Source organism: Aulonocara stuartgranti, assembly GCF_965226115.1.
Source record: "Aulonocara stuartgranti genome assembly, chromosome: 18".
Lineage (NCBI taxonomy): Eukaryota > Metazoa > Chordata > Actinopteri > Cichliformes > Cichlidae > Aulonocara > Aulonocara stuartgranti.
The window spans coordinates 4325504-4381336 of NC_138954.1; the positions used below are offsets into that span (position 1 = coordinate 4325504).

At 40.2% G+C, this 55833-nt stretch overlaps 4 protein-coding genes across 11 annotated transcripts; all 4 read left to right on the forward strand.

The window, feature by feature from the left end:
• Positions 1-830: 830 nt before the first annotated feature.
• Positions 831-15885, forward strand: LOC309694591 (uncharacterized protein). Of its 5 annotated transcripts, XR_014272908.1 has the most exons (11): positions 8440-8804; positions 9582-9679; positions 13331-13480; positions 13588-13730; positions 13853-13989; positions 14100-14193; positions 14297-14389; positions 14464-14690; positions 14784-14955; positions 15053-15180; positions 15289-15885. XR_014272908.1 is itself a non-coding variant. In XM_082514784.1 (10 exons), exons 7-9 carry the CDS (start codon positions 14589-14591, stop codon positions 15118-15120), a joined length of 342 nt encoding a protein of 113 aa, XP_082370910.1. In that variant the 5' UTR covers positions 8440-9679; positions 13331-13480; positions 13588-13730; positions 13853-13989; positions 14100-14193; positions 14297-14389; positions 14464-14588; the 3' UTR covers positions 15121-15180; positions 15289-15885. The 5 variants fall into 5 exon arrangements, 1 of the variants encoding a protein (XP_082370910.1); XR_014272906.1 differs by lacking the exons at positions 8440-8804; positions 9582-9679 and adding an exon at positions 831-1050; XR_014272907.1 differs by having other exon boundaries at positions 8440-9679; positions 14279-14389.
• A 9380-nt stretch (positions 15886-25265) lies between these two features.
• Positions 25266-44909, forward strand: LOC309694721 (uncharacterized protein). Its single transcript, XM_082514930.1, has 5 exons — positions 25266-27623; positions 30412-30681; positions 40790-41054; positions 41409-41495; positions 41984-44909. The coding sequence occupies exons 1-5, from the start codon at positions 25956-25958 to the stop codon at positions 43804-43806; spliced, it is 4113 nt and encodes a 1370-aa protein (XP_082371056.1). The 5' UTR covers positions 25266-25955; the 3' UTR covers positions 43807-44909.
• LOC309694575 (uncharacterized protein) lies at positions 30388-34409 on the forward strand. The gene is made up of 4 exons (XM_082514767.1): positions 30388-30673; positions 31376-31521; positions 32787-33065; positions 33552-34409. The coding sequence occupies exons 3-4, from the start codon at positions 32819-32821 to the stop codon at positions 34094-34096; spliced, it is 792 nt and encodes a 263-aa protein (XP_082370893.1). The 5' UTR covers positions 30388-30673; positions 31376-31521; positions 32787-32818; the 3' UTR covers positions 34097-34409.
• Positions 44910-45052: 143 nt separating the features above from the next.
• Positions 45053-54015, forward strand: LOC309694563 (zinc finger MYM-type protein 1-like). Of its 4 annotated transcripts, XR_014272897.1 has the most exons (5): positions 45053-45559; positions 49328-49429; positions 51006-52316; positions 52523-52608; positions 53822-54015. XR_014272897.1 is itself a non-coding variant. In XM_082514749.1 (3 exons), exon 3 carries the CDS (start codon positions 51093-51095, stop codon positions 52071-52073), a length of 981 nt encoding a protein of 326 aa, XP_082370875.1. In that variant the 5' UTR covers positions 48394-48760; positions 49328-49429; positions 51006-51092; the 3' UTR covers positions 52074-52510. The 4 variants fall into 4 exon arrangements, 1 of the variants encoding a protein (XP_082370875.1); XR_014272899.1 differs by lacking the exons at positions 45053-45559; positions 51006-52316 and adding an exon at positions 48404-48760; XM_082514749.1 differs by lacking the exons at positions 45053-45559; positions 52523-52608; positions 53822-54015 and adding an exon at positions 48394-48760 and having other exon boundaries at positions 51006-52510.
• The last annotated feature ends 1818 nt before the right edge of the window (positions 54016-55833 follow it).

Here is a 55833-nt window from a genome sequence, read left to right on the forward strand (position 1 = left end):
CCGGGGAGTGAGCTGGTACAGACCTGAGCGTCCAGCCCTGGACACCAAGAACGCACCGATGTCTGAGGGCATCAGCCACCAGCAGGGAGTGTGGTGAGGGGAAATAAGCCTCCATACCTTGGAGGGCCTGAGATGTTCCAAGGGGGTGGAGTGTAAGACCCGAGCTGACATATAGACACAGACGAATAGGCGCACACAGACCTAAACATGCATTCCCACCCTCATGCACACATATACAAATACTCGGCGCTCATCCAACCTGGATACAGACACAAAGAGTATTTTAAACTATTCTGTAAATTCTTGGAAAGTGGTCTTTTTTGGGGGGGACCTCTGCTACTACCAGAGGTTGTCTGCACCACACCAGGGCCTGTGCTGCTAGCATAAACCAACTGAGCCTCAACCAGGGCCTGTGCTGTTTTCTGAGGCCATCTCACTGCACCGGGGCCTGTGCTGCCAGCTGGATCCATCGGCACCATCCCAGGACCTGTGCTGCTGGCTGAGGCCATCTGCACCGCACCAGGGCCTAGCTGGACTCATAGGCACCACACCAGGGCCTGTTCTGCTAGCATAAACCAACTGAGCCTCACCAGGGCCTGCACTGCCGGCTGGACCCATAGGCACCACATCAGGGCCTGTGCTGCTAGCATAAACCAACTGAGCCTCACCAGGGCCTGTACTGCCGGCTGGACCCATAGGCACCACATCAGGGCCTGTGCTGCTAGCATAAACCAACTGAGCCTCACCAGGGCCTGTTCTGCTGTCTGGACCCATAGGCAACACCCCAGGGCCTGTGCTGCTGGCTGGGGCCGTCTGCAGCACACCAGGGCCTTTGCTGCCGGCTGAACAAACTGCATCTGTGTTGCTAGTGCAAGACATCAGCACCACACCAAGGCCTGTGCTGCTCGAAAAGCTTATCTGCAATACATCGGGCGCTGTGCTGTTGATTGAAGCCTTCTACACCACATTGGTGAATGTGCTAGCAGAAGCCCTCTGCTAGCAAGCCACCAGGACCCGAACTTTTGGCTGGAGCCTTACTTGCCATCCTAGGTTTGTGCAGCCTATTTAATTCAGCATCAACAATCATTGTGTTTTGGATAATGGCTTTTTTAATAACTTTACTTTGCTTATTGGCCGTGGGGGACTTTTGGACTCTCAATTTTTCTAAGATGAGAACATTTAACAGTGACCCCATTCTGCGAGACATGGTTCCCAGATCTACATGCGTCACTGCTGCTATACATCCTGTACAATTTCCAATGTATTTGGAACAGGACATTAATCATTTTGAACTACAGAAAGATTTACCTCATCTTCAAAACCTTCTTGCTTTGTACAATTACAAAATTAGTTACGAAAAATCCTGCTTTGTGTCAACATTTCACACGTCAAAATCAATAAGTACAAAGCAGAGACTTCTGATCGTCTTACTACTGCTCTTATCTGGTAATGTGCAACCTAACCCAGGCCCTGAGCTGCAATGTAGCCAGACACCATCTGAATTTAAATCCTCACCTGGGCTGAAGATAGTTCATCTTAATGTGCGCAGTTTGTTACCCAAGATGGATATGATCAAGATCTGGGTTCAATCAACAGATGCAGATATTGTCCTCATTTCTGAAACTTGGTTGTCTAAATATATATCTGATGAACATGTTAGCATGGCTGGCTACAATATCTATCGCACCGATAGGTTTAAGAAAGGTGGTGGTGTTGCTGCTTATGTTAAGTCAAAATTTGATGCTACAATAGTTCTATCAGAATCAATTTGCAAACAATTGGAATTTTTGGCTCTGAATGTGAATGTTGCAAAGGGTCTTTGCATAACAGTTGCTTGTTGCTATCGACCCCCTTCTGCCTCCACAGAAGCTCTGCGTTCTTTAAACCTTTTGCTGTCCAGACTAAATTATGGGGAGCTTGTTCTAGCTGGTGACTTTAACTGGGATTGGCTCAAAACTGTTTCAGATGATTTTAAATCTTTCTGTGATTCTATCAGTCTTACCCAGCTGGTCAATTTACCCACTCGGCCGAATCTCAAAAGCCCCGAAAAGTCTACCTTGATTGACTTGATTTTGACAAATGTTCCTCATAAATTTTCATCTTTGGGTGTCTTTTGTAACGACTTAAGTGACCACTGTGTTGTTGCTGCTATTAGAAATACTAAAGTGGCCAAGTCACAACATGGTATTATTTTTAAAAGAACTCTTAAACATTTTAATGAGCAAGCATTTTATCATGATTTGTCAAATTATGACTGGAAGAAAATAGGATTGATCCCTGATGTAGAATTAGCGTGGGCATTCTTTAAGGATGGGTTTATGCAAATTGTGAATAAACATGCTCCATTAAGAAGATATAGGATAAAAGGTCGTGAAAACCCCTGGTTCTCCCAAGAGCTGGCAGATATCATTCATGAGCGTAATCTGGCTTGGGCCAAAGCGAGGAAAACAGGCTACCCCAGTGATTGGCTTCTTTTCAGACAACTAAGAAACAGATGTACTTCCTCTATTAAGAAAGCTAAAACAGAATATTATCTGTCTGTCACCACTGAGAACCTAAATAATCCACAGAAGTTCTGGAAAATCATTAAGTCTCTTTCAGTGAGTAAAAGCTCCCACGCTCTACCCACCTATGTTTTTAAGGATTCTGTTCCTGTTTATGATAGGAAGGAGATTATGAATTGTTTTAACAAGCACTTTATATCTTCTGGCTCTTTGTTTGACTCTCTGAACCCAGTCTCTGTAAAATCTGGCACAAACCTTCCGGTGTACACTGGTCAGCCATTTAACTTTGTTCCTTTCTCTGTGCAGGAGGTCTGTAAAGCTCTTAAACTGTTAGATCCTAGAAAATCTCCAGGGCCAGACTTACTAGATCCTTACTTCTTGAAACTGGCAGCTGATTTTGTAGCAGAGCCTCTCACAACACTTTTCAACCTCACACTGGATACGAATAAAATTCCCTCCGTATGGAAATCAGCTTTTGTTGTTCCTCTATTAAAAGGGGGCGACCCAGCAGTGTTAACTAATTACAGACCAATATCTAATCTATCTGTGCTGGCTAAAGTTCTTGAAGCTCTTGTGTGTGAGCAGTTAAAGGAGTTTTTGCACATCAATGCCATTTTATCTGAATATCAATCAGGCTTTAGGAAGAATCACAGCTGCAATTAGAGTGGTAAATGATATTACTATTGCACTTGATAAAAAACAACACTGTGCATCCCTTTTTATTGATTTGTCAAAAGCATTTGACACTGTTGATCATTGTATTTTAAAACTTAGACTCTTCCAGTCAGGACTCTCCGAGAGAGCAGTGGCATGGTTCTCAAACTACCTCAGTAACAGGACTCAGTGCATTAAATCTGACGGTCTATGTTCTGACTTTGTTACAGTGCACAACGGAGTGCCACAGGGTTCTGTATTAGGTCCCCTTCTATTTATCATTTACGTAAACAATCTTAGTCTACATGTGCCAGATGCAAACTTGCACTTCTATGCTGATGATACAGTTATTTACAGCTGTGGTTCAACTCTTGTCCAAGCCATCGACTCCTTGCAGAAAGCCTTTTCTGCTGTCCAGCACTCATTACATCAGCTTAAACTTGTTCTCAACGCAGACAAAACAAAGCTCATGTTGTTTTCTAAATCAAGGAGACGAGCCCAAACAATCCCATCAGTAACCACTCTTGAAGGTAATAAAATAGAGTTGGTTCACACCTATAAATATCTGGGAATCTTAATTGATGACTCGCTTACCTTCAAACCACATGTAGAGAATCTTGTGAAAAACCTGAAGTTAAAACTGAGATTTTATTTTCAAAATAAGTTGTGTTTCTCTTTTAATACAAAGAAGCGGCTTGTTGCTGCAACATTCTTGCCTGTGCTGGATTATGGTGATATTCTATATATGAATGCTTCTGCTCAATGTCTTCGAATGGTTGATTCTGTGTATCGTGCTTCTCTGAGGTTCATCACTAACCGTAAATTTCAGACTCACCACTGTGAGTTATACTCTCAGGTAGGATGGCCTGCTTTGGTAAGTCGGAGGAACTCTCATTTATACAGTTTTATATATAAGGCGATACTTGGGTTGCTGCCTTCTTATATATGTTCCCTGCTTGTAATGAAACATGCTGGTCGGTATTCTCTTCGTCCGCATGGTTACTTGTTGCTTTCTGTTCCATTTGCCCGAACTGAACTTGGTAAAAGAGCTTTTGTCCATTTAGCACCCTTGGCCTGGAACAAACTGCAGAAGGAATGGAAAATGACTGAATTCATTTCATTAAGTGATTTTAAATCTAAACTACGAATCCTTGAGGCCAAGTCCATAACATGCAACTGTTTCAATTAGATTGATTGTCATTTTAACTGACTTTTTATTTTATTTGAATTTTATTGAATTTTATTTTTTATTTTATTTGTATTCTTTCACTTATTGTTGCATGTGTGTTGTTGCTGCCTGTGTTTGAGTAATTTCTGTAACTGTGAGACATCTGCTGCTGCCTATCTTGGCCAGGTCTCCCTTGAAAAAGAGGTTTTTAATCTCAATGGGATCTTCCTGGTTAAATAAAGGTTAATAAATAAATAAATAAATAAAAAATGGACACTGTACATGTACTGTACAGCACGGTACAATGTCTACATGCATTTAAAACTGGGTGGTGGGCACTATGGAACGCCAGGACTGCCATAATGAATTAATTAAATACATCATTAAATAATTAATTAAATGTGGCAATAATTAATTAAAATTGGAATTAATTACTTAAATAAATAGTTATGACACATGTAATTAATTAGTTATTGACACATTTAATTAATTATTTATGTATTTCACATTTTAATTAATTATTGACACATTTAATTAATTATTGACACATTTAATTAATTATTTAATGCTATATTTATTTATTTCATTTTGGCAGTCCTGGCGTCTGGCTCTCATCTTGAAATAATTTTATCTGTCAGCCTCACCCATCAAACTCAGGGGGCGGGGTTAACGCTGCCCATGCAGCTTCTCTAACATTTGATTGGTTGCCGTGCAAAGTAAGTCAAAACAGGTCGATCCTAGATAATCGATTGCTTGTGTAGACTTGGGGCAGCCAGGTATCCCAGAATGCATTTCAAATCACAGGCAGCAATGGTGGTGGTGTAGTTTTAAAATATCCCGTTTTTCTGTCACCAACTACACTTTTAACAGTGTTTTAGCTGCGAATGTCGCGCCGTAATCTTCACATGTCTGGTCAGGTTGTCAACATAGAACATGTTTGCAAAAGTGCTCAGATGTTTTCAGAGATTTCACTAGCTCTGCTAACAGTTAGCATGCAGAGTGCACCGAGGGGGTTACGTTAACCGGTTTGTTTACATATTCCACTCTCCGTGTTCCACATGTTGCATTCGCAGATTCTCATTTTCACCGAACGATCGTCTCTTTCCGCCTGGGCCCTGTTTCAGGAAGCCGGTTTAGTGGAAAAACTGAGTAAGTATACCCTGAGTTAACGAAAACTCTGGGTTTTCGGTTTCACAAAGCGAGTTCAGCTGCAGCCTGAGTGAGTCACTATGACGACACACTCCGTGAAGCTAACCTGCCCCCTAGCAGGTTTACTACAACTAACCCTGACTGTCTCCGCCCCTTTGTCGGAAACCTGACTGTAGGAAGTGTCGGACATGGCGTGCCACTTCCTTGAAGAGCCAGTAGATCGTGAAGCCCAAATTCTCCGCAGAGCTCTCCGCCGGGAGAGAGTGATCAGAGCGCGTTTGGACATTTTATCATTTCCTGATGATTTTCTGTGCGAACGTTACCGTTTCTCAGCACAATCTATAATTTATTTGGATAACATCCTCAGGCCATATATTACGCATGTGACACATCGCGGACATGCTCTCAGTTCATTGCATATTATTTGTATTGCACTTCGTTTTTTGCAAACGGGAGCTTTCTGTATAATATTGGTGACGCTGAGCACGTTTCCAAGGCTACCGTCTGTCGGGCAGTCAGGAATGTTACAGTTGCACTGAAACGTCTCCTGTACACGTTTGTGGTGTTCCCCGGTCACAGACCCACAAGATTTATCAAAGAGGGATGCCACAAAATTGCAGGTATCAGGATGACCAAAACTTAATGTATGATGTGGTGATACTTGGACTACTACTTAAATTGCACATTTATTTTCAGGGTTCCCAGGCGTGATTGGCTGTATAGATGGCACTCACATTCCAATCATTGCTCCTTCAGTAAATGAAGGAGACTATGTGAACAGGAAGTCTCTCCACAGCATTAATGTACAGGTACATAGTTCCCTGTAGCATTTCAAACTAACAAATTATTTCATTATAGTAATGGATGCTAATTTGTGTTCTCTGCACTGTGAAGATCATATGTGATGCTGCCAACATTATCACAAATATGGAAGCCAAGTGGCCAGGCTCTGTCCATGACTCACAAATATTCCGTGAATGTACACTGAGCACAAAATTTGGACATGGTGAGTTGAGAATACTTTAAAATATATAAAGACCAATTGCTTCAGGGACATTTGAACTGAAGTGTACCCTTCTGTCTTAGGAGAGTTCACTGGCTACTTGCTTGGTGATAGGGGGTATCCATGTTTACCCTATTTGCTTACCCCTTACCCTGACCCTGAACCGGGCCCACAGCAGCGATATAATCTGGCTAATTGCAGGACAAGAGCCAGAATTGAAATGACTATCGGAATGCTTAAGGCCCGGTTCCAGTGCCTGCAAAGACTCAGGGTCACCCCAGAAAGGGCATGTGACATTATTGTGGCATGTGTGATTCTTCACAACATTGCCACAATTAGAGGAGAACACTGTCCTTCTGAACCAAACATCAGCAGTGATCCAAACCATGAACATCCTGACCCTCCCACGGACATACAAGATGGAAGAGCAGTCAGAGACACCATATGTCACAATCATTTCTTTTGACCCATCATCTCAACATGTTGAAAGAAGAATAAACAGATTTTTTGTTCAACTGGCTTTATTGGTCGCCTGTATTTCCTGTACACAAAGTATTAAAAGATGTAAACCTCATAAAGTGTCTCTGTTGCTTCCTCCTCTGTAACAGCTGTCAATGTTTCTTCATTATTTTCCTGTAGTAAAGAAATTAACAACATTGCTGTTCTACTGTAAACTCATATAATCTGTGGAGTATTAAGAGTACTCATAACTGCATGTTGGTCTGGCTCAACAGGAGGCTGCACCAGATGCAGTACACCATCACCATCAACTGATAGAATATGAGGTTTATACAGGTCACTTATAACTTACAAGGGACCAAATGGCAATTAACAAACATACCAAGCACCTTACACTTCATTGTCATTATGCTCTCAAAGACAACCAAGCCTGAGGGAAGGCAAAATCAGTAGGAAAATAACTTCACTACAAAATAATTCATTATGGTAAAGAGTTTATCAAATGAATGTGTAGCACTGCAAAGGTGACTGTGAAGAAAGGATGTATGCACATCATGTATTATCTTGAATTTACCCCCTATGTAGGCACTTGTGTCTTGCGGGGTTACTGACTCAGAGGATGTCCCCACAGAGATGCCTTCAGCCACAGGGCGCCCACTGTTTTGGCTGAGGGCCAACTGCTCAGCCTCTGTGAGTGGTGGTGGTGGAGGACCCCCACCTGTTTTTCGGGCCTCCGCTTTTTTTCTGTTGGCTATAACGGGTCACATTTGAGCATACAGAGTAAGCAAATATGTACTTGTAATGTGCTCAGATAATTTCAATAAGTGCTTACAGAAAGAAAATTAATGTAGCCTCTAACTGCAATTGATTTACATGGGACAAACAGACCAAGCACTATGGCTCATAATACAATTACACCTCACCTGTTTGGACTATATTTTTATATTTCATTTTTACTTGCTGCCAGGAACGTTTGGGGCCTGTTGGGTTGCACCTGCGCTCACATCACATCACAAAATAAAATGTATAAAATAACAAATAAAATAACATATGATAAAATAACGTGTTAAATGGGTGGAAATCCCTCGATCAATGTTTAAATTAACACTCACGCATTGACTCTGTCGGCTATGTTTTGCCATGCATGCTTTTGCAGCTGTGGCTGTGTTACTTTTTTCCACGGAATTTGCATGTTATCGGCATATGCTGCCATCAGAATTTCGGCCTCAAGCGCTGTAAAATACATTGACCGCGCCTTCTTTCCCTCCGTCTCCATGGTGACTCGCTTAATCTGTGCTCCGCTTATCAGGGCTTTATGTATCCTCGTCCGCGCGCTTCACTTGGGGTTAAAGCAACTCCGCGTTGATTGAACTAATTGTTATCAGCCTTTCTGAAACCGAATATTCCGAGTTGGACAGTTCGGGGTTACTCAACCCTGAGTATCGTTTTTCACTCTGAGTTTTCTAAACCGGCTTCCTGAAACAGGGCCCAGGTCTTGTGTCTCTGTGCTTCTGTAACATAAAGAACGAGCTGACATTTTTCTCACGAAACCAGCGATCAGCTCAACAGACCCTCAGTTTACCTGCATGCAGACGGAGGTCAGACAACAATTTTACATGTATGATCTTAAAACAGGACACAGCCACTATACGTGCTGCACAGTAAAAAATGGAGTGTCAATATTTCAGTGTAAACCTATTTTAACCTAGAGAGAGTATATACAACTCTGTGAGGAGTAAACCAGCTCTAACGTCAGAGTTAAAAGTCAGTGTAAAGTTCTGTAGACACGGAGTGAAGACATAACTCCACACAGTGTTGATTAGTACCAGTCCGCAGGCGTGTGCGGTCTGAGAGCTACCACAGTCAGGTAAGTTAAGTTAACATTCCCATACTGGTAACATTGTTTAGTAAGTATTTTTAAACTAAATAGCTCTTTATAGTTACATTGATGTCGAGTTAGCAGCATTTACCCATAGGTTTAATGATATTGTCGAGTAGCTACATGCTAACCATTGCTAAAAGTTCAAATGTTCGTTATATTCTCACTGAGTTAAGATTAACCTAAAACATGTTAACTATGTATTTCTTCTAAGTGCAGCTTAGATAATATTATTGTCACATGTCTAATGGGATAGTTTTAGCAACTAAATTACCGTTTATTAGTAAGCTAATAATCGCTAATTAGCTTCGAAGGAACTATCAGAAAAAGTGGGTAACATTACAATAAAGTTTACTCTACTGATTTATATTCTTTTAAGCAAATGCCAAAGGCTTACACTAATTTAGAATTAATTCAGATTCTTTTATATAAATTAATTGACAGCAATGTTAATGATATGTTAATATACAGTAATTGTTCACAGAAATAAAGCGAATTGCAGTAAGAGCGACCAATACTTGATAAGTAGACTAAAGTTATTAAACAATATTAGATGTTAGTCACACTTGGTCCATTTGCAGTAACACTGGTTGATAAAGGATCTTTATTAGCAGTTAATCTGTTACTTATTTCTTCATGCTGTAGCTGTTAAGTAATATTGACTTTTAACTGCTTCTATTTTGTATAAAAACTAAAGCTCTAAAGTACATCCACAGTTTTAAACTCTTTCCTTTATTATTTTTTTCTCTTTTGTTTTGTGAACAGAATATGTTGCTGCGTGTTTTGTTTGGTGGGGAGCAGAAGTATGTTAGGCTGTCTGACCTGGGCCCTATTTCAGAAAGCCGGTTTAGTGCAAACTCTGAGTAAGTATACCCTGAGTTAACGAAAACTCTGGGTTTTCGGGTTCACAAAGCGAGTTCAGATGAATCCTGAGTGAGTCACTATGACGACACACTCCGTGAAGCTAACCTGCCCCCTAGCAGGTTTACCACAACTAACCCTGACTGTCTCCGCCTCTTTGTCGGAAACCTGACAGTAGGAAGTGTCGGACATGGCGTGCCCCTACCTCGAAGAGCCAGTAGATGTTGAAGCCCAAATTCTCCGCAGAGCTCTCCGCCGGGAGAGAGTGATTAGAGCGCGTTTGGACATTTGATCATTTCCTGATGATTTTCTGTGTGAACGTTACCGTTTTTCAGCACAATCTATAATTCATTTGAATAACATCCTCAGGCCTAATATTGCTCATGTGACACATCGCGGACATCCTCTCAGTTCTGTACATATTATTTGTATTGCACTTCGTTTTTTTGCAAACGGGAGCTTTCTGTATAATATTGGTGACGCTGAGCACGTTTCCAAGGCTACCGTCTGTCGGGCAGTCAGGAATGTTACAGTTGCACTGAAACGTCTCCTGCACTCGTCTGTGGTGTTCCCCGGTCATAGACCCACAAGATTTATCAAAGAGGGATTCCACAAAATTGCAGGTATCAGGATGAACAAAACTCAATTCATGATGTGGTGATACTTGAACTACTACCTAAATTTTACATTTATTTTCAGGGTTCCCAGGCGTGATTGGCTGTATAGATGGCACTCACATTCCAATCATTGCTCCTTCAGTAAATGAAGGAGACTATGTGAACAGGAAGTCTTTCCACAGCATTAATGTACAGGTACATAGTTCCCTGTAGCATTTCAAACTAACAAATTATTTCATTATAGTAATGGATGCTAATTTGTGTTCTCTGCACTGTGAAGATCATATGTGATGCTGCCAACATTATGACAAATGTGGAAGCCAAGTGGCCAGGCTCTGTTCATGACTCACGAATTTTTTGTGAATGTACACTGAGCACAAAATTTGGACATGGTGAGTTGAAAATACTTTAAAATATATAAAGACCAATTGCTACAGGGACATTTGAACTGAAGTGTATCCTTCTGTCTTAGGAGAGTTCACTGGCTACTTGCTTGGTGATAGGGGGTATCCATGTTTACCCTATTTGCTTACCCCTTACCCTGACCCTGAACCGGGCCCACAGCAGCGATATAATCTGGCTCATTGCAGGACAAGAGCCAGAGTTGAAATGACTATCGGAATGCTTAAGGCCCGGTTCCAGTGCCTTCAAAGACTCAGGGTCACCCCAGAAAGGGCATGTGACATTATTGTGGCATGTGTGATTCTTCACAACATTGCCACAATTAGAGGAGAACACTGTCCTTCTGAACCAAACATCAGCAGTGATCCAAACCATGAACATCCTGACCCTCCCACGGACATACAAGATGGAAGAGCAGTCAGAGACACCATATGTCACAATCATTTCCTTTGACCCATCATCTCAACATGTTGAAAGAAGAATAAACAGATTTTTTGTTCAACTGGCTTTATTGGTCGCCTGTATTTCCTGTACACAAAGTATTAATAAGTATATTATTATGTATAAGTATATAACACTGAAATAATTCGTCCATCTCTGACCACTTCACCCACCCTTAACTGATGTTCTAGCAGTAAAATCTCAATCTTGGTCTTTTGGATCTGCTGCTTGAAGTGTTCCATTTCCAAGTCACATTTTTTTATTTTCTTGATCAAATGGGTCTTGTACAGCTGCTTTACAGGGAGCTATTGAAACAGAAAATAGCATTGACATTCATAGTACATGCCTACTTAGGTTGGTTGTAAATCAGTGCTGAACATCTTACTGAGGAAAGGTTTGTTGGAGACGTGGCTGGACCCTCTTCCTCTTCATTTCCATCATCACTCTGTTAGAGACATAGAAAGTCCATGGTTTTATTATAGTACCACATTTTATTCAATTGTTATATTTTCCATTGTAAGATGTAAACCTCATAAAGTGTCTCTGTTGCTTCCTCCTCTGTAACAGCTGTCAATGTTTCTTCATTATTTTCCTGTAGTAAAGAAATTAACAACATTGCTGTTCTACTGTAAACTCATATAATCTGTGGAGTATTAAGAGTACTCATAACTGCATGTTGGTCTGGCTCAACAGGAGGCTGCACCAGATGCAGTACACCATCACCATCAACTGATAGAATATGAGGTTTATACAGGTCACTTATAACTTACAAGGGACCAAATGGCAATTAACAAACATATACCAATCACCTTACACTTCATTGTCATTATGCTCTCAAAGACAACCAAGACTGAGGGAAGGCAAAATCAGTAGGAAAATAACTTCACTACAAAATAATTCATTATGGTAAAGAGTTTATCAAATGAATGAGTAGCACTGCAAAGGTGACTGTGAAGAAAGGATGTATGCACATCATGTATTATTTTGAATTTACCTCTTATGTAGGCACTTGTGTCTTGCGGGGTTACTGACTCAGAGGATGTCCCCGCAGAGATGCCTTCAGCCACAGGGCGCCCACTGTTTTGGCTGAGGGCCAACTGCTCAGCCTCTGTGAGTGGTGGTGGTGGAGGACCCCCACCTGTTTTTCAGGCCTCTGCTTTTTTTCTGTTGGCTATAACGGGTCACATTTGAGCATACAGAGTAAGCAAATATGTACTTGTAATGTGCTCAGATAATTTCAATAAGTGCTTACAGAAGGAAAATTAATGTAGCCTCTAACTGCAATTGATTTACATGGGACAAACAGACCAAGCACTATGGCTCATAATACAATTACACCTTACCTGTTTGGACTATATTTTTATATTTCATTTTTACTTGCTGCCAGGAACGTTTGGGGCCTGTTGGGTTGCACCTGCGCTCACATCACGTCACAAAATAAAATGTATAAAATAAAAAATAAAATAAAATAACGTGTTAAATGGGTGGAAATCCCTAGATCAATGTTTAAAGTAACACTCACGCATTGACTCTGTCGGCTATGTTTTGCCATGCATGCTCCCTTTGTTTTGCAGCTGAGGCTGTGTTACTTTTTTTCCGCAAAATTTGCATGTTATCGGCATATGCTGCCATCAGAATTTCGGCCTCAAGCGCTGTAAAATACATTGACCGCGCCTTCTTTCCCTCCGTCTCCATGGTGACTCGCTTAATCTGTGCTCCACTAATCAGGGCTTTATGTATCCTCGTGCGCGCGCTTGACTTGGGGTTAAAGCAACTCCGCGTTGATTGAACTGATTGTTATCAGCCTTTCTGAAACCGAATATTCCGAGTTGGACAGTTCGAGGTTACTCAACCCTGAGTATCGTTTTTCACTCTGAGTTTTCTAAACCGGCTTCCTGAAATAGGGCCCTGACATTTGATGCTTTCATGAAAGAAGGTTAGAATATCAGGATAAAACAAGATAACAACGTTTACCTGGTCAATAAACAAGCTTAATTATATTCTAAGTCAACTACCTAAGTTGATAATTGTTTCTACTTCAACAATGAATGAGAATTACCTATATTCTTAAGCTTCATCTCATCAATATTTTGTGAAGACATAGCCTTACTCTACCATTTGATAAGAAAATGCATGGCCTTTTTTTTTTTTAAACAATTTCTGTAACATTTCTTTTCTCTTACCTTACTTCAGTGTGCCTAAAATTTAACATACCAGAAGGCAGACAGCTAGATATGAAGGTGTTTGACCAGTCTGACACAGAAGTAGACGCAGAGGTGTTTGAAGAAATAGTGAAGGGGTCACCTGTAACCTTCCGAGTCATGCTGAGCAATGAAGAACTTGGTAATCACTCACATACGTATATGTTTATATGAAATTTAAAGGTTGAGATTGAAGCATTAACAGTTAAATTTAATGCTTCTGCTTTGGTCATGTTCCTTAATGCACAGGTGTATCTCTGTCATCATCATCTTCTCCATCGGATGATACAATCATTCTAAACTTCACAATGTGTGAACCTCCTGAAGAAGCAGCAACCACTGAAGGAAGACAACCTAAAAGGCCATGCCATATAAACTATGAGGCAAAAGCTGTGGGTAGTGAACATTGTTAGTCTAATTTGCATGTTTGATGTGAAGTGTTTTTATGTAATCGTTTTCCAGTTTTTCTCAAGGTTTAAAAAATTTCTGACTTCATATTTTATGTCTATTTAAGTTGATTGAAAAAATCCTAACAACAAAGCCTGGTGGTGAACACATCATACAAGAGTATGCAAAAACCAAATCTCTGACAGATGCAACTAGAAGACAGATGATAAACATACTTGCTGCTGAGATGACAGAAGCACATGGGTAAGAATCATAAATGTAGTCTATAAAGAAACATTTTTAGTATTGTATTATTTTTAATTGTGATGTTCAATGCCAATTGAGTGACGGTCATCACTGAATTTATACATTAGGACATCTCCCCCTAAAAGTGTAAGAGTGATGTATGCGCAGGGGATTGTTGCTCTGTTTCCATATCTGGAAGACCCATATTCACAACATGGATATGTAAGTAAAGGGGACTTTGCAACATTAAACACATAGTTGCCCTCAGAAATGTTGATAACATTCTGCTTGTATTTAATTACATAAGAACATTACTATGATCCAGAGAGCGGTTCAGGATACCTTGCGTGGCGGTTGAAGACAATTCAAAGAAAAGCTGCAGAGGAAAGAAGTGTCTCACTTTCCAAATCTCCTAAAAGTAAGTTCACTTGTGATTTAAATGATTCTGATCTAATTTGTAGGCAGGAGTCAATCAAATTGTTTTTTCTTAAGTTGGCGGGCCAGGCCGTGGTCGATCCAGACCACTCACCACTGAGACAGTGTTATCAGATGAGGATGTAAAAGCAGCTATTGCTCTTTTGAGACACTCTGCTGATGAAGACACTATCCGTGAAAAGATGAAAGCTACCTTCATTTATCGGCATTCAATGGTCAGCGATGATAAGAATGCAGCAGATGTCTTCATAGTCTTCCCGCGGTTTCTGGACACACCAGGACTGGTAAGACATCTTCATTTGTTGAATCACTGAAATATTCCATGCAGCTTGCAATTTCACTCATTACACCTCTTATCTTCTATTTTTGCATTATAGATAGAACAAGATTTCAGACTCCTGTTTGATGAGGTCACTGCCAACAAATTCTTGGAGAGGTGGCCCATCGATCTCAAATCAAAGATTGTAAAGGAAAGTCATGGACTTGTACCCACCTCGGAGCTCTTGGAGTTGATGTGCAATGCTGAGTCAGCTACTGAAGTTGAGAATGGTATGACTGACTGTTTTTATTTGCCATTGTTGGTTATATAGGCAATTCTGTCTATCGAATGTATTTTTGGAGTAATTCTTTGTTTATTCGTCTGTAGGCTGGGACAGTGACATGTCTGCTATCTTGCTGCTGCTACATCTGCTACCGCCATCTGCACAAGGGTGAAAGAGACCAGGAAAGATGTCTGCATCTCAAGCTGTCGATAACCTCATCAAATTCCTAAAGGTATGTTATTTAAAATATATATTCCATCACCGCCATTGTAATGTACAGTAAGGTGATCTAATCTAATGGGATAGTCACTAAATACTGCTGTTTAATGTGTTGTTGTAGGCTGGAACCAGTGTACAGCAGCATCTAGACAACATCACCCGAAGCAGTCAGCCCTACCTTCTTGCTCAGGGACCCACAAGAAGCAGCATCCACACCTTCTTCATTGTGATTGACAAGCATGCACTTCCATGTAAAGCGACAGGTTCAGTAGGAGCCCTTGATGAACTCTTTAAGGCCCATTATGTCTTTGATACGTCATACAGTTCATCCCTGACCAACTTTTTCACTTTTCTGCAAACAACCATTTACAACATTGATGTTGGGGAAACAAAGGAAACTCCCAGAGTTGCGAGCAAGAATGGTGCGTTAGTATCCATTGAGATCAAAATAATGAAGTGCTTTCTTTGCAAAAGTGATCATGGTAGACCAAACAGCCTTGTAAAACACCTTAAGGTAATTCATGGTCTCTGTACTGGGAGGACACTATATCTCAAATGTGGCCAAGTGGGATGCTCACGTTCTTTTAGTAGTTTTTCTGGCTTTAGAAAGCACCTGAACAAATGCCACGTAAGCAGTTCATTTGATTCTGCAGAACTAGATTTTTCACCAGTTCAAAGTGTTACGGACACAAGTACTACTGCTAATGTTGATGTGGTGCCTGAAGCCATACCAAATTACTATTAGAGCTGGCCTACTGGTATTATACAGTTAATATATATATATTGTTTAGTATTAAGCTTTGCTTGTTCCATATTCAGGTTTTCAGCAAAACTTGTTTGAGTCCATAAAAAAAGATTCATTCTTATATCTAGAGGAAGATTTTTTTTTTCAATAAATATTAATGTTAGCCCGCGACTTTGTTCCAGTTTTGAATTTTGGCCCACTGTGTATTTGAGTTTGACACCCCTGATTTAGAGGCTGAGTCGGAATTATCTTCAGCAGACCTTGTAAATAGTTGTGCAGCTGTTATTTCTGATCTAAAGGCAGCAGGTGTAGGCCAAAGTGTAGTGAATTCTGTAGTGAATTCCATGGAAGAGATTGTTCAAGATATCCAACAACATGCTAAAGAAACAGTCATTAAGCATGTATTTAGTAATGAAAGAGAAACAGAAATGTGCAAGAAAGTTGAAGCATGTTTTGATGAGTTAGAGAATCCTTTCTCAGTTCTTAATTCTGAGTACAAGAGGTCAAAATATTTATCAGACAAGTGGGAAACTGTAGAACCAGTTGAATGTGTAATTGGCTCAAGATTTGACACAAGGCGAAATAAAAAGACTGGAACATATGATCAGGCAGTTGTTCAAGATAAATTCATGTATGTTCCAGTTTTATCAACATTGGAATCAATATTTAAGAGTCAGCATGTTGGAGAAATGTTGAAAAAATCAGACACTTGTGATTCAAGACGCAGAGATATTTGTGATGGATCTCTATTGAAGACACGCCCTCTTTTTTTCAACAGAAAAGCACACAGTTCAGATCCAAATGTTCTATGATGACTTTGAGGTTGCAAATCCTCTTGGTTCCAAGCGAGGTATTCACAAGTTGGGTGCAGTATATTTTACCTTAAGAAACTTCTCTCCCAAATGGAATTCTTTTTTGGCCAACATACACCTTTGTGCCTTATTTCATGCACAAGATCTGAAACGTTATGGTTTTAGTGAAATTCTTGTTCCTATTGTTCGAGACATTAAAGTGTTAGAGAGCGATGGTATTGAGATTCCACTATTCGGTGGTTATGTTCGTGGTAGTGTGGTACAGGTCACTGGTGATAATTTAGGCTTACATAGCTTGTTTGGTCTGGTGGAGTCTTTCAGTGCAAGGTACTGTTGCAGGTTTTGTTTAGCTGATAAAGATGACTTTCAAACAGAATTCTCTGAAGATTTCCCCCAAAATAGTGTTGCGCACCAAAGACAACCACACTGCTCACTGTCAGGAAATGTCTAATAATCCATTGCTTCCTTATGTTTTTGGTGTAAAGAGTTCATGCTTATTGAATTCACTGACATATTTTCACACAACTGAGAACTTCTCAGTTGATGTGATGCATGATGTTTTGGAAGGAGTGGCCCAGTACAAACTGAAGTTATTGTTTTTGTATTTAAAAGAACAACATCTTACATTGGGAGAAGTGAATTTGAGAATACAAAGTTTTGATTATGGATTCATGGAGAAAAACAATAGGCCAGTAGCTGTGAATTTAGGTGGAGAGTCTAATGATCTGGGACTGAATGCTATTCAGACATGGTGCTTACTGAGGAATGTTCCCCTCATGTTTGGAGATTTGGTAACCTCTACTGACCAACATCGGGGCCTACTACTTTTATTACTACAGATAGTTAACATTGTATTTTCTCCTATGTTATCTCAAGGTATGTGTGTATATTTAAAACATTTGATTGTGGAACACCACAAACTGTTCAAGATGTTGTATCCCCAGAAAAAACTTTTACCAAAGCACCATTTTCTTATCCATTATCCTCGCTGCATCCAAAAAATAGGGCCTGTACTTCATAGTTGGTGCATGCGCTATGAAGGTAAGCACAATTTTTTCAAGAAACTGCTCAAATCATTCAAAAATATCACCAAAACGCTGGCCAAAAAAACACCAGAATTATATGGCATACATTTGGCAATCTTCAACAACCTTTAGTCGGTTAGACATTGGTCCAGGAAAAATGGTGTCTTTAGATATGGTAAAAGGAGGTTCTGGAATTGCAATAGCAATGCAACTGCCCAATAGAGTTCAAGTTATGAAAGTGAACTGGGCTAAACAGAATGGTATTGTTTACCGCCCGCATTTGGTTATTTGTGGCAAAGTAGTGTCTGAAATGCCTGTGTTTTACCAGATTGAGTCAGTTCTGATAATACATGAGAAACTGGTACTTCTCATTTTGCCATTATGTACAGTAGCCTTTCAAGAACATTTCCATGCTTATGAGTTGACCAGGACAAAGCAAGATTTAGTTGTCTTTCATGTTGACAGCCTGCATTATCCCAGGCCTTTTGACATACAATTGTCGTATGGAGTGAATGACAACTGTCATTACTTACTGTCATTTGTAAGAGTTTGTTATGCTAATAAATGCTGTTACTGTAACCTGTATGTTTGTAGTTATTTTCATAATATAGGATAGATCACAGCCATTTAGAAATATAGCATCATATGATAAATATGAAAAAATAATGAAAATGAAATATTATTACACATTAGAGTGAACTTGGACTAAAAATAACTCTATAAAGTGAAATCATATTACTCTAAACAGTGTGAATAACCCTCAGTGTTAAATATTTTTACACATTTTGTTGTTAATTTTGACACTAAACTGAGTAGAATTAACACTAAAAAGTTAACACTGGCCATAGAGTAAATTTTACCCTAATTTTGAGTGGGACCAAATGTTATCTGAAACAGAGTTAAAAATCAACTCTCTAAGTGTAAAATTGACAGTTTTTTACTGTGTGGCCTCATATCAAATGTGAAGGCAGAATGAGTCTACGTTTGACGTTTGTTTATATCTAATCTTCCTTTTCAAACATTTAAACAGCAGCGAGTCTGCAGCTGAGGGAACACAAACTCAAATTGTCGGAACAGGTTTGCTCGTTTCTTGGATTCATTTGGTGATTTATTAAATGTATAACTGTTATTCTAATCTGCTGCTGGGTCTCTTACACTTTTCTTTATGCTGTATATTTTCACGTCTCTGGAATAGTTGGCAGTTAGTCAGCTGGGAAACTCTGCATATCGTGGATATGCTGACCTCGCTCCGTGGTGTACAGGGCCGTTTACCCTCATGATTAATATTCACAATAAAAATATTAGCCGAACATCATGAAGTCTGTATGTGTTTCATAGTGTCGAACAACCTTTGTACAGTTAAAGCCAGCAGTTACTATGTTATGCCTTTTGGTCAAAAGTCAGTAGTTAGTGCATAGTCTGATTAAGTTACATAAGCAAAGTGATAAATAAGTTCAAAGTTAAGAAATATTATAAGTGATTCATGCTAAAAACAGTTAAAATGTATGGGTTTGTAATTTGCTCAGAGTGAGACATCGTTATCACAAGCGATCTTTGTATTGTATGTGCGGAAATGGGAGCGAGGGAGCGCTCTGATCATTAACATATCTTTGACGTATTTTCTCCGTTAATGCCGTGAAAAGTGTTTCGGCAGTATTAAAAGAGTGAACGAGTTCATGTACACGCTAAGAGTGCCCTACACGCTTGTACCTTGGGAAACGTTCGTCTTTGTCAGTATTAATATGTTCAGAGATAACTTTTATATGTGTTTACATGGAGTGAACTGTGATGCTAATGTAACGCACGTGTTAAGCTAGGCTAATCAGTAAGTTGTCATTAAGATGTGTATTAGCTAGCAATTTATTTTCATTTTCTGTATGTTTCAGTTACAAATGAGAAATAGCAAGGAGAAGCCTTGAGAGAGATAAGGCTTTAAAGGATCTTCATTAAAAGCAAGAAAGGCAAGCCTTGTGTGGAAGATCTCCTCTATTTTGTTCGCTAGCTGTCTAGCTTCACATGGTCACGTGTCGTGAGGGCAGCATATACTACATGACAGAAACACCAACGTTATCTCTTTTATGCGTTTATACACAGGTCACGCTGATTACTGAACAAAAACCCAAAGATCAGATGTTAAACAGATTTATTTGCTCTCTCTCCTCCTTAAACATGTTTTTAATGTTAGTTATAATTCAGAATTGGCGACTGAAACACGTAGGACACATAAGAACATCAGGAAATAAAACACCGATAAATATAACCTCAGTAAAAGAAGTCAGCGGGGGTTACTACAGCTGTGTACCGGGGCCTGCGCTTTGTCGGTGGGATTGCTTGCGAGGCGAGCGGGTCTATCCCACGCTTTGCCGTGAGACTGGGCAGACGTCTCCGAAATCATCGAAGCACTTTTGCAAAGAGGCTGTATCTTGACAAACCGACCAGACACATGAAGATTAAACCACTACATTCTCGGCTAAAAAAATATTAAAACGGTATTTGGTGACACACAAACAGGGTTTTTCAAAGTTCAGTTCTGTTAGCTTCCACATGCCGGTTGTTGTGTGCTAGAAACAATGGCCACCAGGCCTAAGCAATGGTTTTGACTTGATCAGCGTTAACCCCGCCCCCTGAGTTTGATGGGTGAGGCTGACAGATAAAATTATTTCAAGATGAGAGCCAGGCGCCAGGACTGCCAAAATGAAATAAATAAATATATCATTAAATAATTAATTAAATGTGTCAATAATTAATTAATTAAATGTGTGTTGGCCCTGCGACAGACTGGCGACCTGTCCAGGGTGTACCCCGCCTCTCGCCCTATGACAGCTGGGATAGGCTCCAGCGCCCCCCGCGACCCTGAAAAGGATAAGCGGAAGCGAATGGATGGATGGATGGAATAATTAATTAAAATGTGAAATACATAAATAATTAATTAAACGTGTCAATAATTAATTAATTACATGTGTCATAACTATTTATTTAATTAATTAATTCCAATTTTAATTAATTATTGCCACATTTAATTCATTGCACACTCAGATGTGTGTGTGTTCTGCACGGCGTCGGCTGCACGGCGTCAATGCATTAGCGCCGTGATTACAGCCGGATTGGCGTCCTTGCGGTGGTGCCGTAATGTTTGGTGATAAGAAAAAATTCCAAATAATTCTGGCTATAGATTTTGTTTGGGCAAACAAACGTACTAATAATTGACATCAAAGAGAGACAAAATGGCAAAGATGAAGAAAGTCGAAGAAGATCTGGAAGAGATTAAGCATTCACTTAATTCGTTGACGTCGGAAATTGAAAAAGTAAATAAGCAACAAGGAATATTAATGTCGATGATGGAGCAAATCAAAGAACTAAAAGATCTGGTCAAGGAGAAAGATAAGACAATCCATTTTTTGGAAAGGAAGGTGGACGACCTAGAACAGCAGGCTCGACTCGAGGAAATGGTCATTACAGGTCTGGAAACTAAACACAGAACATATGCGAGAGTTACCGAATCTGGGACTGGTGCAAAACGAGGAGAGGACGTGCCCCCGATGGAGGAGCTACAATCGTTGGAACGGCAGGTTGTGGAATTCTTTTCGAGTAAAAATCTTCCCCTGCATAGTAACAATATATCTGCATGCTATACTCTTCCTAGAAGGCACAAAAATGCTCCTCCAGCAATTGTAGTGAGATTTGTTAATCGAAAACACAAAGTAGAATTGCTGAGACGGTCCAGCCTTTTGAAAGGAAGTGGAGTATATCTGAATGAACATCTTACAAAAAGAAATGCAGATATTGCAAGACAAGCTCGTATTTTACGGAAGGAGAAAAAGATTCAAGCAACCTGGACCAGGAATTGCAAAGTGATGATTAAACTGAATGGAACACCAGAAGAAGCCAAGGTTGTAACGATTAAGGAACTTGAGGAATTGGACAATTATACGTGATAATATGATTAAGATAGACAAATGGTTGCGACCAATTATGGCTATAACTAGTTTATTTTTGGCAAGGTCAAATGCTACTTCGGGAGGAAAAGGACAAAAGGAAATTGTAAAATTGGATATGGAAGATAACAAGATCAGCGGACTTTAAAATATGTTGATAAATGAATGTGAGATTGCTTAGGATCTTTTCTTTCCTTTTTCAGTTTTTTTTCTTTTTTTTTTTCTCCTTCTTTTCTCTTTTTTTGTTTCCTTCTCTTTCTTATGAGGTAATAGATAGCGCTAGAATAATTTATGCATTATGTTTGACGACACAGATTATAAATCATATGATTTTGAAGTAGGTATTGACCCTGAAAGGAATGTGCTTAATACAATTAATGTCACATGTGATTATTTTACAGAGGAGCAATTCAGGGATAAGGTTGATATAGCCAATACATTTTCTTTAATTCATATTAACTGCAGAAGTCTTTATAGAAGTTTTGCTTCGATTGAAGATTTTCTGTATAGTCTGAGAGGCAAGTTTCAAATAATTGCTCTGTCTGAAACATGGTTAGATGAGAATAAGGGTTGTAATTTTTGTATTGAAGGATACGATTTGTACTTTGTGAATAGAATTAAGACAAAGGCAGGAGGGGTGGCACTTTTCGTTAATTGTGATTTGAAATGTAAAAAAGTTGAATGTATGTCTGTTGTTATGGATGATTTAATGGAGTCTGTGACAGTAGAATTGGATATAGAAAAGAGAAGTAATATAATTGTAACGTGTATATATAGGAAACCGGGATCACAGATTGAGTTATTTACAGAAGCAGTAGAAAATTTATTGAGTAAGGTTAAGGGAAATAAGACTGTATGTTTGTGTGGTGATTACAATATTGATCTTTGTAAAGTGACAAATGATAAGGCTTCGTCAGATTTTTTTGAACTATTATATGGTAAAGGATTTTATCCTTTAATTATAAAGCCGAGTAGAATAACGGAGAAATCAGAAACACTAATTGATCATATTTTTATTAATAGTTTGGAGAATAATATTGAAAGTGGCCTCATCATAAATGATATAAGCGATCATCTACCAGTCTTTTTTATTTTCGATTTAAATATGAAAAGAAAGAAAGAAGCTAGTTTTGTGAGTTATAGAAGGTTAAGAAATGATGAAGCAATTAATAGGTTTAGACAAGATCTCATGGAAACGGACTGGAAGGAGGTTTATGTTAATGAGGTCAACATTGCATACGGAGTATTTCTAAATATATATTTGGCCTTGTATGATAAACATTGTCCATTGATATCATTTAAGCATAAGAAAAAGAATATAAATAGGAAACCTTGGATAACTAAGGGTCTTGCAAATGCGTGTAAAAAGAAAAATAATTTATATAGGGAGTATATAATATATAGAACTAAAAACGCGGAAATGAAATATAAACTATATAAAAATAAGTTGGTATTAATATTGAGGAAAGCTAAGAAAGATTACTATAATAAAGTTTTTCAGGAAAACAAAAATAATATTAAGGGCATTTGGAATATTTTTAAAGAGGTATTGGGTAATAAGAACACACCCAAAGTTCGGCCTAATTATTTTATTAATAATAATCAAGTTGTTAAAGATAAGACCGAAGTAGCAAACGAATTCAATTCTTTTTTTGTAAATGTTGGACCTACTTTAGCAAATCTAATCAGGAAAAATGATGATCCAGGAGATGAGGAAGCCTGGATAGGTGATAATAGAATGGTTAATTCCATATTCTTAGCCGATACTACCATAAAAGAAATAGTAGCAATCGTAAAAAATTGTAAAAATAAAAAATCTACTGATTGTGATGGTATAGACATGGTCATAATTAAAAAGACAATAGATTGTATAAGTACTCCTCTTTGTTATATTTTTAATCTTTCGCTACAGTCAGGAGTATTCCCTGACAGAATGAAAGTGGCAAAAGTAATACCATTATATAAATCAGGAGATAAGCATAGTTTTAACAATTATAGGCCAGTGTCTCTTTTATCACAGTTTTCAAAATTGCTAGAAAAACTCTTTGCACAAAGACTTGATAGTTTTATTGAAAAATATCAACTAATACATGAAAACCAATTTGGATTTCGTAAAAATAGGTCAACGGCATTAGCGTTGTTGACTTTTATTGAAGATATTTCATCTGCAACACATAATAATAAATACACAGTGGGAGTATTTGTTGATTTAAAAAAAGCTTTTGATACGATACAACATTCTATGTTGATTTCTAAATTGTATAACTATGGAGTGAGAGGAGTAGCATTGAATTGGTTAATGAGTTATTTAGAGAATAGGTTGCAATATGTTTATTATTTTGGCAATACTTCTGAAAGACTGAAGATTGTATGTGGTGTTCCTCAAGGTTCTATTTTGGGACCTAAACTCTTTAATTTATATATTAATGATATTTGTGACGTATCTAAAAGGTTAAATTCGATTTTATTTGCAGATGACACAAATTTTTATTGCTCTGGAGAGAATTTGAAAGACTTGGTTGAAATTATGACTTCTGAGATGTTAAGAATAAAAAAATGGTTTGATGTAAATAAATTATCTTTGAATCTGACAAAAACGAAATATATGATATTTGGCAATCGTGTAAAGGAGGATAAAGTCATTATGTTTATAGAGGAAGAATTGATTGAAAGAGTTACTGAATTTCGTTTTTTGGGTGTAATAGTGGATGAGAATTTGACATGGAAATCTCATATTGAACATATTAGAAAGAAAATGGTCAAAAGTATTTATATTTTGGGTAGTATAAGAGATTTATTAAATTATAAAACAATGCGTATTTTATATTTTTCTTTGTTTTTTTCATATATCAACTATTGTGTTGAAGTTTGGGGGAATACATATGAGAATACCATAAAACCTTTAAACCTATTACAGAAGAAAGTTATACGAATAATTCATAATGTTAAATATAGAGAACATACAAATAAATTATTTATAGAATCAAAATTATTAAAATTAGGAGATTTAGTGAAATTACGGACATTATTAATTATGTTTAAGGCTAAAAATAATATTTTGCCTTTTAAGTTACAAAGAGTATTTTTGATGTGTTCAAGGGGAGAAGAGAATAGAAGGAAATTTTATTTTAAACATCAGTTAGCCAGGACTACACAAAGATTAATGAGCACAACGGTTAGGGGTATAAGACTGTGGAATTCACTTCATTATAATTTAAAGAATTGTATAAATTTACAATGTTTTAAAAAGTGTTATATGTTTAAAACGATAACTCAGTATGAAGAATGCGAATGAATGTGATGTTGGTTTGGGATTCGACCGGAGAGAAATGTCAATATTAGTTTGTTCCTGATTTTTGGTGCCCACCGGTGATATAAGTTCGATGGTAGATAGGGGGCAGGGTTTAATAAGAATATTTTCTTCTTCCTGCTCCTTTTCACACATGGTTGTTGTGTTTTGTTGACAGAAGATGTGGTTGTTTTGTTTGATTGTAGTACCAAGTGTGAAATAAATAAAAATGAAATGAAATGAAATGAAATTATTTAATGGTGTATTTAATTAATTCATTATGGCAGTCCTGGCGCTCCATAGGCACCAGCGCCAGAGGTGAGGTTGAATACAAAGACTGTCCTCTGGACACCGTATAACATGCCCGATCCCAAGGCCCTATATGTATGTGTTATGAGAGTGTGAGTAATGTGGATGTCTAGGTTGTGGAATAAAATCAGTCTGCTGATAAAACAGTGAGCACAGTGAGAAGATCTTCACTGAGCTGATCCATCTCATCTCATAAAATTGAGGCACAGGTGACCAGGAGGGGACAGAGGGGGAACGACCTTTTATTGCTTTTTTCTACAACAATTTCTTAGTTCAGCTGCAGTATTTGATATCCTGTAATGACTAAAATGATAATTTAAACTAATTTACATAAAAAGATTGTCTTTTAAATGTTAAGTTTATTTAACAACTTTAAAGGCTGAGCAGTGCTATTTTTAAATGAAAAACTCACAGGCTCACATGTTCCAGGATTGAATTAGTGTCTGATAACCCTCCCTCTTCCTGCTCTCTAACTCAGCACCTCCTCTCTGTCCACATGTTCCCTTGTTCCCTCCCCTTCTGATCTGCAGTTTGAAGATGGGTGCAACCAACATGTGGTGACGTATAAGAGCTGACAGATCCCATTCGCTACAGAAACCTATGTTGTTTAGATCAGAGCAGTTTCAGTTCTGAGGAAGTGAAACTCACACAGTCACTGACACTGTTGGGTGAAATGGCGCAGAAAAGTGTTCAGCTGGACCGAGAAACCTTCTCTTGTTCGATCTGTTTGGATCTACTGAAGGATCCGGTGGCTCTTCCCTGTGGACACAGCTACTGCATGAAGTGTATTGAAAGCTTCTGGGATGAAGAGGAAAAGAAGAAAATCTACAGCTGCCCTCAGTGCCGGAGGACTTTCACAGCGAGGCCTGTCCTGGAGAAAAACACCATGTTAGCAGTTTTAGTGGAGGAGCTGAAGAAGACTGGACTCCAAGCTGCTCCTGCTGATCACTGCTATGCTGGACCTGAAGATGTGGCCTGTGATTTCTGCACTGGAAGAAAAATGAAAGCCTTCAAGTCCTGTTTATTCTGTCTGGCATCTTACTGTGAGAAACACCTTCAGCCTCATTATGATGTGGCTCCATTAAAGAAACACAAGCTGGTGGAGCCCTCCAAGAAGCTCCAGGAGAACATCTGCTCTCGTCATGATGAGGTGATGAAGATGTTCTGCCGTACTGATCAGCAGAGTATCTGTTATCTCTGCTCTGTGGATGAACATAAAGGCCACGACACAGTCTCAGCTGCAGCAGAAAGGACTGAGAGGCAGAGAGAGCTGGAGGTGAGTCGACAAAACATCCAGCAGAGAATCCAGGACAGAGAGAAAGATGTGAAGCTGCTTCAACAGGAGGTGGAGGCCATCAATCAGTCTGCTGATCAAACAGTGGAGCACAGTGAGAAGATCTTCACTGAGCTGATCCATCTCATCCAGAAAAGAAGCTCTGATGTGAAGCAGCAGATCAGATCCCAGCAGGAAACTGAAGTGAGTCGAGTCAAAGAGCTTCAGGAGAAGCTGGAGCAGGAGATCACTGAGCTGAAGAGGAAAGATGCTGAGCTGAAGCAGCTCTCACACACAGAGGATCACATCCAGTTTCTACACAACTACCCCTCACTGTCAGCACTCAGTGAGTCTACAGACTCATCCAGCATCAATATCCGTCCTCTGAGCTACTTTGAGGATGTGACAGCAGCTGTGTCAGAGGTCAGAGATAAACTACAGGACATTCTGAGAGAGGAACGGACAAACATCTCACTGACAGTCACTGAAGTGGATGTTTTACTGTCACAACCAGAGCCAAAGACCAGAGCTGGATTCTTAAAATATTCATGTGAAATCACACTGGATCCAAACACAGCAAACAAAGAGCTGTTATTATCAGAGGGGAACAGAAAAGCAACATATATGGAACAACAACAGTCTTATTCTGATCATCCAGACAGATTCAATGAATGGTCTCAGGTCCTGAGTAGAGAGAGTCTGACTGGACGTTGTTACTGGGAGGTGGAGTGGAGAGGGGGAGGAGGTTATGTAGCAGTCGCATACAAGAATATCAGCAGAAAAGGAGATGAATGTGGATTTGGATGTAATGACAAATCTTGGTCATTATATTGTTACAACAACAGTTTTACATTTTCGTACAACAACATTGAAACTCCTGTCTCAGGTCCTCGTTCCTCCAGAGTAGGAGTGTACCTGGATCACAGAGCAGGTATTTTGTCCTTCTACAGCGTCTCTGAAACCATGACTCTCCTCCACAGAGTCCAGACCACATTCACTCAGCCGCTCTATGCTGGACTGATGTTTTACTATGATTATGGAGACACTGCTGAGTTGATTAAAGTGAAATAGACTGAAGTCTTTCATATTGTTGTAAGTTTAAATCTGTATTTTAGTTCCCTTTTAGTTTCTCTCCATCATTATTGTGGTATTTATGTGCTGCACATAAATCAGATGTCAGTCAAACATTATGGGCAGTACCTCGACATCTTCAACATGTTGTCTTGATGTTTTTACGTTTTATAGGTGGAGCTCTTTCCTGTGTCTGTTCAGCCATGGAGACTATCAATGCTTATGGATATTTTTATTTGAAAAATTTCTCCACATGACAACATAAACTTCTCTATCTTCTAAATGTTTACTGAATATTTTTCTTAGGTATTTGTATGTTGTTGTTTCTCTTCACTGATCTTAACAGAGAAGTCTACAGACCTTCCTTTATCACACAGATTTTATTCTCATTTGTACATTTATAAAGAAAACAATTAATTACAGAGCAATAAGAAATTTTAAGAAAGTGCACTATATCATAATTTATAGTAAAGTGTATTAAAGCATCGTTAGTTAGTCACTTATTTAGTTTGGAGCTGTATCATCTGACACTGTAGAAACATTTCCTCCAGCTTCAGCACAGAATGTTAAAAACAGAACTATTAATGAGAACAAACAGTAGGAACACAGTATCAGCAAACATCATGGCTTAAAATGGAGAGTAAAAATCTAAAAAGAAATAAACAAATTAGTAAAAAGGATTTCCTGTTGACATGTTATTGGTCCTATCTTGTCTGCAGCACCTCCAGGATGCTTCTTATATGTTTCTGGTTATTTTTGCACCAATTTTAGTTTTTGTCAGTAGGAAGTTCAAGTTCAACTCAGTGTGTTTGTTTGTTTTTTTTTCAAACTGATGCCTGACCTTGAACACCAAACATCTGTCAATAAAGCAATGATATAAAATGCTTATATTAGTACTGAAAAACTGCATATCCACTTTACAAATATAAATAATGATATAAATCCACAGCTGAACTGGAGGAGCAGCTGATCTAGTTCACTCATGTGTTTCTGGACTAAGAGTTGGAGCAAATACCTTATGATTCAGTGATGTTTGTTTTTGTTAAATATTTTGTAGATCCAAGAGTGAGTTTGACTCATGATGATGATGTTCCGAATTAAACAAAGTTGGTCACAAATTCTTCAAAGCTGTTTATTAAGAATATATTCACTTGGACTCATGAGACAGGCTTGTGATCCAAGGGAGCCATCAACTGGACAATTACTGACATGACAACAAAAAAGCTAAGTACAGAGGGGGGAACAGAGGTGAAAATACTTGCTTTAAAGGATTGTAATGTTTCCTTTTAAAATAAGTCTCTAAGGTCAGACAAAGGGACAGAAACTCATAGCTTTCTACCAGCCCAATGACAAAACTATAAGTTGTTTTTTAACATCTACTTTTTCATCTATTTGGCAGTCACAGTGAAAAGTATAAACATTGGCACGCTTTGTCTTGTGATTCTGCTGTTCGTAAAAAATGACCATGCGCAAAGTACCAGACTTTAAGGCTTTGACTTGATGCCAATGGCCTGAGGAGGACAGTATTACCCTTGGACATGTGTAGTCTGCCGTCTACTCAATAGAAGAAGAAGAAGCGCGGAAATGGCACAACTGTCTTCAGTTTCTGGGAGAGTTTAACAATGAGAGACTGATGATGCAGAAGAAATCTCCGTGGTTAAAAACATTAAAAACAGTCGTCCAGGATGATGAGATCCGCCACTGGCTCAGACTGCTGTATATCAGCCGGAGACCCGAGATGAAGTCACGCAGCAGGTATGTAAAACTGTGATGTTCTCAATGAACTAACACAGGAACGATCTGAGCTCAGTCTGTAAGCTAACAGGCTAAAATCAGAGAGCAGCTAATCAAACAAGTGCGTCCGTTTTTTTTAAAGGTCAACTTTTAACAATAGACTTTCATGAGACACATCAAAACCAAACAGGGAGGGAAAGCTTCGGTTTTCTGCACTGTGCCACAGTTCGCTGTCTGCTTCGGTTCACGACGCCTCACTCCGGGGCTACAGACAGTTCTCTGCCGCCTGTGGTGCTCCTCACCTCCGTCTGCACCCACAGACTTCCCGAGGTGGAGGCAGGCCGGCAGGGACTTTGAGAGATGGGCTTTACTTTTAAAAATACCCCTTAATCAGGGTCTAACTCACTAAAAGATGGCCACATGTCTCTCTCCAACTTAATCTCTTTCTTTTAAGTAATTGTTTTTCATTGAAATGAAATTAATTGTTCAATAAAATGATTACATTTATAATTGAATTAAAGTTAAATGAATCAAGGTGATTTTGACTTTGCTAGTTAACAGGAAGAGAAACAAACTTACACAGGATAAAATGAAATTTGGAGCCAGCAGAAAAAGTCAGATCACAGACAAACAGAAACATTCCTCTTTGGCTAAAATAAAATGCAGATTATTGCTCATCTGCAGTTTTAATCATGGTGAATAATTTATGATTCAGCCAAGTAAGATTCTTCTGTGTGGAGGTTTTTCCCCTGTCAAAAGGCATTGACCATTACCTTCATCTAAACATGGAATTTAAGTCATGTAGTTGCCGTTGTTTGTTTTTAAAGAGGTCATAATATTTTTGTGATGGTAGAAATTTATCTTCAAAGTAATAGTTATAAAGTGAATTAATAAGACTTTCCAACAAAGAGAGGGAGTCACATGGTGCTTCTGAAACATTTGTACAAACCTCTCTCACATATGTGAGCAACATGCTCACAGTGTACAGCCCTGCTGACTGAGGCTGCACCTTTACCTGTCTAATCTTTTTCTTTTTACTTTGTTCCTCAAGTCCCACATCAACATGAAGTGTAAGGAGGAGGAAGATCTGGCTGGCCAGCAGGTCTGGAAGCAGGAGAGGAACTTCAATCTGGACCAGGAGGACACAGATCCCCCACAGATCAAAGAGGAACAGGAGGAACTCTGCATCAGTCAAGAGGGAGAACAGCTTGTAGTGAAACACGAGGATGAAGGCATCGTCGTCTGGAGCGGGGAAGAGCGGCTCAGACAGCTGCATAACATCTGGAAACCTGAGAAAGATTTACAGACCAGCGGTAAAACTGTAATGGCTTTTCTGAAGTGTTAACATTAATATTAAACCTACAGTTTGTATCAGTCAGATCTATTTAATGTGTATTCGTGAAAACATGACAGGGAGTTTTAAATGGACTGGTTCTTATATAGCGCTTTTCTACTCAATCTTGAGCACTCAAAGCGCTTTACAAAACTTGTGCATTCACCCACTCACTCCCATTCGCACAAGCACATTTTTCTTAGTGCTTTCTACCAACATTCAGACACACATTCCACAGATCAAAGAGCAACTTGAGGCAACTTGGAGTTAGTATCTTGCCCAAGGATATTTGAAATGCAGACTAGGTGAAGCCGGGAATCGAACCGATCAGTAGATGATCTGCTCTACCGCCTGAGCTACAGCCACCCCCAATAGTGAAGATTATTTTGAAAAATATCAAGATGTAGATCAGTTTCGAGATCAACTCCAAAATAGATCATCAGTCAGTCAGTAATAAGTGAGTTCTTTTTTGTTTGAAAGGTTTTTTTTACTCTTAATGTTGCTGAAAAATGTCAGAACTCAAGTTCTCATTTGCATCAGAGTGCACAAATAACTTCATTTTTACACACTTTTAATTTCACCTGCAAATGTGAGCAACATGCCCTCATTACAGACTTTAACTAAAACTTTATCTTCTCAGAAGTGTTTTTCTATAATTACATTTTTTTTATTGTTCGTTTAGAAGCAATAGTGGAGAGACCGGCTGACTGCTGCAGAAGAAATCTGCTCTGAGGTTAACAGAACGTCTGATCGTCCAGTATGAGATCAACCTTCAGCAGAGACTGCTGGATATCAGCCGGAAACCCGAGATAAAGTTACGCATAACAGGTAAAACTGCGATGGTCTCAGTGGACTAACACAAGAATACAACTCATGTAGGACCTGATCAGAGCTCAGCTTGTAGGCTAACATACTGAAATCAGGGAGCGGCTAATCACACAAGTGCGTCTCTTTTTTACGGTAAACTTTTAGCATTAAACAAACCTTGAGACCGAGAGAAAGTGCCTTTATAGAAGATTTATTTAGAAGATTAAGATAAAGGAGGCAGGGAGGGAAAGCTTCTGTTTTCTGCACTGTGCCACAGTTCGCTGTCTGCTTCGGCTCTCTGACCCTCACTCCGGGGCTACAGACAGTCCTCTGCCGCCTGTGGTGCTCCTCACCTCCGTCTGCACCCACAGACTTCCCGAGGTGGAGGCAGGCCGGCAGGGACTTTGAGAGATGGGCTTTACTTTCAAAAATACCCCTTAATCAGGGTCTAACCCTACAAGACCATCGTGCCTCCCCCACCATCCTCACCTCATTTTAAAATGTATATTTTTCAACTGAATTATATTTGGGTTCAAGAAAATGATGAAGTTTTTAAAAGAACTTTGTAATGTTCTAATAAACAGTCTTAACTCGAACTAAATCAGCTCAAATCTCACAGATGTCAGTGTTATTCACAAAGCATGGAAACATAGTTGTTAGTTTTGAATGCAGCCACAGCAGGCAAACTATGGCTGCATGCTCCAAAGAACAGGAGCACAGTAACTGAACACACTCTTAGCACACTTACATCTGATTTTGGGAACAGTTAACAGATCTGAACCTGATGACCTGAGAGGTTTAACTGGGTCAAAGGTCGAGAGCCAATTGAGAACTGTCCAGTTAAACCAACTAAATGATGAAACCTTTGATTTAAAATGTCATGATCAACAGTATCAAAGGCAGCAATGAGATCAAATAGAACTAAGACTGAAACTCTGAGTCCCTAATAATCTTCAGATCACTGATGACTTTAGTTGGGTTGATTCTGTGCAATGACTGGCTGTGAAACCTGACTGGTACTTATCTGCTATGGCACTGTGAGATTTTCAGTTTAATCTACAACAATGACAAACATTTACTTGCAGCGTGAAGCTGGCAGCAGCTACCTGAATGATTTGTACTCTGAACTTTCCTAATAAGAGTATCAGAGTTCGAGAGTAACTTACACTTTCATTTTTCACATTTGTACAGTTTAAATTTCACTCCCATATGAGGACATGCTCAGAGTGGACTATATTTGCTCAGATGTGTTTTCCTGTCATCACATTATTAACCTTTTTCCTCAGTGACCCTTTGTTCCTCAAGATCTCCCCCTAACATGAAGTGTGAGGAAGAGGAGGGCCTGTATGACCAGCAGGTCTCCAACCAGGAGAGGAACTCCAGTCTGGACCAGGAGGGCCCAGATCCTCCACAGATCAAAGAGGAAGAGGAGGAACTCTGCATCAGCGATGACGTAGAAAAGATTGTACTCAAACAGGAGGATGAAGGCCTCATCTGGACTGAAGAAGAGCAGCTCAGACAGCTGGATAACATCTGGAAACCTGAAATGAACTTACACAGCAGGGGTATGTAAAACCGTAATGGTCTTACCTAAAAATTAATATGACTTTAATTCATTCAATAAAGATATTTTGGAAACACATCAGAGTTCTTCAAGGCCAGTGTTTAAATAAACTCAGCTGATTGTTAGTCGAGGTTTTCTGAGAGCTTCGCTGCTTTTTATCCCCATATTTTAATCCTACTTTTAAATTTCCCCTTCTGTCTGATGTTTGTCTTATCATTTACATAAACATCTTTCCAACAGTAATTGGTGGACAAACTGTGATTGGTGCATAGAAATTTACTAACGTGTTAGAAGTGAGTGCATGAAATCTTATTTTAACAGTTTCCAGGTCTGGGTAAATGATATGATGATATTTCGGATGATATTTTGATTAAACTCTGTTGTAGAGTTGGAAATGGACAGCTGTAGACACCACTGCCGAGTAGTCATTCTTGTTATACTTCTATATTTATCTAAGACAAGTAATTTTGTCCATTTGTCACCTCAGCTTTCCCACAACAGCATGAATGTGAGGAGGAACTGGTTTTTGGGGACCAGGAGAGAAACTTCAGCCTCGACCAGGAGGATCCGGAGCTTCCACAGATAAAAGAGGAAGAGGAGGAACCTTGCACCAGTCAGGACGTAGATCAGCTTGTAGTGAAGCAGGAGACTGAAGGCATTATTATCTTCATGGTGGCTCCTACTTATGAGGAAAGTGAGCCAGAGCTGGACAGTGAACATCTCCTTTCTTCCAGCTCTCCTGAACCAGAGAGCAGAGATCAGCAAGACAACTTTCCTGTGTCAGAGAGTCAGCGTAAAACTGACACAAGTAAAAAGTTTGTGAAATGTGAGATTTGTGGAAAAACCTTTGAGTACAGATCCAAACTAACGAGACATATGAGGGTTCACACAGGTGAGAAGCCACATTCTTGCAGCACCTGCGGAAAAAGATTCAGCCTGATGATAAACTTGAAAACTCACATGAGAATCCACACAGGTGAAAAGCTTCATTCAGAGGATACAGTTACAAAGACACATGAGGATTCACACTAGTTAAAAGTGGGAGAACTGTCAGATGAAGCAGTCCACTGAGAAGCCAGATCAGAGCAGATCAGATGACCTCCTTCCTTAAAAAACTCTGTATTGTTTATTGTATGTAGGGGTGGGAGATATAGCCTCAAAATAATATTTCAAGAAACTTACATTTAAAAAAAATAATGTACATTTTATCAGCTCGGCAGGCAGCAGCATTTATACAGTGGGGCAAAAAAGTATTTAGTCAGCCACCGATTGTGCAAGTTCCCCCACTTAAAATGATGACAGAGGTCAGTAATTTGCACCAGAGGTACACTTCAACTGTGAGAGACAGAATGTGAAAAAAAATCCATGAATCCACATGGTAGGATTTGTAAAGAATTTATTCGTAAATTAGGGTGGAAAATAAGTATTTGGTCACCTCAAACAAGGAAAATCTCTGGCTCTCACAGACCTGTAACGTCTTCTGTAAGAAGCTTTTCTGTCCCCCACTCGTTACCTGTATGAATGGCACCTGTTTGAACTCATCATCTGTATAAAAGACACCTGTCCACAGCCTCAAACAGTCAGACTCCAAACGCCGCCATGGCCAAGACCAAAGAGCTCTCAAAGGACACCAGGAAAAGTATTGTAGACCTGCACCAGACTGGGAAGAGTGAATCTACAATAGGCAAGCAGCTTGGTGTGAAAAAATCAACTGTGGGAGCAATCATCAGAAAATGGAAGACATACAAGACCACTGATAATCTCCCTCGATCTGGGGCTCCACGCAAGATCTCATCCCGTGGGGTCAAAATGGTAAATGGCCTGCATTTGTATAGCGCTTTACACTACATTCAGTCATTCACCCATTCACACACACATTCACACACTGGCAATGGCAAGCTACATTGTAGCCACAGCTGCCCTGGGGCGCACTGACAGAGGCGAGGCTGCCGGACACTGGCGCCACCGGGCGCCAACTCAAGTTCTCATTTGCATCAGAGTGCACAAATAACTTCATTTTTACACACTTTTAATTTCACCTGCAAATGTGAGCAACATGCCCTCATTACAGACTTTAACTAAAACTTTATCTTCTCAGAAGTGTTTTTCTATAATTACATTTTTTTTATTGTTCGTTTAGACCTCCACCAGCAAACTGCCTGTAAGGAGGAGGAGTTTGTCGCCAATCAGCAGGAGAGGAACTCAAGTCTGGACCAGGAGGACCCAGATCCTCCACAGATTAAAGAGGAACAGGAGGAACTCTGCACCAGTCAGGAGCTGGAGGAGATTGTACTGAAGCAGGAGATCAATAGTTTTATGGTGACTTCTAGTTTTGAGGAAAGTGACCTCAGTGAATCAGAACCAAACGATGACCAGCTCCTTGCTCTTAACTTTCCTGAACCAGAGCTTGAGGAACAGGAAGAAAACCAGCATGTGGACTCGGGATCAACTAGAAATGCGGAGCTGAAGAAAAGGAGACGTCACAAAAACCGAACAGATAAGTCTCGGAGTGAAACTGATACAAGTAAAAAATCTGTAAGCTGTGACACTTGTGGAAAAACTTTTCAGTGTAAATCCAACCTGACGAGACACATGAGAGTTCACACAAGTGAGAAGCCACATTCTTGTAGCACCTGTGGGAAAAGATTCATTTGGAAATCAGGATTGGAAACTCACGTAAGGATCCACACAGGCGAGAAGCCATATTTTTGCATCACCTGTGGGAAAAGATTTATTTGGAAATCCGGATTTGAAAGTCACGTGAGAATCCACACAGGCGAGAAGCCGTATTTCTGTAGCACATGTGGGAAAAGATTTGGTAAGAAATCAGGACTAGAAACTCATTTGAGAATCCACACCGGTGAGAAAGCGTATTCTTGCAACGTCTGTAGGAAAGAGTTTAGAGACTTGTCGACTATGAAAAGTCACAGAAGGATCCACACAGGTGAGAAACCATATATTTGTAGCTCCTGTGGGGAAAGATTCAGTTGGAAATCAGGACTGAATTTTCATCTAAGGATCCACCTGAGTGACAAACCAAATCACTGCAGCACCCGAGGTAGAAAATGACCTCATGCTCCAAGTCACGGTACATTTCCTGTCCACAGCAGTGAAGGGCACTCTATGTTGTTTGTTCCAGCCCTGACTTTATGTTTCTCTAAGTTTGATATTTTTTTTATTGGTCTTTAAAGGTGACACAAATATTTATTGAACATGGATGCTCTTTTAATATTTACCACAGAAACTTGTATTTCTTCTTCAGTATAGAAGAAAACAAACATGAAAATGAGTTTTTCATCACTTGTTCCTTGTAACAACCATGATGTGATTCCTTTTTATCAGCCAATAAATAAGTTTTGATACACAGGACTAAAGATTTAAAAAAGTTCAAGACAAGTATACAATTTTTATTTAAATATGTTTTCTTTGTGATTTATGTTAATGAAGGTTATACTTCAGTATGGCTTTGACCTGGTTGTCCTGGTTCTTCTTAGCAACATGTTGCAAGATTTGATTAAATTTTTTGTGACTAATTTTGTGTATTGTGTAATCCCTGCTAAATAAAAGCAGTTAAATGTGCTATATTGGCTCATGATAAGTGTTTATATCATTTTGCCTAAATGCAAGTAAACTCAATGTTTGCCAACTCTGTGTGTGCAGTTTGCTTCATAAGTACAGTAACAGAACTTGAACTACATGGAGCCTATTTTGATTACATCATTACAGATGTAGATATTATTCATAGTTCATATTTCACAGTGTGCTGCAATCTTCTCCACAGACCTGCATTGCTCTCTGTTCAGACCCGTCATCTTCAAGATGTCCACTAGATGTCGTCAGAGTTCCCCCACTTTCCTCATCTATTGTGTTGCCATTACCTGAGCCTGCTTAAAACCTACAGTCCTTTACATATGGGTTCATTCAGGGTCATGTTTAGTGGGCAGGTTTAGTGCGATGAAGGAAACTCGTTTTCTTTAACTTTACCTCTGAGTAAGTAACTGGAGTAACAGACTCACTGATTCCTCCCCACCTGCTGGACATGAACCAGCTGACTGACACTTGTTTTCATTTTCTCATTCATAAAGTTGCTACCAGTTCAATTCATTTATATTTATATAGTGCCAAAAAACAACAGTTGCCTCAAGGTGCTTTATATTGTAAGGTAAAGAATGTAAAAACCTCCACAATTGAACAAGCTGAAAAGAGCAAATGCTTGGCAGCAGTGGCAGAAACAGGCTGTCTGTCGTAATCACTGTAAAACACTAATCACTGGTCAGTCATTTGTTGTGTTGCAATCGGTTACACTGAGGGAAAAAATTTCACAACTGGATCTCGGAGATAATGTGAATATTTGTGAAAATATGTGAAGATGAGGCTGAAATAACTCTGAGACTCTAAAACATGATGAAATGCTTACATATTGAAATGTGTGTAGTAACATGACCTACAGCTTGTTTAAGAACTCGTGATTTTTTTCCCCTGTTGGCATAAGGTGAAATCCTGCATAAAGGAGGTGACCTTTGCTCCCTGACTCAGACGTGATAAACATGACCCAAATCATTCACGTTGGTGCCAAATAATGTTTTGTTAAAGTTTAACAAGCTTTCCCAGCCTGAAACTGCCAGACAAACAAATCACCTGTTGGAGATGCTGGTTTAGCTCCCTGGGTAAAGTGGGTGACCCAGATGCTAAAGCCCAGCTATGACTCCTGCCTGAGGACTTTTAGTCTTGGTTTGCATCCAACTTTTCTGCCACAATAGTTCAATTTTCTTAATAAAACACCAAATTACAACAAGTTACCTCGAGGCAGTTTATATTGAAGGCACTTTATTCGAAGGTAAAGATCCGACAATAATACAGAGAAACAACAGGTAGAAGCAATGGAAGATTGAAAATAACGGTTGTCATTACTTTTCATTCAGTCATATATTAAGATACAGAAACACCATCTGTTGTGTGTAAAGATGAACAGTAGGGGTAGGGTGATTTTCACCAGATCAAAGCCATGGATTCACAATTATGGTTTGGTGCTGTTGAGTACCTGGATAGAAAATGCACATGTGGAATGGTAGAAAGTGTTCAGCATGCTTTGATGATCTGCTTCAACTATGCTGGGGTGAGCATTACAGACTGCTTCTTAAATTTAATAACCAAATTGCATCAATGGGGAACTATAAATTCTACATTTGGATTTCTGATTATTATTTCTGGCTGATTTTCATTAGATCGACCTGAGTAGGGCAGCGACAGATGTGTGCGGTCCAGAAGTAGAAGAAGAAGAAAGAGGAGAGCAGAAATGATGACATTCTAGGCTCGCTTTTCACCTTTGATGTACTCTTAGCAGGAAGACTTTGGTTTGGTGATGTGTTAGAGATAATTTAGTGGTTGAAGCTACTGTGGACTGACCAGATCTGCCATCAGCTCAGAGTGCTGGATATCACCGCAAACCTGAGACAAAGTCATACAGAACAGGTGTGTAAAACTGTGATGGTGTCAGTGAAATAACACTGACTCATGCAGGACTCTGATAAAAACTCAGCTTGTGGGCTAACAGACTAAAATCAAAGAATGCTTCTCTTTTTCTCCATCCATCCATCCATCCATCCATCCATCCATCCATCCATCCATCCATCCATCCATCTTCAACCGCTTATCCGAGGCCGGGTCGCGGGGGCAGCAGCCTAAGCAAAGAGGCCCAGACCTCCCTCTCCCCAGCCACCTCCTCCAGCTTATCCGGGGGAATACCAAGGCGTTCCCAGGCCAGCCGAGAGATATAATCTCTCCAGTGTGTCCTGGGTCTGCCCCGGGGCCTCCTCCCGGTGGGACATGCCTGGAACACCTCACCCAGGGGGCATCCTTGTCAGATGCCCGAACCACCTCAGCTGGCTCCTTTCGATGTGGAGCAGCAGCTGCTCTACTCTGAGCCCCTCCCGGATGGCCGAACTTCTCACCCTATCTCTAAGGGAGAGGCCAGCCACCCTTCGGAGGAAGCTCATTTCCGCCGCTTGTATCCGCGATCTCGTTCTTTCGGTCACTACCCACAGCTCGTGGCCATAGGTGAGGTTAGGGACGTAGATCGACCGGTAAATTGAGAGCTTTGCTTTTACACTCAGCTCCCTCTTCACCACGACGGACCGGTGCAGCGTCCGCATTACAGCAGCTGCAGCCCCAATCCGTCTGTCGATCTCCGGCTCCCTTCTCCCATCACTCGCGAACAAGACCCCGAGATACTTGAACTCCTCCACTTGGGGCAGGAACTCATCCCCGACCCGGAGAGGGCACTCCACCCTTTTCCGGCTGAGAACCATGGCCTCAGATTTGGAGGTGCTGATCCTCATTCCCGCTGCTTCACACTCGGCTGCGAACCGTTCCGTTTTCTCTTTTGTTAAAAACTTTGAACATCCAGTGAGACACAGAGTAAAGTGACTTTCCGAGATTGTTTCTTCTTCTACAGATTCAGATAAATGATGTCATTTTGAGCCAGGAAGAACATTTCCATCATAAAGTAGAAGACTTTTATATTCTTTATTTATTTATCTGGTAAAAAGTCTCATTGACTTTAAAATGTCTTTTTCAAAAGAGATCTGGCCAAGACCAGAAGCTCCAGTTTTCTCTGCTTCTGTTTGCAGCAGAGCAAAAAGGACAGAGAGCAAGGGACGAGAGAAGACACGAGACAAAGACATGAACGGGACCAAATACTAACCAAGACAACCTAAACAACAAATACTGAATAAATTAAAGATTTAATAAAGTAAATCAGAATACTTTATTAATCCTGAAGGATTAATAAAGTATTCTGATTCTGATAACTAGGAAACATAAGATACACAGAGAACAGAATAATGATTAAACAAGACTCAAAAAAACCATAAACACAAAACACTGGGTCAACGGCCCAGGTACCCTAACAGCCGAGGGAAAAGATGACCTCCTATTCACATCAGTATGGTATATTTTACTCCCATATCACTACTCAAAGATCATATTTTATTGTTGTAGGTTGTGGAGGTGACACACACACAAGCTGTAGTTCAACAATGACTTCATTCCTCTATTGACCTATAAAGAGGTCTTGTTACATAAGATTAAAGCTGGAAACTGACACACATAAGCCCAAACACATTGTGTTATTGTGGACGTTGAAGTCACTGCATGTGTTTTTCATGAAGATTAAACTTTCCTGTGCTGTTGGTTCTTTGTTTAATTCTGTTGATTCTTACTTTTTTGTTCCTAAAGTTTAAACTAAACTCTTGTTGGATACCAGGTGTTCATTTAATAAAGCTGCAGGTTCAAACTTCTAACTGCATGAAAATGTAATGTGTAATGTCATGTGTTTCTAAGTACCATCATTGATTTTGGTCATCAAATCAGCCATTACTCATTTAATTTGATGTAAATTTCCCCTAATTTGCATATTCAGATTCAGTATTCAGTACCACATGTGAAAGTGACCCAGATCAGATTTGAAAATATTGGATTTGTGCCGTTCACACTGTCATAGCATGATCGGATATAGGGTCGCATAGGGTCAAAAAAATCGGATTTAATGCGCTTTCGCCTGCAGTGTGAATGTAGCCTTAGTTAGTTCTTAGAGTTTGGTTTCTGTGTTCCCCTCTATTTAGTGTCTGTACCGTGTCTCTGTGCATTTCCTGTTTTATTGTGAAGGTCCATGTCTTATGTTAGTGTGTTCCGTTCACATTTCCCCTGTCTCGTGTAGTCAATTAGGATCAGCTGTGTCTTTGCCATTCCATGTCTCCCCCTGTGTGTATTTATACTATGTGTCCTCGTGTGCTCCTCGCCGGTTCATCTGTGTTTTTTCCTGCATCATTCTGTGTCGTCTCCCTGCATCTCCATTTTAGGTTTCAGTTCTGTGTTGTGTTAGTTTTTTCCAGTTTAGGTTTCACCTCCTGCTGGCCTCCGTTGCCCGTTCCTAGATGCCCCTGGTCTCATATCGCACTGGACTTCATCACTGGTCTCCCACCATCCTCAGGTAACAGTTATTCTGACCATCATCGATCGGTTCTCCAAAGCTGTGCATTTCATTGCTCTGCCTAAGGGGATTAGGTGCAAGAGTTGTTAAAATGTATAATTAAATAATAGATGAATTCAATAGCAAACTGTGCCTCGTTCTCAGATGGACAGCAAGTGGAATGTGATAGATGAGATGAGGAGATGGAAGGAAGAAGAGAGGCAAAGAGTGATTCACAGGCAGAGCTTAGTTTATTTCCCAGTTTTGTTGCCTTATGGTTCCAAGCGCGGTGACCAATCTTTGCGTTTTATTATTATCTCATAACACTTGTTTAATCAGCTACCCTCTCTCCTGTGGACTGTTTAATCTCTACAGTCTCAGATCAACACAGCCCTGCCCTCCAGCACTATCAGCAGCAAGAGCAGAAGCAACCCCCCAAACAGCAACATTGTACCCCATCAGGTAAAAAATGGGCTACGTTTGCTTTGCATTGTGCCCACCTGATGACAGTGATGTAGTGTGATGTGATTCCATATTAGATTCTTGATGAATGTGGGTTGTTGTTCTTCAGCCTGCTTCTATGTGCCCTTTTTAACTGTGAGCACCCGCCCCTTTAAACATCTCTGCACTGCCCTGACTAAATGTATATATAAACTGTCTCTATGGTTTACAGTCTGAGTCTGACAAGCTGTCAGCTGTTCATTTCTGCTATTTGAATTGTTAAAAGAAACAAACTATTCATTTAGCAGATTAACAAAAAGAATAGAGAGGCATCCAGTTATTGACATTTATATTATTTAGTTAAAGGTTTGAACAGAAAAACAATTAAACACAGAGCCTCTTCCTGCTTTCTGGAATGAATCACAGCATGAAAACCCTTCCTCTTCTTCCTGCTCTCTAGCTCAGCACCTCCTGTCTGTCCATATCGTTCTGTGTTCCCTCCCCTTTAGATCTACATTATGAAGATGGGTGTAACCAACGTGTGTTAGAGCTGGCAGGCCCCATTCACAGCAGCAACACTTGTTGTTCAGGTCAGACCAGTTTCTATAATAAGGAAGTGAAACTTACACAGTCACTGACACTGAGAGGAGAAATGGCGCAGAAAGGAGTTCAGCTAGACCGAGAAACCTTCTCTTGTTCAGTCTGTTTGGATCTACTGAAGGATCCAGTGGCTCTTCCCTGTGGACACAGCTACTGCATGAAGTGTATTAAAAGCTTCTGGGATGAAGAGGAAAAGAAGAAAATCTACAGCTGCCCTCAGTGCAGACAGACTTTCACAGCGAGGCCTGTCCTGGTGAAAAACACCATGTTAGCAGTTTTAGTGGAGCAGCTGAAGAAGACTGGACTCCAAGCTGCTCCTGCTGATCACTGCTATGCTGGACCTGAAGATGTGGCCTGTGATGTCTGCACTGGAAGAAAAATGAAAGCCTTCAAGTCCTGTCTGGTGTGTTTGGTCTCTTACTGTGAGAAACATGTTAAGCTTCATTATGAATGTCCTGCATTTGACAAACACAAGCTGGTGGAGCCCTCCAAGAAGCTCCAGGAGAAGATCTGCTCTCGTCATGATGAGGTGATGAAGATGTTCTGCCGTACTGATCAGCAGAGTATCTGTTATCTCTGCTCTGTGGATGAACATAAAGGCCACGACACAGTCTCAGCTGCAGCAGAAAGGACTGAGAGGCAGAGAGAGCTGGAGGTGAGTCGACAAAACATCCAGCAGAGAATCCAGGACAGAGAGAAAGATGTGAAGCTGCTTCAACAGGAGGTGGAGGCCATCAATCAGTCTGCTGATCAAACAGTGGAGCACAGTGAGAAGATCTTCACTGAGCTGATCCATCTCATCCAGAAAAGAAGCTCTGATGTGAAGCAGCAGATCAGATCCCAGCAGGAAACTGAAGTGAGTCGAGTCAAAGAGCTTCAGGAGAAGCTGGAGCAGGAGATCACTGAGCTGAAGAGGAAAGATGCTGAGCTGAAGCAGCTCTCACACACAGAGGATCACATCCAGTTTCTACACAACTACCCCTCACTGTCAGCACTCAGTGAGTCTACAGACTCATCCAGCATCAATATCCGTCCTCTGAGCTACTTTGAGGATGTGACAGCAGCTGTGTCAGAGGTCAGAGATAAACTACAGGACATTCTGAGAGAGCAATGGACAAACATCTCACTGACAGTCACTGAAGTGGATGTTTCACTGTCAGATCCACCAGAGCCAAAGACCAGAGCTGGATTCTTAAAATATTCATGTGAAATCACACTGGATCCAAACACAGCAAACAAAGAGCTGTTATTATCAGAGGGGAACAGAAAAGCAACATTAATGAAACAACAACGGTCTTATTCTGATCATCCAGACAGATTCACTTGGTGTCTTCAGGTCCTGAGTAGAGAGAGTCTGACTGAACGTTGTTACTGGGAGGTGGAGTGGAGAGGGAGAGGAGTTGAGGTAGCAGTCGCATACAAGAATATCAGCAGAGAAGGAGGGGGTTATGAATGTTTATTTGGACGTAATGACAAATCTTGGTCATTAGATTGTTACAACAACAGATATATATTTTGGTACAACAACATTGAAACTCCTGTCTCAGCTCCTCGTTTCTCCAGAGTAGGAGTGTACCTGGATCACAGAGCAGGTATTTTGTCCTTCTACAGCGTCTCTGAAACCATGACTCTCCTCCACAGAGTCCAGACCACATTCACTCAGCCGCTCTATGCTGGACTGTTGGTTTACTATGATTATGGAACCACTGCTGAGTTGATTAAAGTGAAATAGACTGAAGTCTTTCATATTGTTGTAAGTTTAAATCTGTATTTTAGTTCCCTTTTAGTTTCTCTCCATCATTATTGTGGTATTTATGTGCTGCACATAAATCAGATGTCAGTCAAACATTATGGGCAGTACCTCGACATCTTCAACATGTTGTCTTGATGTTTTTACGTTTTATAGGTGGAGCTCTTTCCTGTGTCTGTTCAGCCATGGAGACTATCAATGCTTATGGATATTTTTATTTGAAAAATTTCTCCACATGACAACATAAACTTCTCTATCTTCTAAATGTTTACTGAATATTTTTCTTAGGTATTTGTATGTTGTTGTTTCTCTTCACTGATCTTAACAGAGAAGTCTACAGACCTTCCTTTATCACACAGATTTTATTCTCATTTGTACATTTATAAAGAAAACAATTAATTACAGAGCAATAAGAAATTTTAAGAAAGTGCACTATATCATAATTTATAGTAAAGTGTATTAAAGCATCGTTAGTTAGTCACTTATTTAGTTTGGAGCTGTATCATCTGACACTGTAGAAACATTTCCTCCAGCTTCAGCACAGAATGTTAAAAACAGAACTATTAATGAGAACAAACAGTAGGAACACAGTATCAGCAAACATCATGGCTTAAAATGGAGAGTAAAAATCTAAAAAGAAATAAACAAATTAGTAAAAAGGATTTCCTGTTGACATGTTATTGGTCCTATCTTGTCTGCAGCACCTCCAGGATGCTTCTTATATGTTTCTGGTTATTTTTGCACCAATTTTAGTTTTTGTCAGTAGGAAGTTCAAGTTCAACTCAGTGTGTTTGTTTGTTTTTTTCAAACTGATGCCTGACCTTGAACACCAAACATCTGTCAATAAAGCAATGATATAAAATGCTTATATTAGTACTGAAAAACTGCATATCCACTTTACAAATATAAATAATGATATAAATCCACAGCTGAACTGGAGGAGCAGCTGATCTAGTTCACTCATGTGTTTCTGGACTAAGAGTTGGAGCAAATACCTTATGATTCAGTGATGTTTGTTTTTGTTAAATATTTTGTAGATCCAAGAGTGAGTTTGACTCATGATGATGATGTTCCGAATTAAACAAAGTTGGTCACAAATTCTTCAAAGCTGTTTATTAAGAATATATTCACTTGGACTCATGAGACAGGCTTGTGATCCAAGGGAGCCATCAACTGGACAATTACTGACATGACAACAAAAAAGCTAAGTACAGAGGGGGGAACAGAGGTGAAAATACTTGCTTTAAAGGATTGTAATGTTTCCTTTTAAAATAAGTCTCTAAGGTCAGACAAAGGGACAGAAACTCATAGCTTTCTACCAGCCCAATGACAAAACTATAAGTTGTTTTTTAACATCTACTTTTTCATCTATTTGGCAGTCACAGTGAAAAGTATAAACATTGGCACGCTTTGTCTTGTGATTCTGCTGTTCGTAAAAAATGACCATGCGCAAAGTACCAGACTTTAAGGCTTTGACTTGATGCCAATGGCCTGAGGAGGACAGTATTACCCTTGGACATGTGTAGTCTGCCGTCTACTCAATAGAAGAAGAAGAAGCGCGGAAATGGCACAACTGTCTTCAGTTTCTGGGAGAGTTTAACAATGAGAGACTGATGATGCAGAAGAAATCTCCGTGGTTAAAAACATTAAAAACAGTCGTCCAGGATGATGAGATCCGCCACTGGCTCAGACTGCTGTATATCAGCCGGAGACCCGAGATGAAGTCACGCAGCAGGTATGTAAAACTGTGATGTTCTCAATGAACTAACACAGGAACGATCTGAGCTCAGTCTGTAAGCTAACAGGCTAAAATCAGAGAGCAGCTAATCAAACAAGTGCGTCCGTTTTTTTTAAAGGTCAACTTTTAACAATAGACTTTCATGAGACACATCAAAACCAAACAGGGAGGGAAAGCTTCGGTTTTCTGCACTGTGCCACAGTTCGCTGTCTGCTTCGGTTCACGACGCCTCACTCCGGGGCTACAGACAGTTCTCTGCCGCCTGTGGTGCTCCTCACCTCCGTCTGCACCCACAGACTTCCCGAGGTGGAGGCAGGCCGGCAGGGACTTTGAGAGATGGGCTTTACTTTTAAAAATAGCCCTTAATCAGGGTCTAACTCACTAAAAGATGGCCACATGTCTCTCTCCAACTTAATCTCTTTCTTTTAAGTAATTGTTTTTCATTGAAATGAAATTAATTGTTCAATAAAATGATTACATTTATAATTGAATTAAAGTTAAATGAATCAAGGTGATTTTGACTTTGCTAGTTAACAGGAAGAGAAACAAACTTACACAGGATAAAATGAAATTTGGACCCAGCAGAAAAAGTCAGATCACAGACAAACAGAAACATTCCTCTTTGGCTAAAATAAAATGCAGATTATTGCTCATCTGCAGTTTTAATCATGGTGAATAATTTATGATTCAGCCAAGTAAGATTCTTCTGTGTGGAGGTTTTTCCCCTGTCAAAAGAATAGAATAGAATAGAATTCAACTTTATTGTCATTGCACATGCACAGGTACAGGGCAACGAAATGCAGTTTGCATCCATCCAGAAGTGCTTTAGTGATATAGATATATTACAATATATATTAGCAATAATATAGATATGTGAGTGTATTACAGAAATGGGTCTATTATGGTATGTTATAATGTACACGGTATGAAGTATGTTGTGAATATTCTATAACTATAAGTATGTACAGGCTGTAGTGAGTACAAGCTATGTACAGGATATGAACAGGATATAAATATGAAAAACTATACAGAATATGAAATAAATAACTTTACAGAATCTGAGATATACAGCTATACAGAAATGGGAACTATGCAAGTTGTAAACAGTTGTAGGATTAAAGATTATCGAATGTACAGAATGATTATTTACACAGAGCTATACAGTAGTGCAGTTAAGATAAGTGAGGGTGTTTGCATTTTAACTGTAAATGTGGAAAATGTCAAGGCTAGCAGAATCCAACTTGGCACACAGCTGTCATTTCATAGTAATAGCATCGTCCCTCTATTCACTGAAGCATCACTTTTCATATAAATTCATACAGCATCTTCTTGTTTTTTTTTATTATATTTTCCATCTTTCTTTTTTGTAGTTTCTACAGAGGCTATATAAAGTGCTAGTGGTTGTGAGTGGTGGTTCAGTCCATGTTATTATTGTGTTTGAGGGTACAGTTGTCCATTGTGGGTGTGTGTATGTTCAGTCCATGAGTTTAACGTGGGTCAGATGTCAGGAGGCAGAGTTCAGGAGTCTGACAGCTGTGGGGAAGAAGCTGTTCCGGTACCTGGTGGTCTTAGTCCGGAGGCTCCTGTGGCGCCTCCCAGAGGGCAGGAGGGTGAAGAGTCCATGTGATGGGTGACTGGGGTCTTTGATGATTTTCCCAGCCCTTTTCAGACACCGCTTCCTGTAGATGTCTTTTATGGCAGGAAGTGGTGCTCCGGCGATGCGCTGGGCAGTTTTCACGACCCTCTGCAACGCCTTCCGGTCCGAGGCAGAGCAGTTCCCGTACCAGACTGTTATACAGTTGGTCAGGATGCTCTCGATGGTGCAGCGATAGAAGTTCACCAGGATGTCTGAGGACAGGTGGTTCTTCCTCAGAGTCCTCAAGAAGAAGAGGCGCTGGTGAGCCTTCTTGACCAGCTTGGAGCAGTTGGTCGTCCAGGTGAGATCCTCGGAGATGTGGACTCCCAGGAACTTGAAGCTGCTCACACGCTCCACAGCCGTCCCCTTAATGTGGATGGGTGGATGTGGGTCAGCATTCCTCCTGTAGTCCACGATGAGCTCCTTGGTCTTCTCGGTGTTAAGCAGCAGGTTGTTTCTGTCGCACCACTCAGCCAGACGATCCACCTCCTCCCTGTAGGTGGCCTCATCGTTGTCACTGATGAGGCCAATCACCGTGGTGTCATCTGCAAACTTAATGATGGTGTTGGAACCATCAGCAGGTCTGCAGTCGTGGGTGAAGAGGGAGTAGAGGAAAGGGCTCATCACACAGCCTTGTGGTTCATTGTGATGGTAGATGAGCAGCGGTTATCCAGCCGGACATGTTGGGGGCGGTTGGTCAGGAAGTCCAGTAACCATTTGCAGATGAGGGAACTGATGCCCAGGTCTGTCAGTTTCCTGATGAGTTGTGAGGGGTGGATTGTATTGAATGCTGAACTGAAGTCTATAAACAGCATTCTGGCGTAGGTGTTGTTGTTGTCCAGGTGTGAGAGGACAGAGTGCATTGCGATGGAGACTGCATCCTCTGTGCTCCTGTTCCGGCGGTATGCGAATTGGTGGGGGTCCAGGGTGGGGGGGGAGACAGGATTTGAAGTGTGCTAGGACCAGTCGCTCTAAGCACTTAGTGATGATGGGGGTGAGTGCTACTGGGCGGTAAAAGGCATTGACCATTACCTTCATCTAAACATGGAATTTAAGTCATGTAGTTGCCGTTGTTTGTTTTTAAAGAGGTCATAATATTTTTGTGATCGTAGAAATTTATCTTCAAAGTAATAGTCTGAGCCACTGGCTCAGACTGCTGTATATCAGCCGGAGACCCGAGATGAAGTCACGCAGCAGCAGGGACGTGCAGAGGGGGGAGGGGGCGGAGGGTGCTTGAGCACCCGCCCCTTTCCTCCAGGATGCCTCAAGTGCCCCTTTCTTGTGTTTTTTTTTTTTTTTTTTTAAATGTGTATCTGCGTATGGAGTCCTGCCTTTGCCCCTCAACAATAAAATGTAACTATTAATCTCAATTTTGCTAAATAAAAGGATCTGGCTTGCATCAGTCACATGACTACCATTAACCAATGGTTGCCCTTGAGAACAGAGCGCGCTCGTTAAGAGCCAGGTACGAGCTCGCAAAGTGCACGCGCATTTTCTGCAAGCTAGGTGGTGCGGAGCTGGAGGAGGCAAATTAATTGGAAGGTGCTGACTGCAACAAAACAGTAAGTAGGGTGTACAGCTCACATTATAGTCTATAGCAACAAATAAATTGAAATAAATGAGCGTGCTGTTTGTGCAACAGCGCGACAAACATTACATGTCCTTTTATTAACTGCATAAGTAGTGGTGGTCATTAACTGCTAGCTAACTGGGTAAGGGTGTTACAAGGGGGTCTGTAGCTCTGTCCACAGTCTTAGGGAACATTTTTTGTTTTAAAGTAAGTTACAGGACTTTCCCCTTCTTTTCTGGAGGGTTTTTATTTCACTAAAAACGATGTAATATGGATATCCACATAATTATGGATTATTATATTTATGATATTCACCCCCCCCCCCCCCCCCCCCCCACACACACACACACACACACACACACACACACTTGTTTTTGAAGAAAATATATTAAGTAACAGATGATATTAGGTTTATATTTCAAATGAGATAAAATGCTGATTTTAGAGTAGTAAAATTATTGTATCTCTACAGTTTGAACATTTAATAAGCACAGCATGTGTGTGTTTTATGTGTATAGATTTTTAAAAATTATTACTAATAATATAACAAATATTCCAGAAATGCCTCGTAAGGAGAGGAGGAAGAAACAGCTACAAAAGGAGCTGTGTGAGGCTGCTAAAGGCAGTGGATCCCTCACCAGCTGGATTAAAAAGAGCACAGGTAACAATAACACATGTACCAGTTGTTGCATTGTAGAGGTATTCAAGGATAAAAACAGTAATTAAAGCAGTTGCAATGTTTTGGTTCTATAACATTTTCTATCATTACTTTATCACGGACTAGGTGCAAAAGTTGTTAAGTGTAGATAATTAAATAATAGATTGTTGTTCTCAGATAAACAGCAAGTGGAGGGTGATAGTTCAGATGAGGAGATGGAAGGAGGAAGTGAGGCAAAGACTGAGTCACAGGCAGAGCCTAGAGATAATGTAGAGGAAAGGACAAGCCAGGAGAAAGAGCCTGGAGTGAGAAAGTCAGAGAGTGAGTCAGAGGCCAGAGAGGAGGAGAGTGAAGCTAGTGAAGCCATAGAGAGGACATTCTCAAACCTACTTGGACTTGCACACCCAACTGATCCTGCCCATGTCCTACAATTCCACATACAGTATGATGAGGCCTTTATTCAAATGTGTGATAATATTGGACCCTGCCAACCAGTACTGTCATCATATCCAAAGAATGAAGAGGGACGATCATTTCAAAAGAAGTGGTATGAGAAAAATCCATGGCTAGAGTATTCTCCAAGTGCTGATGCCATGTTTTGTTTCAGCTGCCGTCTTTTCTTAAATGATGAAAAGTACACAAGTCGCAAAACCTGGAAAACGGAAGGGTTCAGTCGGTGGAGAAGGGCTTTAGAAAGGATTAAAGAGCACAGTGCATCAGAGTCTCACATGTGTGGTATGGTGAGGTGGAACTCATTTAAAAAAAAAACCTTGGAGGCAGCTTTTGAAGTAGCTGACCAAGTGTCACAAGCTGCAAAAGATAAAGAAAGAGAGAGAAACAGAGAAATTTTGTCTCGTTTCATAGACATCACTCTTTACTTGGCAAGACAGGGTATGCCTTTCAGGGGAGATGATGAGACCTTGTCAAGCCAAAATCGAGGAAATTTCTTGGAGTTAGTTGAGTTGTTCAGCAAGTATGACAGTGTAATTAAATTACACATTGATGCCATAAAAGAGCGACAGGGACCTGGAAAAAGACCTCTCGTCTTGCTCCTCTCAAACAGAAGTCAGAACGACATAATTAAAGCTTTGGCCACATCAGTAAGACGTGTCATCCAAGCAGAAATTCAAGAATGTGAAACCTTTTGTGTCATGATGGATGAAACCACAGATGTGTCGCACACAGAGCAGGTTTCCTTTGTTGTCAGATATGTGCACAACATGGAAATCAAGGAGCGCTTCCTTCAGGTGTGTAATGTGGAGTCAACAACTGGAGATGCTCTTGAAAAGCTACTAATCGCTCTACTGAAAGAAAATAATCTGAAGATTGACAACATCCGGGTTCAAGGTTATGATGGGGCTGCAAACATGAGCGGGCGCTTTAAAGGACTTCAGTCAAGAATACAAAAAAAAATCCAAAGGCCTTATATGTCCACTGTCAGGCACACTGCCTTAATCTGGTTTTAGTAGAGAGCGCAAAGTCAAACATGTGTTTTGTCAGCTTTTTCAACCTAATCGAAAAGCTTTACACTTTTGTGGCAAATTCATCTAAACGACACTCTGCATTTATTAAAATGCAGGAGAAGTTGTACCCCGAGCAGTGCCCAGTGGAGCTGCAGAAGCTGTCAGACACTAGGTGGGCCTGCAGAGAAGCTGCCCTCAAGACAATGAGGAAGATCCTCCCAGCTGTCATGCAGTTTCTGGAGGAAATACTACAGCAAGATCCTCCAGACTCTTCAGCAGGTGATGCAAAGATCCTTCTCAAAAGCATCAATTTTGAATTCATCCTGTGTCTGGAGATCACCTGTCCCATCTTCCAAGTGACTGCTACTGCATCTGATGCATTGCAGAAGACAGATATTGACCTGGCTGCAGCATACAAGATTGTTGATGGTGTTTTGCAGAGCCTGGACCACATCAGAACAGAGGAAGAGTTTGAGAAAATTTATGAACAGGCTAGAGAGAAGGCTGCATCAGTGGGCCTGGACCCCCCATCTGAGGTCCCTGGACAAGCTCGGAGGAGGAAATTGCCAGCAAAGTTTAAATTTGCTGCCACAACAGCTACTGCTGATGACCATGCTTTCACAACTCCCCAAGAATACTACCGTGTTAAAGTGTTCTATGTTTTTGTTGACACAATGACACAGGAGCTTCTGAGACGCTTTAAAGGAGGAGATAATTCCACATGGGAAATCTTGAATGCCTTACATACCCTGACAGTCCCAGAGAACTGGAAAATAATCTCAACAGAGGCACACCAAGCTGTGAAGAAACTCTGCCAGTTCTATGACATTGAGGAGGAAGACAAATTACAGACAGAACTTAAGGTCTTTCATGCTTCATACTCGTGCCCCCCACCAGTCAGTGTGGCATCCATTCTTTCAGTGGTCAAAGAAAACAATGCACACCTGATCTTCCCCAACATGACTGAGCTGCTGAAGACATATGGAACACTCCCAGTGTCCACAGCAACTGTTGAGCGTTCTTTCTCAAAACTAAAACTAGTTAAAAACAAACTTCGTAACCTTTGCTCAGAGGAGAGGTTGTCAGACCTTCTTTTATTGGCAGTTGAAAAGGATGTTCCAGTCAGCCACAGTGAGGTCATTGACATTTTTCGGGACATGGCAAACAGAAAGTTATTGTTATAATTTGGGACAGGACATGAAGAGCATCTTATTCCTTCCTGCTCTTTCCAAAACATACCCTGTGTTGTTTTTGTTTTCTGATTAACACAATGTTTGATTCATCCTCCTATTGGTTTATTTTTTTACTGTTGTATTTTAATATTTGAAAGAAAGAAAGAAAGAAGATTTTACAGTTCTACAATCTAATCCCTCCCATGTAAAGTTGATGCTGTGATGTTTAAAAGGTGCTAACAGGACACCAACACTGTATGTATAGATTTTTTTTAATACATTCTCACACTACCATGACCCCTGTCTTTTGTACTACTAATATCCTGGTTTCAGTTTATTTCCCAGTTTTTTAAATCTGTTGCCTTATGGTTCCAAGCGCTGTCACCAATCTTTTTACATTTTATTTTTTATCTCAAAGCACTTGTTTAATCAGCTACCTATGGCTTTTTTAATATGTACAGTCTCAAAACAACACAGCCCTGCCCTCCAGCACTATCAGCAGCAGGAACAGCAGTAATCCCTCAACAGCAACATTGTACGCCATCAGGTAAAACAAAGGCCACATTTGCTTTGCATTGTCCACACCTGATGACAGTCATATAGAACGATGCAATTCCATATTAGATTCATCATGAATGTGAGTTGTCGTTATTCAGCCTGTTCTATCCGCCCCTTTTTTAACTTTGAGCACCCGCCCATTTAAACCTCTCTGCACGTCCCTGCGTAGCAGGTATGTAAAACTGTGATGTTCTCAATGAACTAACACAGGAACGATCTGAGCTCAGTCTGTAAGCTAACAGGCTAAAATCAGAGAGCAGCTAATCAAACAAGTGCGTCCGTTTTTTTTAAAGGTAAACTTTTAACAATAGACTTTCATGAGACACATCAAAACCAAACAGGGAGGGAAAGCTTCGGTTTTCTGCACTGTGCCACAGTTCGCTGTCTGCTTCGGTTCACGACGCCTCACTCCGGGGCTACAGACAGTTCTCTGCCGCCTGTGGTGCTCCTCACCTCCGTCTGCACCCACAGACTTCCCGAGGTGGAGGCAGGCCGGCAGGGACTTTGAGAGATGGGCTTTACTTTTAAAAATACCCCTTAATCAGGGTCTAACTCACTAAAAGATGGCCACATGTCTCTCTCCAACTTAATCTCTTTCTTTTAAGTAATTGTTTTTCATTGAAATGAAATTAATTGTTCAATAAAATGATTACATTTATAATTTAATTAAAGTTAAATTAATCAAGGTGATTTTGACTTTGCTAGTTAACAGGAAGAGAAACAAACTTACACAGGATAAAATGAAATTTGGAGCCAGCAGAAAAAGTCAGATCACAGACAAACAGAAACATTCCTCTTTGGCTAAAATAAAATGCAGATTATTGCTCATCTGCAGTTTTAATCATGGTGAATAATTTATGATTCAGCCAAGTAAGATTCTTCTGTGTGGAGGTTTTTCCCCTGTCAAAAGGCATTGACCATTACCTTCATCTAAACATGGAATTTAAGTCATGTAGTTGCCGTTGTTTGTTTTTAAAGAGGTCATAATATTTTTGTGATGGTAGAAATTTATCTTCAAAGTAATAGTTATAAAGTGAATTAATAAGACTTTCCAACAAAGAGAGGGAGTCACATGGTGCTTCTGAAACATTTGTACAAACCTCTCTCACATATGTGAGCAACATGCTCACAGTGTACAGCCCTGCTGACTGAGGCTGCACCTTTACCTGTCTAATCTTTTTCTTTTTACTTTGTTCCTCAAGTCCCACATCAACATGAAGTGTAAGGAGGAGGAAGATCTGGCTGGCCAGCAGGTCTGGAAGCAGGAGAGGAACTTCAATCTGGACCAGGAGGACACAGATCCCCCACAGATCAAAGAGGAACAGGAGGAACTCTGCATCAGTCAAGAGGGAGAACAGCTTGTAGTGAAACACGAGGATGAAGGCATCGTCGTCTGGAGCGGAGAAGAGCGGCTCAGACAGCTGCATAACATCTGGAAACCTGAGAAAGATTTACAGACCAGCGGTAAAACTGTAATGGCTTTTCTGAAGTGTTAACATTAATATTAAACCTACAGTTTGTATCAGTCAGATCTATTTAATGTGTATTCGTGAAAACATGACAGGGAGTTTTAAATGGACTGGTTCTTATATAGCGCTTTTCTACTCAATCTTGAGCACTCAAAGCACTTTACAAAACTTGTGCATTCACCCACTCACTCCCATTCGCACAAGCACATTTTTCTTAGTGCTTTCTACCAACATTCAGACACACATTCCACAGATCAAAGAGCAACTTGAGGCAACTTGGAGTTAGTATCTTGCCCAAGGATATTTGAAATGCAGACTAGGTGAAGCCGGGAATCGAACCGATCAGTAGATGATCTGCTCTACCGCCTGAGCTACAGCCACCCCCAATAGTGAAGATTATTTTGAAAAATATCAAGATGTAGATCAGTTTCGAGATCAACTCCAAAATAGATCATCAGTCAGTCAGTAATAAGTGAGTTCTTTTTTGTTTGAAAGGTTTTTTTTACTCTTAATGTTGCTGAAAAATGTCAGAACTCAAGTTCTCATTTGCATCAGAGTGCACAAATAACTTCATTTTTACACACTTTTAATTTCACCTGCAAATGTGAGCAACATGCCCTCATTACAGACTTTAACTAAAACTTTATCTTCTCAGAAGTGTTTTTCTATAATTACATTTTTTTTATTGTTCGTTTAGACCTCCACCAGCAAACTGCCTGTAAGGAGGAGGAGTTTGTCGCCAATCAGCAGGAGAGGAACTCAAGTCTGGACCAGGAGGACCCAGATCCTCCACAGATTAAAGAGGAACAGGAGGAACTCTGCACCAGTCAGGAGCTGGAGGAGATTGTACTGAAGCAGGAGATCAATAGTTTTATGGTGACTTCTAGTTTTGAGGAAAGTGACCTCAGTGAATCAGAACCAAACGATGACCAGCTCCTTGCTCTTAACTTTCCTGAACCAGAGCTTGAGGAACAGGAAGAAAACCAGCATGTGGACTCGGGATCAACTAGAAATGCGGAGCTGAAGAAAAGGAGACGTCACAAAAACCGAACAGATAAGTCTCGGAGTGAAACTGATACAAGTAAAAAATCTGTAAGCTGTGACACTTGTGGAAAAACTTTTCAGTGTAAATCCAACCTGACGAGACACATGAGAGTTCACACAAGTGAGAAGCCACATTCTTGTAGCACCTGTGGGAAAAGATTCATTTGGAAATCAGGATTGGAAACTCACGTAAGGATCCACACAGGCGAGAAGCCATATTTTTGCATCACCTGTGGGAAAAGATTTAATAAGAAATCCGGATTTGAAAGTCACGTGAGAATCCACACAGGCGAGAAGCCGTATTTCTGTAGCACATGTGGGAAAAGATTTGGTAAGAAATCAGGACTAGAAACTCATTTGAGAATCCACACCGGTGAGAAAGCGTATTCTTGCAACGTCTGTAGGAAAGAGTTTAGAGACTTGTCGACTATGAAAAGTCACAGAAGGATCCACACAGGTGAGAAACCATATATTTGTAGCTCCTGTGGGGAAAGATTCAGTTGGAAATCAGGACTGAATTTTCATCTAAGGATCCACCTGAGTGACAAACCAAATCACTGCAGCACCCGAGGTAGAAAATGACCTCATGCTCCAAGTCACGGTACATTTCCTGTCCACAGCAGTGAAGGGCACTCTATGTTGTTTGTTCCAGCCCTGACTTTATGTTTCTCTAAGCTTGATATTTTTTTTATTGGTCTTTA

What these genes read in the sequence shown, in the direction of transcription:
- LOC309694591 (XM_082514784.1), top strand. Translation starts at nt 14,589, where the DNA reads ATGAAAGCTACCTTCATTTATCGGCATTCAATGGTCAGCGATGATAAG. An exon ending in TTCTGGACACACCAGGACTG is followed by an intron (nt 14,691 to 14,783) that starts GTAAGACATCTT and finishes TTTGCATTATAG; the next exon opens with ATAGAACAAGATTTCAGACT. An exon ending in AGCTACTGAAGTTGAGAATG is followed by an intron (nt 14,956 to 15,052) that starts GTATGACTGACT and finishes ATTCGTCTGTAG; the next exon opens with GCTGGGACAGTGACATGTCT.
- LOC309694721 (XM_082514930.1), top strand. Translation starts at nt 25,956, where the DNA reads ATGGCGCAGAAAAGTGTTCAGCTGGACCGAGAAACCTTCTCTTGTTCG. An exon ending in TACAGACCAGCGGTAAAACT is followed by an intron (nt 30,682 to 40,789) that starts GTAATGGCTTTT and finishes GTAGTCAATTAG; the next exon opens with GATCAGCTGTGTCTTTGCCA. An exon ending in GCAACATTGTACCCCATCAG is followed by an intron (nt 41,496 to 41,983) that starts GTAAAAAATGGG and finishes CCTCCCCTTTAG; the next exon opens with ATCTACATTATGAAGATGGG.
- LOC309694575 (XM_082514767.1), top strand. Translation starts at nt 32,819, where the DNA reads ATGAAGTGTGAGGAAGAGGAGGGCCTGTATGACCAGCAGGTCTCCAAC. An exon ending in AATGAACTTACACAGCAGGG is followed by an intron (nt 33,066 to 33,551) that starts GTATGTAAAACC and finishes TTGTCACCTCAG; the next exon opens with CTTTCCCACAACAGCATGAA.
- LOC309694563 (XM_082514749.1), top strand. Translation starts at nt 51,093, where the DNA reads ATGAGGAAGATCCTCCCAGCTGTCATGCAGTTTCTGGAGGAAATACTA.